General features: G+C 39.6%; 4 protein-coding genes and 1 long non-coding RNA gene across 7 annotated transcripts; 1 reads left to right on the top strand and 4 right to left on the bottom strand.

The window, feature by feature from the left end:
- Positions 1 to 1,626: 1,626 nt before the first annotated feature.
- On the bottom strand, positions 1,627 to 13,536 carry LOC101486417 (uncharacterized). The gene is made up of 4 exons (XM_014407536.3): positions 13,436 to 13,536; positions 12,122 to 12,475; positions 4,957 to 5,310; positions 1,627 to 4,535 (listed from the first exon to the last, which is right to left on the bottom strand). The coding sequence occupies exons 1-4, from the start codon at positions 13,485 to 13,487 to the stop codon at positions 4,318 to 4,320; spliced, it is 978 nt and encodes a 325-aa protein (XP_014263022.3). The 5' UTR covers positions 13,488 to 13,536; the 3' UTR covers positions 1,627 to 4,317.
- A 216-nt stretch (positions 13,537 to 13,752) lies between these two features.
- On the top strand, positions 13,753 to 14,854 carry LOC143415718 (uncharacterized). The gene is made up of 2 exons (XR_013096140.1): positions 13,753 to 13,856; positions 14,019 to 14,854. It is a non-coding gene; the product is annotated as an uncharacterized LOC143415718 (long non-coding RNA).
- A 150-nt stretch (positions 14,855 to 15,004) lies between these two features.
- On the bottom strand, positions 15,005 to 22,812 carry LOC112430841 (myelin-oligodendrocyte glycoprotein). Of its 2 annotated transcripts, XM_076881101.1 has the most exons (4): positions 22,631 to 22,812; positions 21,523 to 21,611; positions 18,428 to 18,781; positions 15,005 to 17,785 (listed from the first exon to the last, which is right to left on the bottom strand). In XM_076881101.1, the coding sequence occupies exons 2-4, from the start codon at positions 21,572 to 21,574 to the stop codon at positions 17,574 to 17,576; spliced, it is 618 nt and encodes a 205-aa protein (XP_076737216.1). In that variant the 5' UTR covers positions 21,575 to 21,611; positions 22,631 to 22,812; the 3' UTR covers positions 15,005 to 17,573. The 2 variants fall into 2 exon arrangements, with proteins under 2 accessions (XP_076737216.1, XP_024655104.2); XM_024799336.2 differs by lacking the exon at positions 22,631 to 22,812 and having other exon boundaries at positions 21,523 to 22,319.
- Positions 22,813 to 32,209: 9,397 nt separating this feature from the next.
- LOC143415720 (sodium channel regulatory subunit beta-3-like) lies at positions 32,210 to 41,393 on the bottom strand. Of its 2 annotated transcripts, none has more exons than XM_076881113.1 (4): positions 41,195 to 41,393; positions 40,130 to 40,230; positions 35,240 to 35,593; positions 32,210 to 34,967 (listed from the first exon to the last, which is right to left on the bottom strand). In XM_076881113.1, exons 2-4 carry the CDS (start codon positions 40,173 to 40,175, stop codon positions 34,738 to 34,740), a joined length of 630 nt encoding a protein of 209 aa, XP_076737228.1. In that variant the 5' UTR covers positions 40,176 to 40,230; positions 41,195 to 41,393; the 3' UTR covers positions 32,210 to 34,737. The 2 variants fall into 2 exon arrangements, with proteins under 2 accessions (XP_076737228.1, XP_076737229.1); XM_076881114.1 differs by having other exon boundaries at positions 40,130 to 40,225.
- A 959-nt stretch (positions 41,394 to 42,352) lies between these two features.
- Positions 42,353 to 48,189, bottom strand: LOC143412338 (uncharacterized). The gene is made up of 4 exons (XM_076881084.1): positions 48,055 to 48,189; positions 45,380 to 45,447; positions 44,133 to 44,478; positions 42,353 to 43,954 (listed from the first exon to the last, which is right to left on the bottom strand). The coding sequence occupies exons 2-4, from the start codon at positions 45,389 to 45,391 to the stop codon at positions 43,737 to 43,739; spliced, it is 576 nt and encodes a 191-aa protein (XP_076737199.1). The 5' UTR covers positions 45,392 to 45,447; positions 48,055 to 48,189; the 3' UTR covers positions 42,353 to 43,736.
- Between the last annotated feature and the right edge of the window lie 10,609 nt (positions 48,190 to 58,798).

The following is a 58,798-nucleotide window of genomic DNA, read 5'->3' as shown; positions in this document are numbered from 1 at the left end:
GGGGATCACTTCCGTCAGAGGGGGGTACCTATAGGGGCCTTTACTGATACAGTGATACAGACACCCTATAAACGTTTACATCTCATTTGATTATTGCTACATTATATTTACATACGTGTGTATGTATGTGTATATATATATATATATATATATATATATATATATATATATATACACACAGCTAGATAGATATATAATGGGTTTTAATTAGGTTGGTACAGTTGTAGTTAGGTTAGGACATCTTAGCAGCACTGCATGGCAGCATGTGACAATTTTAATTGATTATATGGTAAACTTTAGATATTAGTGGTGGCTGATGATCAAAGTAGCCAGTTATTTTACTTGAATTCTTGAATCTCTCCATTCCTAATTCCTAATTCTTCCTAAATCTATGTCTCACCATTATTTTCTTACCATGTTATTTTCACCTTCCTTTGTGTCTTCACTTCTGTGTTTCTCCACAGCTGGTGCTAACAGGTGGTTATTGGGTGTTGCTGGTTACTTGACGGTGGTGGAGCTGCAGCAACAGCAAATTATCATGTCATTAATTTGACACATTTTGCTGCATTTATTTTTTTTGTGTGTGTGTATCAGCTTGTCACATCCATAGTTTCACTATTTCTTCTACATTAAACTCTGTAGGGGAGGGTGCTGCGTTCAGAGATTTCACTACAATACAATGTCAGTATTGAAAATGAACGACTGGGCTGCTTTACAGGCGATTTTCAGCGGCCCTTCAATTGACCCATCGGCCCAAAAATAGGTCGTCCCACCGGGAAGATGTCCATTATGCCAGATTACCAATACAGCTCTCCTCTGTACGCTTTAATGTTTAAATTGATCCTGTTTAAATATTCAGAGTTTCAATTTGCAGCTGTCACCTTAGAAATAAACGGAGCACTGAGAGTGTACTCAGGTTAACTTGATTAATTTTTACCGTTATATTTTTTGTTTTTTAATCACCATTTGATCATCGCTTGCAGAATATCTCTTTATGTGCACACAGAGCCTAAAGCAGTGAACCTGCTTTAACAGAAAGTTCATTACCACCTTATTTTTAACCTGTTTGAAGCTTTAGTTATATTAAATGATGTTGTAATTTCATAATATTTTGCGGGGGGTTAATAATTTCACAAAAAGCTCTTCAAAGAGAGAGACTGGGTTTGAACCACCTGCTGCCCGTAGGTACAGATAAATGAGAACGGGTGCTGTACAAATTTTAGGGTATTACATAAATAAATGGGTAACTACCTAAAACCCATCTGGACTGTATGGTTCACTAAAACAGTGATGTTAGTTTAAAACGAAGTGCTGTTCTTTTTTAACATGAACACAACCTTTTCCACCTCTTTAAAATATGTTATTCTTGTAAACATATTTTATTTAAGTTGCTTATTTTTGTACAAAAAACAAAACAAATCTGAAAATCTAAAAGCCGAGGTAGAAAAAAAAAGCCTCCCTCCCTAATATTCACCTTTACTCGTTGAATGGAGGAACAATTTTCCCTCACTTATTGTTAACATTTGGTTGGACACTCAGCAAACGTGTGTCAGTATTGTCTCTGCAGTATAATAAATATTCTTATTTCAAATATTTGAATTCCACAAACGGCACTCCTTTACACAATTTAATGATTTATTTATTTATTATGCGGTGTGCAGATAATAGCAGAAAATAAAACCATCTGGTGCTCAGTATACATGCTTTTCAAAGCAGCAGTTGACCAGAGGACAAAAACTTCACAGTTCAGTAATGCTAAGTAACACTTGATTTTGCAGTGTAGAGAAACATTGTACATTGTACTCATGATAATTTGCATAATAATGGTTCACGGCAAACTGAACAATCAAACTCGAAATAAACACACTGATGACATACAACACAAAAACAAGGAGTTATCAGAAACTCAACATCCCTATAATCAAAATGATCTGAATAATCATAGTTTCAGTTTCTTCTTAAGGATTTTTGTTGTGAGTATGTGACGTGTGTATCAAGGAGGGATGTCGAGCTCATTTTAATTAAATATCCACAAATGGAGAGCAAAAATCAAAAGGAATATATTTAATTAATCTAATAATAATGATAATATCAATAACACCACCACCACTATGCCATTATTAAAAATAATAATTCATTATTATTTATTGTTATTATTCTTGCCATTTTGATGATAAATTAATAATAAGCCTGTCAAGCCTCTCCTAAAAAAAAAAACAGAAAACTGTAAAACTGTATTTTATTCAAATATGTAAATGTATGTGTATGTATAATATGTAAAAATCACAGTTAAAAAAAAAAAATCAGCTTATATAAAAAACACCAAATGTTTTAAAGTCATTGTCTTCTTTACATATGCGTTGATATTCTATGTGTGCAGATCAGACTGTGTGGTATAAATAAGCGCGAGAGGTAAAAATTCATCAAACGTTCAGCAAAATGCAAACACATACACATGAATGTAAAGTATTGATGCGTATTCAGAAGTAATTCAGGTCAGTAAGATCTGTTTAGTCTCAGCTCACAACACCTAATAATAAAAACACTAAACTAAGGGCTCCAAAGATCAGATCAGCCCCTTCGAGCAGCACTTGGTTGAAGTGGAGAGAAACCTCCTTCACACCCAAGCTAAAAAAGACATGCTATATTACTTCTGCTTTTGATTAGAAAAAGTAAACTGAATGGATGTTAATTCACTGAGCAGTTTCCAGTTTTTTGTTCCCCTCCCTCCCTCCACTCAACACTTTTAGCCCTTTTCTATTAGTACCTACTCAGGTCAGGTCGGCTCAGCTTGACTCAGTTTTTAGTGTTTGCCATTACCTTGTAGTACCTGGTACTTTATGAGTGAACTAAGTGTGGCGATCCAAAAATGTGACATTATTGATGGCTAGTCAGTGTTGCTGACTAGCCACTGTTAAAAGCCAGCAATGAGGGAAAGGACAGCCACAGAGCAATCAGTAAGTATCACCTTGACATCCTTATGTTCGGCTGCATCACTTTCACGCCTGCATGCATGTCAGGTGGCACTCGATTATAAAAGCAAATGACCAAAACCAAGCAGAGCAGAGTCGAAGTAGGTATTAGTAAAAAATGGCTATTTGTAGCTGAGTTGAGGATATGGAGGCCTCAGTAACTGACTGATGTATTCACCATACCACCACCTTTGCAGAGGTGTAGAACCTTTACTGACCTCAGTAGACTTTCATTTTTTTTCCTACAGTCTTGAGGTAAATGTTGCTAAAGCATCAGCAAACATCTTTTCAGTCTTTCTCCTTTGTTTTCTCAAAATGTAACACTGCTCAAATAAAAGAGTGTGAAGATAAAATGTCTGACATCATGTGACAGAGGAAGTGAGGTAGTTTCAAAATTATCACCCGCAATGTCTAAAACTTTACTTGATTTGACATAAATGGACAGCAGAGATGTCCTTCAGTGTGGTGTACTTGATAAATGTAGTTACTGAAGTGTCAGCGTTCAATCTTTCCTCAACCCTTTACTTTCAGTTTGGGTCAAATTTGACCTTTTCTGACATTTTACAAACGGTCTTAACAACACATCACCCCCCACCCTCACATTTCCATCGGCATCCACTAAAGTTACACACTACTAGTTTTTCTTCCCCCACTTACAAATCCCTCAATGGCCTGGTCCCACAGTACCAGTCTAACCTGCTGCACCCACAAACACAGTCTCGATGGTCGGTCTCTCTCCCTCCTCAACCTCCATACTTTCATGGGCAGAGCATTCATTTTGGTTGCCCACACCCTCCTTCCTTCACAACGTGCCATTGGGATTTTTTTTGTTGTTATTCCAGTTGTTATTATAACTTTTATTATTATAATTTGGTGTGATTAGCCTCACAATAAGAATATTCCTGGTTTAAATCTTGCCTGTGGCCTTTTTTCTTTTCTTGGTACTCCAGATGGTTCAAAGTCTAAACACATACATTTCAGTTATGTTAGTAATTCTAATGTGTCCATGTGTATGCAGTACATAAAATGCTTGCAGTGCACCTGCAAGCACAAATATCCATGTGTCATTCCATACATGCAAATGTGTGCACGCAAAGTTTCCTACCACTGCTTTGAATGCACAGATTAGCTTCAATAAGCAAGATTTGTTCTCTAGGTGTATATATTTAACTAGTATTAATAATTATAAATGTAGTTATGAGGGCATTTTTATGATAGATATGTGAGGACAGTATTTAATCGTTTTAATGGTTACAAATTATCATCTAATAAACAAACAGTTTGTGATCTTATCATTTTCACTTTAAATTAAATATATTTAAATCCTTATGGCGGTTATTTGTAATCAGCAGGACTGATTCTTCCTCAGTAGGATGTGATGCTGCTTCTTATTTCTCTTAAGAAGCAACACTAACAAACCAACAGCTGCAGCAACAGCAATGACAGCAGCAACAGCAGCAACAATCAGGATAGTCTGTGCTTCAACCTGTTCAACCTCAGTGTTTCCATCAGCATCTTCTCCTTCCATGATGTGCTTCTCCAACATGTTTTCATGCACTTCACCTGCAGAGCAAAGATTAGCTGTCAGAGAAGAAACCCTCAGATGTGAGCTTTAACGTGTTCAGCAGGTAAAGCTAGCAGGAGAACAGCTTCAGTCAGCTGCAGTTAAGGAGATGTCAAGTTACATAAAATGTGTTTGGCTGTTGACCGAAAGCATCTATGTTAGCAGCATGCTACGACTTTACCCTTGATATACAGTAGTAAGAACTGCTAGCTCAGTGCATGTCATTTTCTGTATTAAAGCTACTCGCAACAGAGTGAGCAGCTCAGCATGTTTTATCTGACATGTGACACTAAACACACATATGTTTTTGCTGACTAAAGCCCAAAGGTTTTGTGTCACCTGGGCTTGAACTTGCTAAGTGAACATGCTAACTACGACATTATGGACGCACTCCATTTGCTGTTGGCATGACAAACTCACCTGTGACTGTGAGGTCAATGAAGTGACTGATCTCAGTGTGAACTCTTTTACTGCTCACAGGGTTCCTCACAGCTACGTGACACTCATACATCCCAGTGTCATTAAATGTGACGTTCTTCAGAATCACAGAAACGTCTCCATCCTTCATCTCTGGGTCCCTCAGCTTCACTCGGCCATGAAAAGATGGATGTTGGTAATTTTCATAGGAGCGTTTGTTCCTGTAGAAGTAGACGTAGCCGTCTGTGTTCAGGTCAGGTCTGCTCCACTTCAGCACCGAGATTCTTTCATCTGTAGTAATCTGACACTGGAGAGTGACGTCTGCTCCGAGCGTCGCCTGCATATTCTGCTGTAGAGCTGAAGAAAAGAACGATCAATTTTCTTATTGCAAAGACATTTTTAATGCATGAAACTGACATTAAAACAGGACATTTAATATTTTTAAACAAACCACAGTTGACCAAACAAAGTTTGAAGGAAAATTTCACCAATATGGGGCAGGGATAGCTCAGTAGGTAAAGTGGTCGCCCCATGATCGGAAGGTCGGCGGTTCGAATCCACTTAACGGCTACCCTGAGGTACCCCTGAGCAAGGTACCGTCCCTACACACTGCTCCCCGGGCGCCTGCTTAGTGGGCTGCCCACTGCTTCACTGAGTGAATGGGTCAAATGCAGAGAAAAACAAGTAATTTCCCCATGGGGATCAATAAAGTGAAAACATCTCCTCCCTGTATTCAGCGCTGTAACCATATCAGGTTCTCTGTGCATGATTTAAAAAGTTCACTTTATGTTTAAAAAAAAGAAGAACAAGAGAATGGGAATGAAGAGAATTTAAATCTAGACCATGCTATGTACTGAAAGATTAGATAAAGATAGAATGCTCAAAATGTCCTTAACTTTTATGTAGTTACTGAATTTCGTTCAGCAACTTATTTGATTATTGAATAGTGTAATGCGATTACACGACCACATCACTTTGAAATGTTTTACAGTCAAGACTTTACACAGACCCTGAAAATCAGCAACCAGCTTTATAGATATAGTAGCACAGTCGTTTGAGATGCACTATATCAATATAGATTCAGAGAGCATATTTGAAATCCATCTTTGCGATTCTGTCCACTCTTACCCTCTATATTTGGTTGCTTTTCAGCTAGTAAAGCAGAGCAGAGGTGGTAGGCCCAAATGGGGCTTTAGTTTTATTATATTGTATTAGAGACAACAACAAGCATATATAATATGACAGTTTTAGAATATATATTACTTTTAAACACTTGTTTCAAATGGCAACATTTGGCAAACTTTACCTGAAAATGTAATTGATTGACAAAACTTGGTAACTGGGTAATAAAAACCACACGTGGTCTTCTGATCCATCTATGTGACCAAACCTACACAGGTGTGTCTGCATTTCCTCTTTTTTTCTCCGTTTGTCCTCTGTCATCATAGCAAAACCCAAGTGGAGGCTAAGACCAAACTCCCTTTGATTTCCAAGAATTGTCCTCTCCTTGTTTTCAACATCACTTGTAATATTGAGTTTCCCAATGCTGTGGTGTTCTCAAGGAATGTAAACTTTTCAAAGTATTGCTTTTAGTTGGATTTGATTTACTTACACTTTTTAGAAAATGTAAACTATAGTTAAAGTATGATTATTCTTTTTGCAGTAATCCAACTGTTTCTCTCCATCCAAACATGTATACTGTTATCTCTGAGCGAGCAACGTAACAGGGACAACAATCAACAAGGTAGACAGTGGAGGAAGGATACAGAACAAAAGCGTGATTTAGTTTTTTATTACAGCTTTACACACCTGAATTAATTAAATATTAAGAAAACGTCAAAACACACAGTAAAAACATGCATCGATTGAAACCCCAAAGTTTCTTTCTATAATAAGAAGCAAGCCTGACACATGATAACCAGTCATGCCAACTACAGCTGTGTGGATGTTTGCTAATTATTATATATTTACCCAAAAGTGCACTTGTGAATTCTGATGCTGTCATAGTTGATTCTCAGTCCCTTTATCCTTTCTAAAAGTCTTCAAGAATTACTATTATTTTTTCCTCACAGCTCAATGAAGAAAACAATTACATTTAAAGTTTGCAGTTAAAAGTAATGCATGTGATCTATAACCCATTTTATATCAATGATTTATTTATTTATTTTAACCAATTACGAAAAGAGAAAGTTTAATTCCTTTGTCATTTGCAATCAGCCGAACCTCATTCCATGACTCATTTCATGACTCATTAGTTTCCCGAAGACGCGCTCATTCTCGCAAATCCCGTTTTCCGACTAATGCGTGATTAGCCGGATTAAAAAAAAAAAAAAAAAAAGTCTTTTGACCATCCCGTTGTCACAAAGGGGTCACAACCTAGTAGTGAGATTTCACCTGTTAAGCGAGAGTGAGTTTATCACCTTTAGACTGGGTGCCAATAACCTTTTTACGTAAATTAAATGGAACATTGAGACACGAACAGAACTCGCTCATTTATAAAACTGCCTTTAGTTGCAGAAAGAATAAGCAAGGAAAAAACTGTTTGACTCACCTGCAGACACAGAAATTAGTGACAAAAACAGGAGAAATCTGACAGAAGCCATCTGTGACAAGCCAGAGGAGAGAAGATTATAGCAGCCCTGACCTAAACAGAAAGAAGCAGCTCACATTCCAGACCTACCAGCCTTTATAGGGAGGGTGGGCCACTTTAAAAACGAAACTATTTAAACTATTTAAAATTACAGTCACACCGGAAAGTAGAACCATATATAATCCGCACTTTAAAAATGCAATGAAGAATGTATGACATTTCAGACAGAAAAAAGTCAACAAATCAATAGAAAACCCCCAAAAACTTTGATTTCCGATTTCCTTTTTAGACTTATAAATGTGACAGTTCACCAGTGGATTAACAGGAAGCTCAACTGAATTCTTCTCCCGTCCCCCATCAGAACAGAAAAAAAAAATCATTTTCAGGTGAAATAAATCTGCTTTAGTTGATTATGATTTAATGAAACAAATATATAAATAATTAAATGTCCATTGATGTTCTCATTAATTATCTATTAATTCGTTTTGGCACCCATGTTTGGTCCTGATGCCTTCAAGTCTGGAACTGCAGCTGCTAGAATGCAGCTCAGGGAAGTATTCAGTTACATGTAGAGGATCTTTATCACCGATAACTTTCAATCAGTAAGAGACAGAGACTAAAGGGATCCAGTCCAGGTTTCTTTCATTCTTGATCAGCGTCAGACCTGAACGCACGGAGCAGCAGATCCAAATTAAAGTTCCCGCTCTTATTTATTCACATCTGAAATAATTGGCGCACTGAGTGTTCATAGCTGCTGCTGGTCTCATGTCTGATTTATATGTAAGCTGTCCTCACTCTGATTCAGGCGGCGCCCAAATAGTGTGTTACGGGCGGAGAGAGGGGAAAGCAAAACACCCACTTTTTATGTGAGCGTGCACAAACAGACACAGACAAACAGCCAACAAACAAAAAAAGAAAGAAAAAAACACATTCAACCACTTCGTGTCAGTAACTGTTTTTGTGCAGTGAGGCCACGAGGTCCACTTAAAGACGCGTTCATAAATATGAAGAAAGCTCCTGTATGACACTGATGGAGTCTAAACGAGTTAACGCTCACCTGCAGTCACGGTGAGCCCAGCACAGACATTTCCGCCTCATTGTTCTGCTGACCCGACTCTTCAAGCTCGCTAAATATCCAAGGCTGGTGAGATTTCCTGGGAACAGAACATCCCTTATTCCTTTATCCTCATTCTAATCCGGACGATGTCGAAGTTCGATTTGAAAATAAAACTCCCGAGTGCCATGACAGGTGGGTTTGTTCTCAGCTTCGCGCTCTGGCGACTGTTTGTGTCATGAGGACGAACAAAAACAGTGGGTGGGATCAGAAACACGTACGTAATAACGAAGAAGGTCACGTTACTCAAATAAACATCTGGCAGGCTTCGCGTCTGACAGCTGATCAACAACAAACCTGATCATTAATCAATAATCAGTCATATTAAAACCACCACAGAAGCTTTTTAATAGAATCAAAAGGATTCACGATCATCTTTACGTGAATCTCTGTAACTTTTAACCTTTATATACACTGCACAGCATTTCTATTTCATCTCATGCTCCTACTGCAAGTTCCTGTAAGTGCTTCACAATAAAACCCTATGTAAGACATCCAATCGAAGTGTTCGTACAAAGGCTTTTAATTTGTAACAGATGCAGGAAGTGATGTGTTTAGACAAAAGAGGATTTAGCTTGTAGCTACTTTCAGCTGCTCAAAAATAAAACCAAATTATATGAAGTTAGCCGTCAGTCTCTGTTTATGTGCTTTTTTCCTTCAGAGCTGTTCTCTTGTTATCCAAAAATAATTAAAGCACTTTAAATATCAACACAACAGCTTTAGCTTTTTGTGTGAAAGTACTCAAACTACACCAGTGCTTGAATCTGATTTCTCACTTTGAGGGGAAGTGAAATGTGACCCATCAGAAGTGGCGGTCCTAGCCTGTTTGGTGCCCTGGGCGAACTCTCCCTCTGGCACTGACAGATGCAAACAGACTAAATAACCTGATCCACAAGGTCAGTAATGTTGTGGGGATGGAGCTGGACTCTGTTAGGGTGGTGCCTGAGAGGCAGATGTTGTCCAAGATAAAGATAATGTTGGATAACACCTTCCACCCACTCCATGATATGCTGGTCAGTCACAGGAGCTCGTTCAGTGAGAGGGTGAAATTACCAAAAAGCACCACTGAACGACACAGGAAATCTTTCCTGCCTGTGGCCATCTCCCAGTACAACTCCTCCATCTAACACACTGTAAACACTGCAATAGTTACACCCTTTTTACACGCGCTCTTTTCTACTCTGGAATATTCTTGACAATTTTCTTGATAGTTATTTATAATCACCTCTGTTAATCCTTGATATTTATAAATGAGTGATCTCTACATATTAGTGCTATTTCTTAAATGTGTAAAATCTGTAACATAATGTACTGTTTGGAGTTTAGTCTGTTACTGTTACTATTTTTACCATTTCTTCTTGGAGCAACTGTAACCCACATTATTTCCTTAGGGATTAATAAAGTATTCTGATTATGATTCTGATTGTTTCAGGATGACCTGCCATTATCCAATGACACATCTGCTTACCTGTATCTTTTGCTCGTTTCTCTTCCTCTTCTTTTTTCTTTTTTCTAAACTGAGCTCCTGATGGCTTTGAACTTTTCTTGTCCGTCTTCCACTGGTTTTAATTTTGCCCTCCAGTATGAACACCCACCTCACAACCCGAGGATCATAACCTAATAGACCTACACCTTAGTTCACAGATTCACTTTGTCTAGCGTTTATTTCTGGGATTTCACACAACCCAGGATTCAAATCATGAATACATAATGGGCTTGTATTTACAACATTATGAATGAAATGTGCTCTATTTGGAAGCAGCCGGCCCCCCTCCCCTTTCGACAGGTTGTGTGTGAGACTTTAAATCATCAAACTGTGTTGTTTGTTTACTTGCAGTGCTGTAAGCCTCGTCATCTCGTCGTCTTATGGACTGTACGTAGTGGAGATGACAATAAAGTTTAAATTGACTTCAGCAGCAAGCAACCACGATGCCGCCCTGGGCGACCGCCCATGTTGCCCATATCAAAAACCACTACTGCCCGTCAGCACTGCAGCTGTACTGCAAACACTTCAGTTTGTTCGGGATTCTTTGGCTGTGCTGGTTATTCTGATGTCACTTTCACTGAGCTGCAGATTGATGCTTTAACTCTTTCAAGCCTCCAGGTGGTAGAAGAGCAACTTGAGCGACAACCAGGATCATCATAGAAGACACAAATATTCAAACATCATCATCATAAAATCTGTCACACACCAGAAGTCTTTTTTTTTACTGAGGAAGGAAAAAAAGGCGATTCGCTCTTAATCTGTTACTGCAGGGAAACACAAAGAGTGCAGGAGGAAGTTCAATCATGCAGAATATGAGTCATTACAGGTCACCTCAGTGTGAACATAAAGCAGCTGACACAGAGTGGATTGGTGTCGTTCATGAAATTTCAGTAAAGTGGAATTTTAAAGTGAAACACTAAATCCAAATCAAAGAATTTATTTTGTGGTTTCAACACAAAAGTGAAATGTCTCCAAATGATCTTCATAAAGTCAGAGAGATCTGTCACCGTGTTGTGTAACGATATTCTTGAGTGTTTGTCAGTCGTGTCAGTTCTCAAGTCAGCGTGAAACTTTCATAATCACAGTTTCTTTTTAGTTTTCTGATCACTAAACCTCATTTTCAGTTTTACAGCCGTGAGCAGCATGTGTGAGATCTGCCACTGAAATGAAAACTCTGCAGTTATAGCGGACGCCCTGGACCACTTTCTCTGAAATGTGATTCTGTACTGTTCCCTGGTAATAACGTCACAGACGGGAATGATGTCAGAGTGGAAGAACTTTATTTACCACGAGCCCACATTGAACACACACTCTGGCTGGCAAGTAAGGATGTGGTTCTGAAATTAATACAAATAAGAAATAACATAAACATCTAGACTAAGATGTTCTGGAGACTAAGAATGTCAAACAAGACTAAGGTTCTGTTCAGTTTTCTGCTTGCAGAGCTGATACAGCTCCTTTTATCCCACATCAACCTTCAAACAAATCTGTTTTTACCTTTAACATAAACCTGTGTGGAGGTTTGAATTCATGTTTATCCACTTAGCATTTTTTGTTTTTAAATCTAATGCCTGCCACATCACCAATATGCAAACCATGGACTGGATCTGCAGCCAAATCTATTACCGATCACTCTGCAGACCTTTTCTCATACATACAGTTCTTATTCCCATATATTTTAATCTGGCCGAAAACACAGTCACCCAATCAAATTATTTATGCAGAGGGTGTGCGAGAACAGAAACCGCGAAAGTTCAAAGAAGGCGAGGAAACTGCTGACGGTCCACAGATGCTCTGTTAGCCTCTGTGTTAGCAGCATGCTACGACTTCACCCTTCATACTCAAACTAGAAGTGAGCAGAGGGACTGTCAATAATTTAAACTTATTCATTATGTATATTTTAACGTGATAAGTGGAGAACATTTTAACTGAATTATAAATGAGACAATGTTGTTTTTTTTGTGGGTGACAAACTCACCTGTGACTGTGAGGTTGATGAAGTGACTGATCTCAGTGTGAACTCTTTTATTTCTCACAGGGTTCCTCACTGCTATGTGACACTCATACATCCCAGTGTCATTAAATGTGATGTTCTTCAGGATCACAGAAACGTCTCCATCCTTCATCTCCGGGTCCCTCAGCTTCACTCGGCCATGAAAAGATGGATGTTGGTAGTTTTCATAGGAGCGTTTGTTCCTGTAGAAGTAGACGTAGCCGTCTGTGTTCAGGTCAGCTCTGCTCCACTTCAACACTGAGATTCTTTCATCTGTGATAATTTGACACTGGAGAGTGACATCATCCCCAAGCTTCACTTGCAAACCCATCTGTAGCGCTGAAGACAAAAATCATCAGTTTTTATCTTAATGCATCTATGTTTATTATTCATTTTATAATTTTAATGCATGGAACTGATGTTAAAACTGCACATTTGACATTTGCATCTGCTGTGCTGATGCCTAAAGGGAGCAGTCAAAAGAAGTGTTATAGAAATGTAAAAATTTTATCTTGAGATGCATTAACTCCTTCAAACCCGCAACATATGGGCCTGAAAACTGCTGCTTCAAGTTAATTTAAAAGATATACACAAACACTTTGATGATTCAATGATTATTATAACCAGAGTCACCATATCAGGCTTCCAGTATATAATAATTTAATGACATAATTATTATGTCATTTTAAATTACATAATAATTTAAAGTCTAATATAGTTAAATAAAACTATAAAACTATAAAAATATAAAAATAAATTAACTATAAAAATATAGTAAATTTGTCATCAGTCAGCTTGATTTTTTGTTTGTTGTTGGTAAATAAATTATACTCGTTTAAGAGTGTAGGGGAGTGAAGAGAGAGTCTGCATCTGTAAGATAACATGTATGCAAACAGGAAGAGAAAGTGAAAGGGACAGCTAATAAAGTATGAACCGAGTGTGACAAATGAATATTTGAACCAATTAAGAGAAAAAGACGTGTGAATCCTAAGTTTGTATTTTTTGTTTATAAACTCAGGGATTGCAGTGATGCTACAGATTAACATGCTTATTTAATCAGTCAGTTCATGTGGACATAAGCAATGAACATTACTAGAAACGATAGAATTTTTTACTGTCTGTTGGAGGAAAACATCATCTGGCCAACACTTAAACCTTTACAAACAAAACCATTAACTGGGCACTAATTAACTTCCCATGTGAATTAAATGGAGCTCAGCTAGCATAAACATTGTTCACTTTACTCATGAGTTTTTGGTTTGAGAAGAAATTTTAAAAATGTAAGTGTGTTTCACTAACCTGCAGAAACAGATGCTAGAGGCAAAAACTGGAGCAATCTTACAGCAGCCATCTGTAAGCGGAGGGTGGAGAGGGGAGTAGCAGCAGCCTGATAGTGAGACAGAGAGGAAAGCCTACATCAACACCAAGCCTTTTATATAGCGGGGGACTGATCCTAATCTTATCGCTGAAACTGCAGCTGGCACAACACCAATTAGAAATGTTCATTTAACATTTTAGGATATTTATAACCAATCATTTTAACCTTAGAACACTATCACTGGGGGATTTTCACCTGAGCAAATATATTTACACAATTTTCAATATGTTGCATTTGTCTGAGTGTCATGGGTCCTTGCGTAGCTTCAGCACTGTCTTAGACGTCTTTGAAGGCTGTTTCCCTACCCCAAAGCCCACTTTTTTCCTACAGGCATCTGTTTGGGTTTGTTTGTTTCTTACTCTCTGATTGTGTAATAAAAGTATGAACATGTATTGTATGAAGCGCCTTGAGGCGACTTTTGTTGTGATTTGGCGCTATATAAATAAAATTGAATTGAATTGAACTGAATTATTTATAAGTTACACTTGTGTTTGAATCCTGCAGCTTATCACACATTTGATTTCCATGTGTGACAACTGCAAGTGTCTAGAGTGAGGACAGACTGAGGGACCCACTGCTGCACATCATCTGTGAGGCTTTGCACCCCTGATGATCCACCAGGACAAACTCAGCAGTGTGTGAGGAAGAGGAGGAGGAAGAGCCAGCAGCAGCTGACAGATGGAGAGAATAGACAGACTGTTCCCTGTATGTGAAGGACTGCTAGGAAAGTTTAACATAACTGTCTGTCCTGAATCAGTCTTATTAGGTAATGTTCAAATAATTTTATCCTCCCAGTGTTTTCAGTGTGGGAGAAAGTACTCATGGCCTTCAAGTTACACACTATGAAAGGCAGCAACAAGTTTAATGTTCAGAATAATAAAGTATGTATCAGCAGCAGGATGGAGCTAAAAATAAATGTTTGTTTCAATTCTATGAAGCTTTGAGTATTTTGGATCAGTAGCACTGCTGTGTTTGTTGCATCATATTGCTGTAATTGTTTATATGCTTTATATATTCTGAGGTAAGTTGATCTATAGTGTTACATCATATTCTATAAGGATGTTATGTGTTTGTATACTTTCTGCCCAGTTTGACCCATTTAGCAGAAGTCAGCCTGTTTAAGGCTCTGATATCTATTCTGTATGACTTAAAGCAGTTATGACATGGTCTGATTTTCTCACCCAATAAAGGAATATTTCATATATCAGTCTACTCTTCATTCTATCAGAAACAGTTTTCACAGCTCGTACATTTTCTTTTTACACATGTATCTAAGCATTGAGCCAAATGTAATGATGCCAACATATTAAACGAACAATATTTGTCTCTTATGTATAACACATCTGTATATCCACTGTCAGAGATACTTGTCTTTGAGCACTGTTTCATATTCGTGTGTCATATGCTTATTCAGCTGATCTCTGACGTCTCAACAGTAGGTTGTGCACAGAAAGAAGGCAAGGCAAGGCAAATTTATTTGTAAAGCACAATTCAACAACAAGGTGATTCAAAGTGCTTTACAGAGACATTAGAAACAAAAACAAATAAAAAGCATGATTTAAAACTGATTAAAACAAGCAAACAAACAAACTAACTAAACACACACATTCACATTCACACCTGTTCGCGCGATCTGAACCCTTATCGTAAGGGGAGCTACCAGTCCTTCTGTGGACGAGCTACTTTCTATTTTAAATTCACTGAATTTAAAATACTCTCTAGAAACGAAAGAAAGGAAAAGAAAATGAGTGAGTGCGCACAGACAGACGCAGAAAGTCTGCACAGGAAGTTTTTAACCTCCTATCAGTGAATCTGACGGAACTTTCAGGTTCTATGAAGCCAGCAAACTAAAAAGAAAACAAACCGCTCTGCAGTTTCTCCACCCTCCATGTCAGTTACTGCTTATCTGCAGTGACAGCTGGCAGATCACGCGATCTGTTTAAAGGCATGTTTACATGATAAATATGAAGAAAGCTCTTGTGTGACACTGCTGGAGTCAAAACAGGTTAACACTCACCTGCAGAGATGACCAGATGTACCAGCAGCCACATTGTCAAATTGTTCTGCTGATCCGACTCTTCAAATTTTGCTAATTATCCCAGTTTAAACTATGATGGGGTTAAATTTCAGCTTGGAAATAAAGCTGAGATGTCCGAGTGGGTACAGTCGCGTTTGTTTTCAGCAGCTCGATCCGATTGTGTCAGGAGAAGGAGAAAATAAATAATAATAATATAATGAGGGCGGGGTCATAAACACGAGCGTAAATGCGACGAGGCTGAAGACAAAAACAAAAAGCACATGTTTCAGAGCTGATAGAAGCTGTTTAACACGCTTTACTTTATATCTACCTGCCCATCTCTATTTGATGATTTCATATTTCAGTATTTCTCTTTGATCTCTCATCCTCCTCTGCCTCACACTGAGGACATGTCTGTAAAAGTTTGAAACTGAGTGTTTAGAGCAGCCTGAAGTTTTGACTTGCAGGGATTTCCTACTCTAACGTCATTGTTTAATGTGACGCTCTAGAAGACGATGTACATCACAGGAAAGATGAAGCCTTTTTACTTTACATCTCTGCACCATCCTCAGCCACACAGTGATCATCCTGCATGGGTTTAAAAAGTAATGAAAACAAAAATAATGAAACCTGTTTTATTGTTTGAGGGCATTAAAGAGCACACATGTCACAGTAGTAGAAACAGAATATTTCTAAGGACTAAGATGATGACTGTGGAAGTGGGCAAGGAGTTTAAAAATATCTGAAAGTATCTCTGAATATACTCTGAGTGCATTTGATTTATGTTTTAGAGACAATTCAGTTGATTATTAATCATGTGATTATGTTTTCCTGCCACTGAAAAATAAGAGATCTTACAGTGTCTCAGATTGCTCTGCTCATGAGCACCTGGGAGTTTCTAATAGATGGCTGGTTGAAAGAGGAAATCTCCATTGTTGATGTGATGGAGAGAGAAACTGTCTGTGAAGTTTCCTGTAATAATCACACTACAAAACAAACAGGTGCAGACTGTAGTGACTGTAACCTGCTGAGAAAGTACAAGAATTCTTTTTTCTGCATTTTTTAACAGATTTAAAAACAAAAAACAAAACTTTTCTTAAATTTTATTAAGATACAAAACTGAAATGTAATCAATCGTCTTTCAGGAAGAAAGTAATTCACATTGTTGGAAATTTCCCAGAACACCAAGAGTCTGTGGGCAAAGGTAAACACACAGGCAAACAGATGCGGTGAGGGAATGATGAAAGGAAAGTGGAAATAACAAAAGACATAATGAAACTAAAACACACTGAACAAAATGTTGGGGGAAAACACCATGATGCAAATGCAAACAGCAACCTCTCAAACAGATTTCAAAAGTACGAAAAACTCAAGACAGAGAAGCTTTCAAACTGAGAACATGAAGTCTGAGTAAAAGCAACCAGAAAACCCCCAAAATTATGCAATAAAAAACTTAAAAGGAACTCAGTGCCTTGAAGTGGTCATGAAACAACAGCAACAGTAAAATAACAACAGAAACATAAAGAAACAAACAAAAAGAAAAAAAAAGTCCCAACTGTTACTATGAAAATACAGAAAATAAAACTCAGATGCTCACAGGTTATGCTGGGAAACAACTGTGAAACTATGGGAAACAATTACGCTAAACAAACAAATACAAAAGAGATGTTATTGTTAGAGTTTGAGTTTGTCACTTTGAGTGGGTATAAAACTGATTTGGTTGCAGTTTTAAATTTGTTTGTCTGCCCTGAAGATTTCATGTGGATATCTTCTGCACTTCAGGGGAAAATGCTGGAGAAACCGGGTGAATTAATACTACAAAGAAAGTCTGTGTGTTTTTTCTAAATATACTAAAGTTATGGTGCAAAAAAAAAAAAAAAAAAAAATCAGCTGATTCTGAAGAGGTCAGGCGGGAACTACGAACACAGACGCCGCTCCTTCTCAGAAGCACATCGCCCACAGAACTGGTCCCACCTGTCCTCCCTCTCTGTGGATTGCTCTCACGCACAATTAGCTTACTGTACCAGAAACTCCTGGACGTTTCAGACCAGCTGCTGGTTATCTGCCTCCATGTGCTGCTGTTTCTTTCTTTTAAATCTCCACATTGCCACAAATCCAGCTGTAATAACAATGACAGTCGCAGCAGCAGAGACAGCAGGAACAACCATCTGATCTGTCCTAGTCTCCACTTCTACCACCTCCTCTATGTTTCCATCTCCTGTTTTCACCAGTTTCATGTTTCCATGAGTTTCACCTGCAGAAAAACATCAGCTGTCAGCGGAAAATCTGTCAGACACCAAAGCAGCAGCAAACCTACAGGTGTACAAATCCAGGACACCGGTTGTTTGTTGTCACAGACTCTGCAGCCATAATCAGTGCTGATACCTCATGTAATGTTTGTGCATATGTTTTCTTACCTTCTGCACATATTGTACATTTAATCTCTGAACACATCTTAATTCAATTAACTGCACATACACGTGCATTTTTGTGTATTTCTATGCTGTATGTGTGACATTTGTTTAGTATGTTTTGCTTGTCTTTCTGTAGCACCGATTTCAGTATACTATTGTACAAACTATGACTGTGCAATGACAGTAAAGAGCCAGCCCTACAGCAGCTTTAGCTCCTCATCAGAAAAAAAGCATGTCTAGCATCTGTGCTAGCAGCATGCAATGCTACTGCCCTTCACATTCACACTGGAAGGAGTGAGCAGAGGAGACCATGGGAGGTACTCTTCATTTATTTATCAAGTTGCAAGTGCAGAGAAGTGTAACCGTCTCATAAAGCTGTGAGACTGCGCAGTTCCTGTAGGTGCTGGGAGCCAACTGATTTTATTTTCAGTTTTCAGGTTTGTAAATGATGTGGGAGCTGAGCGTGAGCTCCACAAACTCACCTGTGACTGTGAGGTTGATGAAGTGACTGATCTCAGTGTGAACTCTTTTACTTCTCACAGGGTTCCTCACAGCTATGTGACACTCATACATCCCAGTGTCATTAAACGCGATGTTGTTCAGGATCAGAGAAACGTCTCCGTCCTTCATCTCCGGGTCCCTCAGCTTCACTCTGCCATGAAAAGATGGATGTTGGTAGTTTTCATAGGAGCGTTTGTTCCTGTAGAAGTAGACGTAGCCGTCTGTGTTCAGGTCAGCTCTGCTCCACTTCAACACTGAGATTACTTCATCTGTGGAAATCTGACACTGAAGAGTGACGTCAGCTCCAAGCTTTGCCTCAATATCCTGCTGCAGAGCTGAAGACAACAAAATAATCAGTAATCATGAGTTTAATTTCAAACCTGTGATTTTTTTTAATTCATGAAGCTGCTGTTAAACATAACCTTTGACACTTTTAATGTTTGACACATCTCTGGTGTGAGCGCCTCATGATGGAAACGTTTTTAGGCAAGTAAGCGAAGTGACTTCTTGTAAAACGCCTGCAGTTCTGGGAAAAATAAAAGTTTCCATTAGACTAAGTGAAAATTTAAGTAAACTGCAAGACTCAGGAGCTTTCTCAGCAATGACCTGACATGATCGTCTCTCACATCGCTGTCCTTCTGTTCTTTACACTGTTACTTCAGTTCAAAGATAATTTAAATTCATATTTCCAGCTTCGTAACAGTTTACAGGGGGGTGAATTTAAAAGAAAAAGAAATAAAATTAGGAACATGGTTAATTAACAGGTGTTATAAGATGGCTGTGTGCAGCTTCTAACTGCTGACTTAACCTCAGCTAACTGGAGATGCGTGAATTAGACCTGTGGACCTTCTTTGTCCTGTTGGTGCATTTTTAATTTAATTATCTCACAATTAATATTATTGCTGCTGTGCAGAGGAGACCATCAAATCAGTTTTTGCTCCAGGTTTTTTGAGTGATTTATTTGGATGTTAGCATATCAGCACATCCAATACAGATCCAACAATATTCAACATGAACCCCAATAATCAGACGACCCCTATGAGCAAGCAGTTGGTGACAGTGGGAAGGAAAAACTCTCTTTTAACAGGAGGAAACATTCCAGTTGAGGGTGAGCGCAGGGAGACAGGATAAAAGACATGCTATTGAACAGACTGTGAGATGAATAGTAACTCAGGATTAAATGCAGAGAGGTGTATAAACACATGCTGAGTGAAAAAGAAACACTGTGCAAACTGCAAAAAAACAGGTGGTCCTCAGGTTATAGCAAACAGAAAAAAAAAGGGGGGGGCACAAACCAGAGCGTGGTTCTCCTCTCTGAAGGGAAGTACCATTAATACCAAGTGAAACTGGGTTGAAATTGTTTTTTAGTTTGAGAAAAAGGACAACATTGCCCCAAACCACCAAACAGGTGGCCCTCTGTTTACATAAACCAGGTTTTAGAGAAAAAACTAGAAGTTCAGATCATGTGTTCACAGCATGATTCAGATAAACTAGAATCCGAATTGACTGGCTCTTAGTTGTGGTCAATTCAATAAGATGAGACAGATTCTTATGCCTACTACAGGGGACAGAAGATAAATAGTTTAGCTTGATAGTTTCTTTAAACCACAGCACTTAAATTATCTTAAAGAAAAATCGAAAATATTTTCTTCTGTTTTGTTCAGATTTGGTGTCTCCACTTTGCTGCACGTCAGGTTTGAGTTTCATTAATTTGTCAAAAAAAAAAAAAAGACAAAAAATGCAACAAATTAAGTTTAAAAATTAATATGATTGGTTTTTTTGTTTTTTTTACTTTGTGTAGTTCTATTAGAGCAGAGGTTGGGAACTCTGGGCCTCGAGGGCCGGTGTCCTGCAGGTTTTAGATCTCTCCCTGGGTCAGCACACCTTAATCAAATAATTACGTCATTACCAGGCCTCTGGAGAACTTTAAGACATGTTGAGGAGGTAATTTAGCCATTTATATCAGCTGTGTTGGATCAAGGACACATCTAAAACCTACAGGACACCGGCCCTGGAGGCCTGGAGTTAGACGCCCCTGTATTTGGGTATTTGAGTGATGCTTTGAAATATGCATGTCGGACTAAGCATCAGTTTGTGTGAAAGTGATGCTTCCACTACACCAGATTAATTTTAAAGCTTTCATAAAATTTTACAGATTTTAAGTGAAATAATATTTAAAAAATCATGTTAATTAAACAGTGGTAACATTTAAAAATATCAAAAAAAGATTTTTTTCACAAGCCAATAGAAATCTTGATGGGCCATTAAAACTCAGAGGCAGAGTAAAAGTTGTTTTTTCTGCCTTAGTTTAGATTTCACATGTATTGTGTTTTCATGACTTTGACCTTACTTGAGGTTATTTATGCAGTTTTGTATTTTAACAGGAGATTACGAGTATGTAGGTGTTTATCCCTCACTGATTTTCTGTTTTGAAGTTTGCAGTCTTTTGTCTTTGTTGTCAGCATCCTGCAATTTCATAAAGTCAGCATCAAAGCGAAAACACCGTACAAGAGCCACAGACTCAGGATGTTTACATCGTGGTTTAACTAGGAGTGTACCCAGAGGGTGTCATAAAACTCTGGTACTTTTTACTTACGTAAGTCTAAAAAGTTTTTTTCAACAGCTTTCAAAACATCGTAAAGCCCTGTGCAGACATTTTTCTGTAAACAGTCTTGATTTTTAGGCTCACATTCAGCCATAATACAAAGGTTTTCACACCAGTTAACCATACTGGTGATTTTTCTCTGATCAAAAATCTCGCAAAATCCTGGAAACACCTCCTGCAAAGGAGATCCCCATCCCGCAATGAGTAGAGTCTACACCATCCACTATCTCACTATCAAAAACTGCAGTGTATTAACTCGAGACTCTTCATTCAAGGTCAATAAAAAGTGACTCAGGAAAAGAGGAAGTCATATTGACCACAACCTCCAAATAATACTCAAAAATGAACATTTCACATGTTAAACAGATCACTCTGAATGATACTTATTAACCATTACTCAACACTTATTACTGATAGGTTTCTTCTTAGTTCTGTAGGAATAAAAATACAAACAACTTCAGTTTCACTCACATGTAGATGCAGAAACGAGGGATGAAATCAGGAGGAAATTGAGAGAATCCATCTGTGACCACAGCTGTGAGATACTGCAGACGCTTCACCTACACCAAAAGATGTTGACAGGGAACAGAAACCTTTTATACACAGAAGCGAAACAGAAAGAGAGCCACTCCGGAGTGCCTCCACAGTCCGCGTCACACTGTGTGACACTGGTGGACATGCACACACGGAGCCGAACGCAATGGTGCAGGTTGATCACATGAAGGTAATTCTTTTTACTACAGAAAGTTCCTGTAAATGCCCCATAATAAAAGCCTCAGTAAGCAATACAATGCAACTGTTTGCAGAAATGCTTTTAATTAGTAGCAAAAGCCAGAAGTGCTACTTTTAGACAAAAGAGCATATAGCTAATAGCTGCTTCCAGCTCCTCTCTAATAAAGAGAGTTAAAAAGAAAAATTATTTTAAGTTAGTCATCAGTCTCATGTTGTGGACTTTTTTCCTTCTTAGCTGCTCTAAATGGTCTCTTGTTATCCAAACGAATCAAAGTACTTTAAATATCAACACGACAGCTTTAACTTTATGTTTTGTGTGAACGTGATGCTCAAACTGCAACAGCTGAATCTGGTCTCTCACTTTAAAGGGAAGTGAAGTGTGACCCGTCAGCAAACACTTCAGTTTGTTCGGGATTCTTTGGCTGTGCTGGTTATTCTGATGTCACATTCACTGAGCTGCAGATTGATGCTTTAACACTTTCAAGCCTCCAGGTGGCAGAAGAGCAGCTTGAGTGACAACAGATCATCATAGAAGACACAAATATTCAAGATTCATGATATGTATTGTCATATACACTGCAAAACACAAATGGTTATGCTGAGCAATGAAATTCATACTTTGTGAGTTCCCTTCACACGACTAAATAAAAAAAAAAAAGATTATAATATAAGAATAAACCTAACTCTAAGCATAGAAAATAATAAGTAAAGTTAAATGAGTGTTATGTACACAAGGGTAGGGTTTAGTTAAACACTCATAAATATTCAAACATGATCATAAATTAAATCCAAATCAAAGAGAGTTTACTTTGCAGTTAAACAAAAAAGTGAAATGTCTCCAAATGACCTTCATACAGTCAGAGTGTCACGGGAGTGGATCGCAAAGAAGCCAGGCAATACTAACGAGAGTTACTCAATATTCCAGCGACGAATAGCTCAGAGCCCCAGCCTTAAGAAGAGCCAGAGAACCGCAATTCGCTCGAGATCAGCTGCAGGTGCGTGGGCCAAGGGCAGGAGCCCAATCAGAGCTCTGCCCAGGCAGACAGGTAGGGGAGAGAGAGCGAGAGAAAAACAACAAACACTTGTGGCCACACTGGGCTGGCCGGGGAGGCACAGGGACCATGACACAGAGGCCTCAGTCACTGTGTAAAGATTTTGTTTGTTTGTCAGTTCTGGCAGTTTTCGAGTCAGCATAAAACTTTCATAATCACACTTTTATAATGTGGTAAAAACATTAAAGCCTTGGCTTTCTTTTAGTTTGTGAGAACTGCCACTGAAATTAAATTGTATGATCACTGACTCTGGTAGCATTTTTTAAACTTTTTTACTTTAAATTAAGCTTTATGAACCCAAGTGCACTCACACACAAAAGTATTCACACAGGTGTACAACAGGTAGTCAAACAAACACTACTGGTAATGTGAAGTTAATTTGTTCATTTACAGCTTCATGTCATTATTCTTGAAGTCTACTAGGACAAGTTTAAGTTCCACCACACTGTGCAGATGGGATAGAGACATAGTAAGCAAAAGTTTATACAAATATTAGCCCTCAATGTGAAATATATGAAGAACATCTGGTATATACCAGCCTGGCCTGAGTCTTCTGTCAGAAACTGTCTCTAATAAAGCTCCATAGACACACTGAACATGAACGTCATGTACATGAAATTGCTGCCAGTCCTAATCAAATATAGTGTGTGTGTGTGTGTGTGTGTGTGTGTGTGTGTGTGTGTGTGTGTGTGTGTGTGTGTGTGTGTGTGTGTGTGTGTGTGTAGGACAGAAGCAGACAACTCTATAATCAATCTATAATAAATAACAATGACGTCAACTTCTGCTGGGGTAGTAAACACTCACAAGCAAGGATTAGGGTTAACCCTTAATCCTTAAAGTCCACAAGAGGTCTCTGTAGACCATAAATTGGTATTCAAGATTGCCAATACAAGACAGAGGTGGCAAAACGATCCAGAGTTATAGAGTAAATTAGTCCTTTTAGTTATTCTCAATACAGCTGGATGTAATTACTGCAGGAGAGTCAGGAGGAGCTGGAGGTATGCAAGCTCAACAACTTCATCTCACAAACACATTAACTTTGTAATGTGGTTTTATAAAGGGTCCCTTAAAAGTTGCACATTGTGAGACAAAAGTTGTCGGTGGGAATAAACAAGACCCTTGAAATGAACATTTTTGAACTGAGACTTAAACATATACACTGTTTCTCCTCCTCATTCGTGTGCAGCCTTTCATGATGTGTAGATAACCTTAATGGTTTTCACAGAAACATCACAGCTATCACAAATCTAATGTGTGTTTCTTTTTCTGGAGCCACAGTTTGTTCTAAATCTAAGATGGACACTGACTCCTTTGTAGAAAAGATGTGTCAGTATTGTTTTGCTGCAGTGTGAACATTTTCTCTGGAATATAAAAAAATCTTTCTTCTGCTGAGGAAGAGCTGAAGAAGACATGTCTGCCCTCTGCTGGTCTTCATCACTTTAATGTCAGACTCCGGCTGTTCTTCTGCTCTCACAGAAAAGTTCCCTGTTTTCTGTTTCAGACCAGATCTACACTCAACAAAAATATAAACGCAACACCTTTGTTACTGCTCCCATTCCCCATGGGATGGACGTAGAGACCTAAAATTCATTCCAGATACACAATATAACCATCCCTCCCAAACAGTGGTCACAAATCAGTCCAAATGTGTGGTAGTGGGCACATCTGCCATATTGAGATAATCCATCCCACCTCACAGGTGTGCCACATCAGGATGCTGATCTGACATCATGAGTAGTGCACAGGTGTACCTCAGACTGCCCACAACAAAAGGCCACCCTGGAATGTGCAGTTTTTTGCGCTATTGGGGGTCTGGGGACCCAGAACCGGTCAGTATCTGGTGTGACCACCATTTGCCTCATGCAGTGCAACACATCGTCGCATGGAGTCTATCAGATTGTCAATTGTGGCCTGTGGAATGTTGGTCCACTCCACTTCAATGGCTGTGCGAGGTTGTTGGATATTCGTGGGAACTGGTACACGCTGTCGTATACGCCAGGTCAAGACCCCGATGAGGACGACGGGCATGCAGTTGAGCGTCCCTGAGACGGTTTCTGACAGTTTGTGCATAAATTGTTTGGTTGTGCAAACCAATTGTTCCAGCAGCTGTTTGGGTGGCTGGTCTCAGACGATCTTGGAGGTGAACCTGCTGGATGTGGAGGTCCTGGGCTGGTGTGGTTACACGAGGTCTGTGGTTGTGAGGCCGGTTGGATGTGCTGCCATATTCTCTGAAACGCCTGTGGAGACGGCTTATGGTTGAGAAATGAACATTCAATGCACGGGCGACAGATCTAGTTGACATTCCTGCTGTCAGCATGCCAATTGCACGCTCCCTCGTTGCTTGTGGCATCTGTGGCATTTTGCTGTGAGACAAAACTGCACATTCCAGGGTGGCCTTTTGTTGTGGGCAGTCTGAGGTACACCTGTGCACTACTCATGATGTCAGATCAGCATCCTGATGTGGCACACCTGTGAGGTGGGATGGATTATCGCAATATGGCAGATGTGCCCACTACCACACATTTGGACTGATTTGTGACCACTGTTTGGGAGGGATGGTTATATTGTGTATCTGGAATGAATTTTAGATCTCTACGTCCATCCCATGGGGAATGGGAGCAAAAACAAAAGTGTTGCGTTTATATTTTTGTTCAGTGTATGTAAGCTAGTTCATCAAGATGGGGAGGAAGTGGGAGTATTCTTCATCTTTTGTTTCTTCGAGATCACAGCTATGACAGCGATGGTCACAACAGAAGCAGACAGAGCAGCCACCAGTCCAAAGTGTCCTCTGCTGACTCCACCCGTCTCCTCTCCATCTGCTGTGTGTGGTGGACATACAGATTGGACAGATGTGAGACATCAGCTGTCAGTCAGGTGATGACTTATAGTATTACTGTGTATTATGAAGTAAAAGAAAATGCACCATTAAAACAACTTAATAAATATCAAAGCCCTTTGACCAAAAAAACCTACCCTTTAATGACTCATCTGGAGGAACAACACTCAGGCTGATGGTACTAATCCTGTGGTTTGTTCCTCTCCTGAAGACGCGACACTCGTATGTTCCAGTGTCATTAATCGTCACATTCTTCAGAATCAAAGACACGTCTCCATCCTTCATCTGTCTGTCCTGCAGATCCACCCGGTTCTTAAAAGCTGGATGCTGGTTGTCTGGAACAAAAACCTCATCTCTGTACAAAAGCACATATTCTTGCTTCAGGTCAGCTCTGCTCCACTGAACAGCCAAGATCTGCTTATTATTAGTTGGAGCTCGACATGTCAGTGAGATGTTCTGCCCAGACTCAGCTGTGATGTTTGTCTGGTCTAAAAGAGGAAACAACACAGTACAGAGACATTAAAGGAAACATTCAGCACAGCAGCCAATCACAGTGAGGCGCTACTGAGAGAACTGAGCTCTGCTGAACTAAACCAGAGAAAACAAAGCATCTGGTACACTGATGTTCTACAAACTGACCATTAGACCATTTGATTGAAAAGAAACAGGACTAACATGCTACAGGTGAGAAGCTGCTGTACCATATTTACTGAACTACTTACTTTATTTGAGCTATTCAGTGATATAATGTATTGAGCTAAGCTGTCTTTCTGTTTTGGCTATTGTAAACAGGGTGTATATATCTGACTCTTACTACACTATTTTTATCCTTCACATCATCTTGAAACATTCTGTAGTGCAAACAACATTTAAACTAGATCTCCTCACTTTTACTTTCACTGCATGTCGGATGATGCTCATTCTGTTCTGATTCAGTTTTTCATTAAGCAAATAAGCATCACTGTTTCAGAGTGAAAAGTACCATTAGCCAAATAAAAGGAATAGAAAGGATTCAGAGCATCAAAATTTATACCCGTGTGTATGAACCTGATCATCTACATCAGAATTCCCTACAAGGCTGAAGTCTGCAGCTTCTTGTTTCAACTTCAAAGTGCAGTAATGTGCCAGGGCTGCTGACTAATACAGGCCACAGTTAGAAAGATTGACTTTGACAGGATCTCTGTGAAGTTTGCACATGTTTCAGTCTTTAAATGTTTATTCTCAACATTCAGCAATTCAAGGAACACATCAATGAAGATTAAAATATCAGCAGCTTACAGTATTTATTCAGGTGACACTATAGTCTTCATAATGAGTAGCTTCATTTCAGCATCTTTACTTTTTGCTTAAATGTGATCACCATTTCACTTAGGACTCCTTAACCTGTTATGCAGACACTTTTCAGTGTTCAGTCTGTATGAGAGCTGAACATAAGCCTGAAAATCATAGGTTTCCACACAAATTATTTGCACTGCTTTTTAATTTCTGATCAAATATCGCCCCACCACTGTCAACAGCAGGGCTGGACTGGGACAAAAAATCGGCCCAGGCATTTTGACTAGAGACTGGCCCAGCGGGTATTATAGGAAAAACTATAAAGCCTTTGAATGAAAGCAAACACTGTTGTCACAGTGATGTACACTGTCTTGTTGGTATATGTATCAATCTAATAAACTACACCATCCTCCCTATTCTGGTATTCTAAACAGTACAGAAACCCCAAGACTGCTTGGTCGAGTTAACTTCCTGAACTATCTACAACATATGGTGGAAACCTGAAATTAAGACAGAGAAGACTAGAGGTGAGACATGATCATTACTGAATATTAAAAAATAATAAATGACAGACGTAGATATATTTTCATAAAATATTCATTTACAACATCAATAAACAGCATGGTAGGGAAAAATATTTTTTCTAACATGGCAACCTTTAAAAAGTGAAAGGAGACAGAAAGACAGGTGAGAAAGAAGAAAACTTAATTGACTTTTTGATGGCATTTTACACAAAGTACTGGTAAAGTATCTAGAAAATGTGGGAAAATACTGGCATCATATACAGTACTTAGCTACTTCTGAAGAAATTATGTTGGGACCCTAAAAAAAATTACTATGTACAATAATGGATTTCTATACATTTTACATCAGATGAAAAAGTTTGTTGTAAGATTCAGATAATTATTTGTTAAAAGCGAGACATTTTAAATGAGAATAAGAAAGTATTTCTTTGTGCCCCCCTCTCCCTGTTAATGCCCTACCTGGCCCCCTGGCAACACTTTGCTAGATCCGCACCTGCACAGTTACCAGCTGTCAGCTACCTAAAAAAGGATCCTGGTGTTATTTGTCTCTCAGAAACAGTTCATAACTTCCCTTCAACTCATTCATGTCACCTAAAAGGTAAACCTGTTTCTCCATCACAGCTCTGATGATTCAGTAAGGACATCTCCTGGTTTCATCTTCATGTTTCCCTCTCACCAGATAACCAAACCGACATCATGACCAGCAGCTTTTTTGCAGCTGTGGCTCCAGCAAACATCAGCTGATACTAGAAATTAATATTAAATAAATTCTAACAACAGCTGATCAAGCTTAAACGTGCTGCTGTTGTTTAACCGCTGGTTTCCTCTTTCTGGCGCAAAGTGGGCGATAAACAAACAAGAGAGAAAAGCTGATCAGCTGATCAATGATCAGTTTCATGATTGAAATAACAACAGGGGAGAGAGAATGAGAGAAGAAGAAACAGCTGCAGCATAAAGACACAGAATAAATCCAGCTTTGTGTCTTTTTCCATTCTAGCTGAAGTCCGGGACAAATCGTGTTCCTTTTCAGCTCAATACGAATATTTTCTCTGAATACGAGACGATTCCGTTTTTTTACGGGACGGTTGGAAACTAATTAACCTTATGAATAAAATAAATTTCAACATCATTAACATCATAGCACCCGCCTAGCTGTATATAAACTCCATCATGCTAGCTAGTACGCAGTACGAGTTATTGTAACTGACTGTAAAAAAGTCAGCATAACGAAAATAAACTCCACCTAAACTTGGTTTATATCTGAACCATATACAGTGGCGGTTTGCGGTTTGTCTGCAGATACTAGCCTGTTTGGCGCCCTGGGCGAACACTCCCTCTGCCCCCCAATCCATACTGAATTTTGCCAGAGAAACGCACACACACACACACACACACACACACACACACACACACACACACACACACACACACACAAGAAGAGAGAGTTGTATGCAAACTGCTACCAAACAGCCATAATAATTCGTCATATGAGAACAGGACAAATCAACAATTGACAATCACTAATTAATATTAAAATCTGTAACATAATGTATTGTTTGGAGTTTAGTCTGTTACTGTTGCTATTTTTACCATTTCTTCTTGGAGCAACTGTAACCCACATAATTTCCTTAGGGATTAATAAAGTATTCTGATTCTGGTTGTTTCAGGATGACCTGCCATTATCCAATGACACATCTGCTTACCTGTATCTTTTGCTCGTTTCTCCTCCTCTTCTTTTCTCTTTTTTCTAAACTGAGGACCTGATGGCTTTGAACTTTTCTTGTCCATCTTCCATTGGTTTTAATTTTGCACTCCAGTATGAACACAAATCCCCCAACTTGAGGATCACCCCAACATAACCTAATAGACCTACACTTTAGTTCACAGATTCACTTTGTCTAGGGTGCATTTCTGGGATTTCACACAACCCAGGATTCCCGTCATAAATACATAACGGGCTTGGATTTGCAACATCGATTTAAATCATCAAACTGTAAATTATAAATTTTAAATTGTTATTGATCCCTTTACCCCGAGTCCTAAAGTGTATATTTATTTTCTTACTCTTCTTATATTTATTGTTTGTTTACTTGCACTGCTGTAACTGGAGCCACGTTGTCTCGTGTCTCTATATACTGGACTGTATGTAGCTGAGATGACAATAAAGTTTACTTTGACTTCAGCAGCGAGCAGGCGCACCGAGGGCTCTCGCGCTCACTTTTCGCGTATAGAATTTCGAAAAAACATCGGTGCAAATTATAAGTCTGTATTATAATGTCTGATGTTTACGTGTTTGTTGTTTTGTTTTTATTTTGTTATATTTTGCAAGTTGGTTATTAGATGCTGCTCCAGCCAGCCAGAGAATCCCCGCCGCCCCGCCCTCTCCTCCCTGTGCAGCAAGCAGCGGGCGCACCTCGCAAACGAAGGACGCCCTTACTCCCAGCAAATGGGCGATAGAAAACCGATCGGTGCCTATGCCATTCCCAATATGCGCTGGCTGACGTCGGGGCAGCATGAGTACGAGCATTTTTTTTTTGTACTTTTTGTTTTATTTATTTTTTTGTTTTTTTGCCGATGTCCGTGATGCCGCCCCGGGCAACAGCCCGTGTCGCCCGTATCAAAAACCACTACTGCCCAGCCAGACTGCAGGTCATAACTTCTCACCTGAAGTTCAGTTCACCTGACACTCGGACCGACACCGGCGGCCGCCTCGGGTCTCTCCTCCTCCCGCCTCACCTTTCCGCCATCCACCTGCCAGCGTGCTGCACCTGCTGGCCTCCACCACTTGCTAATGTTACTCAATCTGTGAAAGCTCCGCAATAGCCACCACCAAACAATTGAGTTATTTTTACACATCTCCCAGCATCTGGCCAATCCACCACCTTTCAGTGTTTATACCGTTACAGAAAAAAACGAAAAAAAAAACCCATCGGCCCATAAAAACGAAAAATGATAAATGGCCTGTATTTGTATAGTGCTTTTACTAGTCCCTAAGGACCCCAAAGCGCTTTACACAACCAGTCATCCACCCATTCACACACACATTCCCACACTGGTGATGGCAGCTACATTGTAGCCACAGCCACCCTGGGGCGCACTGACAGAGGCGCCCCAGGGTGGCTGTGGCTACAAATGCCTGGTATGCCCGATGGCCAGTCCAGCTATGGTCAACAGCATCTGCAGTTTCAACATTAAACACTTGAGTTTAATGAATGACTCTTTACTTTAAATAATGTTACTGAAAATAAAAACATGTTTTCACTCACCTGCAGATGGAACAATTGGAGACAAAGATAGGAGGATTATTAAAGAAGCCATCTGTGACAAGTGGATGGAGAGAGTGAAGCAGTAAAGGCAGCTGAAAGCTGTTAGGATTCAAAAAGGGAAGATGTGGTTATGCCAGGATGTTAGCAGTTCTCAAACACCACAAGCAAGAGCATCATCACAACCAGTTTTCCACTTGCAACATAATGCAACAAAAATACAACATAGTCGCAGTCAAAAGAAGTTGATAAATAGTAAGAAAAAAAAACAAGATTTTATCTCAGAATAACTGACATTTATTCACTTCAGCAGCTGAACTTTTGCACGTTTCTTCTTGCTTCTGTTTCACGAGTGTAAGCTGCCATATTTCAACCTTCTCTGGTCAAATAAAACTGACAGGAGTGCAGATAAGATCAAAATAAGATTTATATTAGACACAGCATGGTGTGTGTCCTCCCAGCTGTGGTGAAACAGTAGGTCACCCTAGTAATATTCACATCACATAAAGTTAGCACAGAAGGAAATTTGTGTTTGGTTTTGGTTGATTATTTCCAAATAAATGACACCAAATAAGAGCAAAACAAACTGTTTGACCGACAAGGTTTAGTAAATTTTTCATGGGCTCGACCGAAATACTCAACTCTGCTGCTAAGGGAATTTAACAGACTTTCCAACAGTATAAGATTTTTTTTTCCAAGAGGCATCATTACAAAGAAATAATAAACCAAACAAAAATGGTCTTTTTCTTTAAGTTTGGGGGATGGCTGTCCACAGAAGTTATTTAAGCTGAGTTAGCAGTATGCAACATCACATGTCGTAAAATTAGTAATAATTATAACTGACTCCATGAGTCAATTATATTTTGAGCAGCGCTGGGAGCCGCATATACAGGTCGAACCTTCATAGAGATGACCTTTATTCTCTTTTTTATATCTGTACTTGCGTCAGGGAATTTCCTATAAAGTGGCAAAAAAAAGGCCAATTTTGTTTTCACTTCTGTTTTTGATATTACTTGTGTTACTCTAAAGTTTTTCTGGATTTTTCTAACAGATGGGGAGAAGTTTGCCCTTTAAAGTGTGCTTAACATTGTAAACTTTGCATTTTAACTTTAACCTTGATTTTTCCAAAACAACTCAGTTTTGATAGCTATGGAAAATCATGCCTGCTTCTCCTGACTACACAACGGCTGGTGCAAAAATGGACTGATGAGCTATATATAGATATGACAGATTTTTTTGTTCGTTTCACTGCAGCAACACAATATTGCAAAGAACTGCAGACAGTTATGTGTGTGTAGGTGTTTTCCACCTCACTGATCTGTACTGCTTATTTTTGTCTGATCTCTATCCAAGATCTATAAAAATGTAGAAAAGACACAGGAAATCATATTTTGGACTATTTGACCTGTGTAAACAAAAAACAAAACAAAACACAAAAATCAACAAGTTTACAAGATTCTTCTGAATTATGCTAAATACATTTATTTAAAAAAGTTTCACTCATCTGTAGATGCAGGAATTAGAAATGAAATCAGGAGGACTTTGAGACAATTCATCTGTGACAACAGTTTGGAGACAATGCAGCACCTACACCCAAACGTATTATGAAAGAAGAAGAGAGAGAACATTACATCTGTTACAGCTCACAACTCCCCTTTATTAACCGCAGAAGCATAAAAGTGTCACATTAATATAAACAATAATGAGTCATACAAACTTCCCCATTCATTGCAGGACATGATCATTCAAACCAAACATGATTATTCAAAGTGTCACTCTATACTGCAAACAGTTCCTATTTCAGAATCAATGCAGTTATAAATAAATAAAATAAAATGATCTGTTAACATTTTCTCAGAAGTAAAATGTTCTTTTTTTAATACCTGGTGTAACAAACTGCCCTTTGTAAGCTGTACGTAATATTTTTTTTCTGTTTTACAAATTCAGTTGCATTCATGGGAGTTAAAATCTGATTATATTACAGAAATAGATTCTGATTTACTTTAACACAGGGCTCAGAGATCATTGTGGTTTTCAATGAGTTCTTTCATATGACAGAAGAGTCGTGGCTGTTCTGAGTTCCAGGTGTGCTCCGTCTTTAGCTGCAGTATTTGAAGGCTGGATGAGGAGCAACTCTCCACTATATTGTTTTCACCCCTGCGGTGGTAATCAGGCTCCTGTGTTAGCTTTTAGTGCTTTGTGATCGTCTCTTCTTGTCCTGTAGCCAGTCTGTTGCTCCGTGCAGTCAGTGCTCCACTCCATGATGTTGTACGTCTCCTCAGTCTGAGTTGTGCTTTGTCAGGTAATATTTCAGGACAGTTTCTAAGAATTTCAGCACTTACACCGTTTCATAAGAGGATTTATTTCTGTTAAATGTTACAGAAACAGAAACTTCTTTCGATTGAGTTTTGGAGGTTGTTGAGTTTAGGGCATTTCTCTATAGTTTGAGGTTCTTGTGTGACCTGCTTTGAATCAAAGTGTTGTGACTCCTGCAGCACAAATGAGGATCAGATGGGATTTGGTCACCTTCATCCACAGACCTTTTGTTATTGTGGTGTTCACCCAACATCATCATCCTTGCTCCGAAAGCCACATATATCCGTTTCTCTTCACAGCATCAAATCTCCCTGACAGTTAGCAGGTCTGCAAAAATCACACACCCTGTTTGTACATCATGTCATATGTTCTATTTCAGTGAATGTGTGAAGTTTTTTTTTACTTGATTGAATTTAAACAGTTAATTAAAAGCTTGAGTGAGCTAAATTTGCATCTGAAAGAAAGTTGTGACACATTCTGTGTTTCCTTTTTCAGTTTTTATTCTTTTTTATTAAAAAAATAATTATTAATTAATAATTTGATGGCCAAGACATTTCTGAACCCCATACTGGTAATTTGGGCAGATGTGCAGGTGAACAGTACTACACAACAGACCGAAAGAAACCAGAACAAACCAGTATACAGCGTTTACAAAAAAAAAGATCAAAAGAGTTAAAAGCAGCAGGTGACCACTTGTTTAACAACACATTTGTTGTTAAACAGCACCATACGACTTTGTGCAAACTTGCGTGAGGATACAAGGATTGTTGGTTCACATTATCCTGGATCCTGATGACAGTACACAAACAACAAACAAGTTATTGTAACTTGTTTGTTGTAACAATTCTTTTTTTCAGAATTTTCTTTTTATTTTATTATGTTTATTTTCTGTTCATTTCCAGAACTTGTGAATCCCAATTCTGATCCCAGTCTGCCTCGTCAACCTCACCCCAAGTCATGGGCTAAGTTAAGTAAGTTATCCCCCTCATCGCTGCACCCCGCTTCCTTCACAGAAGGCGTGTCAGTAAGATTGAGAAGATCCTCAAAGTATTCCATCCACATGCCGACAAAACCCTCAGTTAGGATCAGCAGCACTGCATCTTCATCTTATACAGCATGACAGCAGAGGCAGGAAACTGCTTCCCCTTCCTGAGTAACATTTTCCAGAATCACTTTGAGGTCGACCAAAAGTTTTGTTCCATGATCTCAACAAACTCGACAAGCCAACCAAGCTTGACGGTAATCCTTTTTCAACTTGATGACTGCCTTCTGTTCTGGTGTCCACCACCACAGAGACAGAAAACACTACACAAGTAAGTAATACTAGTCTGCTTCCACTCCATGTAAAAAAAAGACTACTATTACAGAAGTATATTTTTTCATACAAGACCTTTCTTGTTGTCCGCATGCAAATTTTGTTTCGGTTCTAGTGTGAGCTCCATGTTTAGTAATTATTCCCATGTGTCATGCTGTGACAGTGGTGCAGTGGTTAGAAATGCTATACCACAGTGAGAAGCTCCAGGCTGAATTTGCTGTTTATGTGAAGAGTTTGCAGAGCTGTTATGTTTTTGATAACCACAGAACAGTTTGTTATTTCCTATTTTTCACTTTTAAACTAGAAGTCCATGTTGCTTAGCCTCCTGGCAAAGCTGCTATCGATGAAATCTGTAAATTTTCTTTTTATAAAATTATATTTCTGGACATGTTAAATCGACTTCCTCTGTATTACTCTGGACTGGAAGCTGCTTCTTATTTCTTTTAAATATGAATAATGTCAGAAAACCAACAACAATAACAGCAACCACAACAAAACAAACAACCATTTTAACAGTCGGAGTTGCTACATCTCCCACATCCTGCATGTTTCCAGCTTCACTTTCCACGAATCGCTGCTGCAACAACTTTTCATCTGTTTCACCTGCAGAGAGAACATCAGCTGTCAGAGAATTTCAAGAGTGGTTTAATGTTTAGCATCTGTGTTAGTAGCATGCTAATGACTCTACCCTTCAGACTTAACACAAAAAGAAGAGAGAAGAAGAAACTGTTGATGAGTTTTAGCTCGCTGGCTTTTGTTTGTCTATTTGCCAAGTAACAAATAATCAATCATTAGATTTTTAGTTTGTAATTTCATGCTTTTATATTTTGAGGTTTTTATGATGTGGGAGCTGAGCGTGAGCTCTAAAAACTCACCTGTGACTGTGAGGTCAATGAAGAGACTGATCTCAGTGTGAGCTCTTTTACTTCTCACAGGGTTCCTCACTGCTATGTGACACTCATACATCCCAGTGTCATTAAACGTGACATTCTTCAGGATCACAGAAACGTCTCCATCCTTCATCTCTGGGTCCCTCAGCTTCACTCGGCCATGAAAAGATGGATGTTGGTAGTTTTCATAGAAGCGTTTGTTCCTGTAGAAGTAGACGTAGCCGTCTGTGTTCAGGTCAGGTCTGCTCCACTTTACCACTGAGATTCTTTCATCTGTAGTAATCTGACACTGGAGAGTGACGTCCTCTCCAAACTTCGCCTGCACATCCTGCTGAAGAGCTGAAGGAAAGAAAATAATCTTTTTAAAATGTAACTCCTTTTTAAATTTTTAAAACATTTTTAACTGTTAACAGCACTTGATAAGAATTTGTGGCTGAAAAATCAAGACAACACAAAGAGCCTCAAACAGCAGTTTGAGGCTCTTTGCTCGTCAGTCTTCACAGAACACCATGTTAAAATGTTTATGGCCTACAAAAAGCAGTTTTGGTCTCTGTACTAATTTCCTGTTCTGTAACAGCTTACAATCGGAGACATACTTGATTACGATAATACGATCCCTAACAAAGGGCTGTAGCTGCTGGCTGTCTGCTAGGCTTCCCTCAGTTAGTTGCAGTTTCTTTGGCATCAAATAAACTCCAACTATGTTTACTTGACTCTGTAAAAACCAGTCTCAAGGTGTAATTCCGTTCATTTAAATTTAATTTCAGAGTATTTTAGCTGAATTATGTTATTATTATGTACCCTGCAGGGCACTAAAATAACAGACTAACAAGTTAAAATTTTACAGGTAAGAAAGAAAATAACTTTGAGTGTAACTTTTGGCTACTTTACTTTGTATTTTGTTGTCTATTTATTTCAAAGGTACCTGATTATTGTGCAATTTTATTGTCTATCACACTAAAAATAAATATTATACACCCTTATTAAACATTAAGCAATGATTTTAATTAAAATCCAACTGAAACATGTAAAATACTTTTTTTATTTATTCGAATAATTGCTCATTAAGAATGTGGCCAGTGTCACATTTAATGACAGTGGGATTTATGAGTGCTTGGTATAAACTGAACGTGTGCTAATCAAATTCATTTCATTTGACTAAATTCCATTAAATCGAACATTTAAATTGAACCTATGTAACAAAATTACATGAAAAAATAATAATAATAAAATATATATATATATATATATATATATATATATATATATATATATATATATTAGGGGTGCAACGATACACAAAATTCACGGTTCGGTTCGATACTTTGGTGTCACGGTTCGATATTTTTTCGATACAAAAAAATGTTCATGCCTTTTTAATTTGTCATTTATTAAAATTATAAATATATATTTTAACACAAAAGTACAGTTTTTAAATTTAACCCTAACCCTTGTGCGTGTTTTTTATTTTGACAGCGAATACGCACCTGCGGACCACTTATGTGCAGCCCTGGTTATTTAGCTCGTCATATTGCAGCCACAGAAATTCTTTTGTCCATGAAACCATAAAGCTGCACTTTCTTTTTGCCTTATAGTCTGATTTGTCATAACTTCTCCGTTTTGTGGTAAGCTTTTCTTTGGCTGTCACTTCTTCACCCTGACCTGTCTTATTTGGCTCAGCAGAACTAAAATATATATCTGTCTGTGAAGGTTCTCAATCATCCAGGTCATCGTAGTGAAATATATATCCTGCCGCACTCTCATAAGCTCAGCGATTCTCTGCGCGATCAACCTCTCACATGTTTAAGCTGCGGGAGATTTCATTTGTCATGTTTGCATAGTAAGCTAACAATTAATAAGACGATGTCAGAGGAATTGGTGCACAAATTATCATCACTCACAGATCAGTGCTGTCGCTCTCTATACACAGTTCGCATGATTGCAAAGTGAAAGCAAAAAAACAAGCGCAAATTCAAACACGATTTCAATATGTCACATATTGACAGTGGCTCACCCAATGACATAATTACCCAGCTACATTTCTGAAAGAATGCAAAAGCATTGACATATATTTTTCCTTCCTACAATAGCCCGACAGGCAGGGCAGAGATAGCCCCGGGACGTCGGGCTAGCGATATTGCGAGCCCTGTATCTGATTGAGGAATCACTCATCTTTGGAAAAGAGAGTTTATTACAGAGAAATGTCTCTTTCCAAAATAAAAGCTATACTATCCGCTTTTTCTGGGCTATATTCTCAGCAGCATATTAAACATATCAGGTCTCCATAAGGAGAATCCTGTGCTAACAGCTGTCTAAATGACTCGGCTAAAGTTTGTAGCATGCATGCTTGTTGTTTTTGTCTTTGCACTAGGATGATGTCGGTGTAAATGTGCAGTCATATTCGTTGTGTTCCCACTTGTTACAGGAAAAATGATTCTATGTTTCTTTACCTTCTTTTAAATGTACAAAGATGCCCTTTGTCTATGGTTAGATTAGTTTAGAATTATCCTTTTAGACTTTCCCAGCAAAGACATATTGTTTTGGGACATATTGTTTTAGATTGTTTTATCTCTCACAGCTTTCTCCCAGCTCTCTGCTGACGAGACTAGCGCCACATATGGAGTTGTTTATTTTATCTGTTTATTATTTTCTTATCCTGTTCTCACTGTCTTTCCTATAAAAAGTGCCAAGCCTCTGTTCAGGACGTGAGTTGTTCTCAGCAGCTCACCCGTGTACACGTTTAGCAAAGAAAGTAACTTTGTCTCATTGTGTCTTTATTTCTCCTGGGTTTTTTACAGAGTTTTCCCCCAACACCACTAGTGCTTTCAGGTTAATCTCGTTGAAATAACCTTAACGCCACAACACGGCAAATCTCCGTTAACGAGCTACCCTATACAGAGGGGCTAGACGGCCAACACGTTAACGAGCTAACTGCGCTAACACACTAGCTCCCACCCATGTAATTGAGCATTGCATGGCACATCCAACATACTGTTTTACTTTAGTCCATGACTCGCTTACCTTCAGGGTCATACGTCACATGAAAACCAAAATAATTCCAAACGCCAGATCTGAATGAGGGTGGGGAGGTCCACTTCTGTCTCGCTAGCTTGCCCTGCGCTCTTCCTTCTGACCATGCTGTCTGTGTTGAGTGCTCAGTGAATCTGCGTTCGACTACTCCGCCTAGGCTGCACTCTCGAGCCTAGGCGGAGTAGTCAAATGCAGATTCACTGAGCGCTCAACACAGACAGCATCGTCAGAAGGAAAGTTGATAAAATAAATTACAAATTTTGTATTGTTCTTTTTTTTTTCTCCCCTTTGGTTTTCTTTCTTTCTCTCCCCCTCTTTCTTTCATTCTTTCCCCCTGTCCTATCCCACAGTCATACCTGTCCCGTTTGCAACTGAAAATAAAATAAATTCATAATTATAATAAAGGTCAATCAAATGGACCAATATGATGATCCACTTGGTAAAATAAATCCTCTTGGCATCTTTCTTGGCCTCAAGACAACAATTCTGATGGCTATAGATCCAAACGGGACACAAAAAAAAAAAAAAAAAAAAAAAAATTGAAAAAAATTGAAAAAAATTGTATTGTTCGATACATATGCGTACCAAACCGAAAGCACTGTATCGAACGGTTCAATATCGATACGAATATCGTTGCACCCCTAATATATATATATATATATATTGTTTTATGTTTTACATATATGAAATTAAAGTAGTTAAAGTCAAATAAAAGCAGTTTTTCTCTTTCTTTTTTGAGTGTACTGCACTTGATTTACACTTAACACTTAATTAATAAACTTATTTAAGTAAATGAGTTCAAGTTTAAATAAGTTTAAATATATCACTCAGTCAGTGATAACCTGAGCTGAACCAAGTGTGTCAACATTGTAAACTTTCATATAAATGAAGCTTTTGTGTTCAAGTTCAATAAAGATGATCTTTAGTCAAACATCTGTCTGGTGTTTGACAGCTAATCCAAGCTTTACATCACTTCAGACTCCTTCCACCTCCCTGCATGGGAGCTCTGAGTTTCATGAATTTACAAAAAAGAAAAAAAAAAGACTCAAATACACAATAAATAAAGTCACAAGTTAATATAATATTTTTATGTTGTGGAATTATTAGAGGCATATTTGGAATGAGCTTCTTTACAATAAATTTGAAAATCTTATATGTTAGCACAAAACACTCTCAGCGCCACTCATCACATAAGCAAAGTCCAGAGCTGTCCTTGTCATATTTTAATGCTGGGAGGTCTCACATTGGAGCTATGTGACATAAAGGATTTCCTTAAAATCCAAAGCAGAAGTGAAAGGAGAACTGAAAGACTTCCAACCAAAAGAGAAAGTCTTGGATTGAAGTTTTGCTTTCACTTCGCATTTCCCTTTTTGTTTTTTCACTGTTAGAACTCAGTCGTAGTGGGATGAAGATAGTTAAGATAAAAATGCAAAGTTACACCATTAAACACACTTTAAAAGGGAAAGGTTGTCCAACATCTCGTGTAAGTAACATCTCATGGTGTCCATTTCAGACCCAGAGTGACTGCTGCTGTTCTCATCGTGCAGCAATTCAAAGAACACACAAACCCCAAAGTGGCTGCTGACTCAAAACACAAGCAGCTTACAGCAGCCAGATTCAGGTGAACTCTGGGACTTTAAAATCCCTCCACCCCACCCCTGGATCTGACATCAGCTGTTACATCATTAAACATGCTGCTGTAAAAATGCTGAAAAAAATGACTACAAAGAGACACAGGAGCTCAACCTGCAAACACAACATGGGAATCAACATTTAAACACATTACACATATTTATACTTACCTAAAAAAATATTTTTTTTAAAAAAAAACTCTCTTTCACTCACCTACAGAGCAAGAAATCACAAACAGGAAGACTATGAGGGACTCCATCTGTGACTGCTGTGACTGGAGGCTGGGAAGTGAAGAGTCCGCAGCCTGACCTGCACTGAAAACAGAGTTGGTTTCACTTTCACTTTGTAAGAGGGGGAGGGAGAGAGCATAGATGAATATAGATAACTCATTCTTTATTGGATTATATCAACACATGATGGCAAAATATTACACAGACACACACTCAATGGTAAAAAAAAAGAAAAAAAATGGCCTGTATTTATTTGTATAGCGCTTTTCTAGTCCACCCATTCACACACTTGATGGAAAGCTACATTGTAGCCACCCTGGGGGCGCATTGAGCATTAGCAACAAGATGACCATTTACAAGAAATCCGAGCACTTCTGAGAAGAGTTACAGTTTATGCTTATTTTAACCAGCAGATGGCAGCACAAGTCACAATATGAGAAACATTTAGTACAATAAGAATAAAGTAATGAAAGTTGTAGTAGTGACTTGTATGATGTTTGCAGACGAATGCAGAGTGCAGCACAGGGACTGTGGCTGCAGTAACTTTTCTTCTGCTTGATCAGTTTAATCCGTCACATTTTATATTATTGTTCAAATAAAACGGACTGCAGTTTGGAAAAAAAATGAGAAATTGTGTAAATAATAGAAGACAAATGTTATGTTAAGTCTCATTTGCACCACTAACGCAGCATTTATCCTTGTAGCTTTACTCGTGAAGTGGGAGACGCTCAAACGGTCGGTTACGCGCACAAGACAAAACAAAACGGCCTGTTTTGATCTGAGCGCGCGCAGTGAGAAGCACAAAGTCTGCACAGAAGGTTTTTAACCTCCTCACACCGTCTCTGACTGAATTTTTTGGTTTTTGGAGCTAGCAAACACAAAAGAAAATATGTATTTAACCCGCTCCAGAGTTACTCGAGAGTCTGAGCGGAAATGATCCTTAACTGTTTAACTGCAGTGAGAGCTGGCAAGTCTCATGGTTCACTTACGCGCAAGTTAACAAATCTAATAAATATGATCCAAACTCTTAGTGTTAGTTCAAACTCACCTGCAGACAAAGAGGGTGAGTGCAGCTGGGAACCTCAGATGTCCGAGCAGCCATTTCCGTCTTATTGTTCGGAAGATCCTACTTTTCAAAGTTTGCTAAATATCCAAAGGATGGTGAGATTTCACGAGAATAGGAGATCCCAGTTTTTCAATAAAGCTGAAAGTTTCCGAGCCTGAAAACAGGTGCGTTTGTTTTCAAGTGCGCCCTCAAGTGTCTTTTAAAGGAAGAAGAACAAACTGAGGGCGGGGTCATAAACATGTGCGTAATAACAAAGCGGCAAGTCACTGGATTCAGACCTGATCAACAACAAAATCGATCACTAATCAGTCATCAGTCACATTAAAACCATTATAGAAGCTGATTAATAGAATAAACAGGATTCACGCTCAGATTTAAGTGGATCTTCTCTGACTGTGACTTTGATGTGAGATGTGTCATCTCTTATCCTCCTGTGCTTCTCACTGATACACTGTCTCACATTTAACTGGCTCTAAGCTAAGAAAGTACATTTTTCTGACAACAAAAGTTTTGCCCTGAAACTCAAACATCTGTAAAAGGTGTTTACACCAGCGGTATCAAACATGAGGCTCATGGACCAGAGCCAGCCCACCAAATGATCCATTTCAGTCCACTTGAAGTGAGGAAGAGAAAATGAATTATTGTTATCTTTCATTTCTACATATGTAAAATACTCCTGTTTACTCATAGAAATTCTACATGGGAAGGTTGTTGTAAATTGCAACGCAGGCATATTGTTAAAAATTCTCTCAATTTAGCGAAATCAGGCTTCTTCTTTTTTTCCTGAAAAACTAAGAAAGGGGTAGTTTTTTTTTTTTCTACAGGGATTCTTTTAAGGTTTGTTGTTTCAGCATTTTCTTGATTATCAGCTATTATTTCAGTGGTCACCTGAAACTTCTTAACAGTCCCATATTTTTATTCTTAGACTATATAGAGCAACATTTGTGGTCCATTACACTCTGGACATATGAACAACATCTTAATCTAAACCTTTAGAGACCAGAGCACTGACACTAACAGTTTAGAGGTTCGGGAATAAATGCTTTCCAGTCACAATCAGGAGGACTTTGATTATTAATAAAAAGTACTGATGTGGAGGATGGTGTAAAATCTTTTTAATGCTGGATTGTGCTACTGTGGTTATCCTGGATCAGAAGGAGAGGTTGACATCCAGATGTAGAGTTCCAACAGATGCAGTTTATTTTATATTCAGTGTAGTGGTACATGAGGGTTGGGTATTGTGTGGTTTCTGCAAACAGGAGCCAAAAGGAAATTACAAAAATAAGGAATTTCACAGGCTTCAAACACCCACACTACTGTGCTATTAAGTAGTTACATCACTGCAATTTAGCTGAACATGAATGCAATAAATATATTCTAAACAATTAATAAATGTGCCACAAGAGGGCAGTCAGAGCTTAGCTCATATTGAAGCTAAGCTCAGATACAGACGAGAAAAAACTGGTTATGGCTAACTAACCAGATCTAGCAGTGGTGAACAAGCAGAGGAACAGATGTGACTATACTGAGTGACGGCAACATCAGGAACAAGGAACACGAGAACTGGAGAAATATCAAGAGCTGAGAAGATGTGGAGGATAACATCTGTGATGTCTTTATTAAACACTTCACTGCCTTCAGATTCTGACATTTAGATTGAATGAGACAAAGCTTAATTGTGTTTTACAGCCCTGAAAATTTCATGTTTTCATATGTGTTTTACTAATCAAGTTATGAGGGCTAAAAAATGCGTCAGAGATAAGGCGAATTAAAAGGCACCAAGTGTCATGTGTACTCTGAGCTCTGAAACTCTCTGGAACTCTGAAAATAATCACAGTATGATTTTAAAGCTCCCCATTTTCTGTTCAGTCCATTTACCACTGAACAGAAGTTATTATCAGCAGAGTTTAAGTTTAAGTTACGTGTAATTTCAGTGTCACTGAAGCTTCTTTTGTTTGATGGTTGAATATAAAGTGTCTACCCTGTCTACCCAAGTGCTTGTTCACAGCTTGATTGTTGGAGCTTTTTGCTATTGTAGGGTATTAACCTGACAGTATAAAGCACCTCGAAGTCAAACCTACTGTGAAATGTGACTATATAAATAAAAGGGAACTGAATGTGAACACCAGTGCTGTTTCTATATTTAACAGTTGATTCTGGTATTAATACAAGACCTTTGTTTTGAGCAGCAACTTATCCCAACTTATCCATATGACCCTCTGAATGCTACCCAGAATGCACTACATCAGGGTGCCAATTCTTGTAGGGACCATGTTTATCTCCTTAACAACCAAGCTGTTAGCTGCTGTTAACAGTTCGTTGCTTCACTTTGCATGTGCAAGGACAACATTTATCTTGACTTACAGCTGTCAGCACATCTAAAAGATTCTCAAAGGGGTTCAGGTGGGAACTTTGAGATAATCCAATAGGATCATACACAGCATGTAAATACTTGATGTACATTCAGAAATAACATGAAATCATCTTGAGGTGCTCTTTATTGCATCGTAAAGAAAGTAACATTTCAGGCCATTTCCTCCCTCTTATCACTAGGCTTGGCTGGAAACTGCTCCTTACTTCTTTTAAATCTCAGAAATACCATAAACCCAATGACAGCAGTGATGAGAACAATAACAACAACAATCTGAATACTCAGAGTTTCTGCTTTTCTATCATACATGTTTCCGTCTGTAGCTCCTTTTTCCTTCAGCTGCTGTTCCAACAAGGTTTTATCCGTTTCACCTGCAGAGAAAACATCAGCTGTCAGAGTTTTGCTGTTGATCATCCACAGAGTTAGCAGCATGCTATGACTTCACCCATCACATGGTCATCCACCCACTATGTCAAAACTGCACAAAATTATAACTGGCCCAAAAAACTGGGGCGCGATGCAGTTTTCAGGGCGTGTAGACAAACTCACCTGTGACTGTGAGGTTGATGAAGTGACTGATCTCAGTGTGAACTCTTTTACTTCTCACAGGGTTCCTCACAGCTACATGACACTCATACATCCCAGTGTCATTAAACGTGACCTTCTTCAGGATCAGAGAAACGTCTCCATCCTTCATCTCTGGGTGCTTCAGCTTCACTCGGCCATGAAAAGATGGATGTTGGTAGTTTTCATAGGAGCGTTTGTTCCTGTAGAAGTAGACGTAGCCGTCTGTGTTCAGGTCAGCTCTGCTCCACTTCAACACCGAGATTCTTTCATCTGTGGAAATCTGACACTGAAGAGTGACGTCCTCTTCAAGCTTCGCCTGCACATCCTGCTGCAGAAAAGAAAAGAATCAATCTTTTTTTCCCACTGTTAGAACAGGATATTTAAAACTGAACACACCACAGTTGATCCAAAAAAAGCCTGAAATGATGTCAGAGGAAAAAAGGGCGTTTGTGGTTCCACACATCACAAGTGTGAAAATGTCATGGAAACCTTCTTTTTTTTCATCCAGTGCAGGCAGGTTTTTCTTTTTAAATGTCTAAAAGTACACCGAGATATCTTGAACATGATCATTGTGTTTTATTTATTTATTTATTGTATTTATTAATTCACATTTAGCATTTGTGTAAACTAAAAGTACATTTTCAACCTCTGTGGCTGTAAAAACAAGTCAATCCAGAAGCAGTAAAAAATGCAGGACCTCTAATGTTCACTTACAGCTTCAAAAGAGACTGTTCGTATTAACTATTATCTTAGAACGGCAAAATAAGCTGTCTACAGACTTTAAACTGTTTGGGTCTTCGTACCTAATTCCCCCCTTTCTAATAACTCCATATGGATGATGCCGAGGCTAGAAATGAGGAAAACACTTGATTAACGTGGACCTAACAGAGGTGGTTGTACCTGCCCGCAAGGCTTCACCTCAGCTTTTGTCTGTGGTCACGGAGTCCATTTGAACATCTGTGTTAAACATGATCCTATTATTTGAAGTTGTTCAGGAGATATCGTGTTCACAATAAGATAACTCCTCTGACCACAGGTTCCAGCTCAGTGTGAGTCTGTAAAAGTCCTTCACCAGTTTTTTCCAATTGGATTTAAAGCACTCGTGAACGATATTAGCCCAGATAATGAAACATTATCATCAATAAAACACTCCTCTTTGATATTATTTTGTCCTCTGATACCAAGCATGTGATCACAAATGCCTTGTAAGGCTGTCAGATGGTTTTCACCTGAGCACACATCTGTGATGATGTGTTTGATGTCCAGTCGGTGGTCCCTCTTTGCTTTAAACTACCTCCTGCACAAAAGATAGTGACTGATGTCAGACTGATGTTAATGATTTTCATTTCACACACATTCAGCGACATCCTGAGCTGAACTGAGAGCAGCATTAACAGTTTAAACCTTTGAGGAAATGCTTCTTCTGTGAGATATTTTTCATTTCCAGGTAGTCTTTTAACACGTTTAGACACAGGGATCACATTTTAAACATGAACACAACTAATAATGTTAAAATGATAGTTTAGGAAAAACATGTTTTCTCATATTAGAGTAAAATTTTTAATGATTTAGATCACCACAACTGTGAAAACCCCACGCGTTATCATGAATCACTTTCACATCAACTCATCGTTGCATAGTAAAATCCCCCAATAACAATGGCTATTAGAGTCATGGGACAGATGAGATTTCCTCAGAACCTCTAAAAAACTCCCCATCTTATCACAGTTATGGTTGAAATACACAGTTTACCATGTTAAACACACTTTAAAGAGCAAACTTCTCATATTTGATACAATCCCCTTTGACATCTCGGGGGGCTCTAGAAGCAACAATAAGCCTGCCTTCTTGGTGTTGATTTCAATGACTGACGGGCTGCTACTGAACTCTGTCACAGCGTCGTGCATGGTAAAAATTATCACTTAACAAGTGTCAGAAGTGTCAGACTTGATAACAACACATCTTGCCTAAGCATTAGTGTGAAAATGGATAAAGACAAATGGGCTGTTATAGCTTGCTAACGCATTTTTACCAGGGCCGTATTTTGAGGGGGGCATGGACTCGTAAAACTGCTTTCAACATCTTAAATATCTGAACATCTGAGTAAACACTATCCCAGGATGGATGAAGTGGAAGTTGTAATAAACCCATTAAAAATGTATGTTAACCAGACGCTAGACTTTGATGAAAACTCTAAAAAATGAACTTAAAATAATCATGGAAAGGATTTCCACATTTCATCAAATTGGAATAACAGAATTGCATAATGCTAAAAAATAAATAAATAAAGCAATTTAAAATACGTGGAAATTCTTTCCATGATTGTTATTCGAAGAATAATTTTTTTTATTCTTTTTTTTATTTTATTTTATTTTTTTAGAAATTATTTTTTGAGTTTCATTGTTAAAGACTTGAGTGAACTGAACTCATTGCCTTAATCAAGATCTATGAAAAGTGACAGGGAAAATACATTTAGTCATGTTTTGAACAATTCAAGTTAATTTTTTTCTCTACACGGAAAAAAAATAATTTAGTTAGGCTACTCTTTTTAGTTTAGCTTTGAAGTTTGACACGAATTAAAATATAAACATGCTCAGTTTCACTCCATTGCCTGTGTGTGAATGGGTGAATGACTGAATGTAGTGTAAAGCGCTTTGGGGTCCTTAGGGACTGAGTAAAGCGCTATACAAATGCAGGCCATTTACCATTTCACTCACCTATAGATGAAACAATTAGGGATAAATACAGGAAGATTATTAAAGAAGTCATCTAAAGTCTGATAGGTGGACGAACACGGCGGAGCAGCTGCACACTGAGCAGAACAGGAGGAAGACTCTAAAGCAAATGAAAGCGAAGACGTCACAGGGTTTCAAAGAAGTTATTCAAAACGACACAGCTGTCACACCTCTATTTACGAGGCTGCTTCACGGAAACGATACCGATTAGCTTGCAACGAAGCGGCTGATCTAGCGCTTAGTAAAGCGCATTTCCCCTGTAAAAAAAAAAGGGGGGGGGGGAGAAAACACAAGCTACTGAAAAAAATCACTGGGAAAAACCTAATTGTATTAACCTCAGCAGCTCAATGTGACTGCGCCCGTCATATTTCAGTCTGATCTGTTTAAATACAAGTTTGAAATTAGAGTTGTATGTTGAGCTTCGATGGATGAACGTGTTCGCTTCAGGCCCGGATACATGCTGTGTCCTGTGGAGCGACAACAACAGAAACAAGAAATCCTCAGATTTTGTGTTTTAAATGTTCTGACAGCAGCAGATGTCGCAAACAGCGAGATGGACAAATTCAGTCTTCAGTGGGTAACCATAGTAACTCTTCTGACTTCCAGGTTAAAATCAGCTGTAATCTTCAGTTTCCCTTCTCAGTGTGTTTTAGGCTGTTTGTAGATTCTGTGCTGTAAGAACGCGGTTTATAATGCTGCTGAACCGTGTCTTACGTTTCTCGCTCAAAGTGTGCGCGCACAAAAGCTTCTCGTTAATGCCCAGCAATGCTTTCGCATCTCATTTGCACCACTAATGCATCATGTTTCCTCGTATAGTTAAAGGCTTTACTTTGTAGCTCTCTGTCAGCTGTTTTCTGATCCTTTCTCTGAGTGAAGTGGGAAACGCTCAAGCGGTCGGTTACGCGCACAAGACAAAAACAAAACGGCCTGTTTTGATCTGAGCGCGCACAGCGAGAAGCAGGAAGTTTTTTAATTTCCTCACATCGTCTCTGACTGAACGTTTCTGTTTTTGGAGTCAGCAAACAAAAAAGAAAATATATATTTAACCCGCTCCGGAGTTATGGTTTCCTTAACTGTTTATCTGCAGGCAGGTCTCACATGGTTTACTTATGAGCAAGTTTGGAAATCTAATAAATATGAAGAAATCGCTTATGTTAGTTAACGCTCACCTGCAGACACAGTGAGTCCAGCAGAGACGCTCAGATGTCCGAGCAGCCATTTCCGCTTCAATGTTCCGAGTTTGAGAAATATCCATAGGATGGTGAGATTTCCCCAAAACAGAATATCCCAGTTTAAACCCTGCCGAGGAGTTTAAAGAGAAGTTTTTCAATACAGCTAAAAGTTTCTGAGCGTGAAAACAGGTGCGTTTTTGTTCAGTGGCTGCTTGTCTTTTGAGGAAGGAGAACAGACTGAGGGTGGGGTTATAAACACGTGCTAATAACAAAGGGGCTCAAGTCAATGAGCTAAACGTCTGGATTCAGAGCTGCTCAACAACAAAACCAATCTATCATAAGTCACATTAAAACCATCATAGAAGCTGTTTAGTCGAATCTAAAGGATTCATGCTCAGCTTGAAGTAGATCTCTGACTGTGACCTTCCATCATACTGACAGTGGCCCACACTTGATTGGCTCTAAGCTAAGAAAATGAACATGTCTGCCAAGAAATGTGTGGCTAAGAAAGTGACGTGGAGTCAATCATGAAGCTCAAACAAGATCTGCAGTTACAGTTTAAAGCAGTGGTGTCAAACACGAGGCCTGGGGAGCAGAACCAGCCCACCAACAAGATGAATTTAGGCCGACTGGAGTTGAAGGAGTGAAAAATTATACAAAACTAAAATATTTCCAGATGTAGATATAAAAAAGAAAACCATCATAAAAAATTGGAAATAAAAAATAGATAGAAAATGTGACTCATCATAAAAAGCAAATGTATTAATCAAATTGTTTAAGTTGGGTAAAGGATTCATGTTTTAGCTTTTTTTTCCAGTGTCTCATTATTTATTACTATTTTCAGAATGTAATTCCTTCAATTAAAAAAGGAAACTATGGCAGGGTGCACTCTACTAGTTAAAAAAACAAAAAACAAAAACTCAAGTGTTCAGTCAGTGGCGTACTGACACCGACACGTGCTTTCCATTCACAGTTAGTATTATTTATTATTAATAAAACACTAGTATCAGCACATCAATAAAAAAATGAAACAGGTTTTTTTTTTAATTTTACAGTTTATCTGAAGGAAGTAGTGCAGCTTTGTACTGTACACCATAAACTGAACAGTGTAAATGTCAAAGGGCAAACTGAATTAAAAACAGCCATAAACTGTGTTAGCATGGAAAAATACACTATCTGCTCCAGCCTGCAAAATAGCTACACAATCTTAATCTCAACAAACAGTGATGAACACTGTAACACAAGAACATGAGAGTAAATCAACAGAAAGGTCATCTGACAAGTATGCAAGTGGTTGTGCTTTGCTACACTAACATTTGCGCTTCTTTTAAAGTGGAAATGTTTTGGTCATTTCACCCGAGTACTCATATTGTGCCAGAGCTACTTATACCAGAGTAGCTTTGCATGCAGTTCAAAATGAGAAGCCCCTTGGTGTATCCCTTATCAGATAGAATCTATCTGAAAAGAGCTGTTTAACTCCTCCCTCTTCAGCATAACTTTCTTCTGATTGGCTGAAAGCGTTAAAAAGCAGGTAGGCGGGGCTTCTGCACTGCAGGAGCTTTGTGCACTCACACCAGTATCTGTGAAGAAAGAGGAACTTACCACTGATGAAGAGAAGAAAAAGTTAACAACAATTTTTAAACAGTACAAAAAACTGGATAACTGAAGGGAAGTGGTGCTGTTCAACTAAAGAAATGAATACTGAAAATATCTGCTGTATCTGAGCAAAAACACAGAGGAGGTTGAGCTTTAGCAACTTGAAAACATTACACACTCTAAATGTGGTTAAGAAAAAAACAAACATGCAGCTGTGCGTACAGACATAAAGATAGAAACTTTAAAATCCAGCAAACAATAAGCTAATGCTCTTCTCTTATCACATTTCAACCCGTAAATGACAAAACAAACACTAAATCACAAAGAAGATGAGCTTGTTGTCCTCAGTGTCATGTTTGCACTTTTCTCCGTTTCCTTTTTGTCCTTTTGTAAAAGTCTCCATATTTTTACTGTTTAAATATGCAGTTATAGTGTCAACATTTAAAAACTATATTGTGTTTTTCAAAAATGTCCTCATTTACTGAAGTCATACATGAGGAAACTGGTGATGTCATCTTCTCCAGCTTCTTCTGGTAAGCTGGTTCCATACAAGCAATGATAAAACCACAACACAGACTGATGCAACAGTCAACAACACGGTGAGAAGAATAGAGGCTCCAGAAGGTTTGGTGGTGTGTTTCTCTAAAACAAAGCAAACACAGTTATTAAGTTGTCGTCACATTGTGAATGTTGAAACCTGCAGAAACACAGACAGGTGAGTGTGTCACCTGTGACAGTGATCCAGCTGGATGGAGACTCTCCATGACCGCTGATGTCACACTTGTAGAGGCCTTCATCAGACCTGGAAACATGCTGGATGGTCATGTGACCTGTAGGCTCTTTCCCGATGAAGACGCCATCTTTATAGAAAGCAGCTGGGAGGTTGGAGGGAGTGGTCTTTGTTTTACAGAGCAGAGTGACGTCATCTCCCTCCATCACAGGGAGGACAGGACTCTGCAGGATCACTGATCCACCTCAACACAGAGACAAACTACAGCATTTCATCCATTTACACACAGCTTCATCAACACTAACTCCACACACTCAGCTTACCAGTGACTGTCAGGTTAACCATGTTATACATACATGGTTAACCTCACAACCTGTATACATATATACAGTATATGTATATATGTATATATATACATATATACATATATATACAAGGACAGGCCCCTGCACGGTATGTACCACCACCAGATAGAGGAGGTGGCTGATATCCAGAAATCCTACCAGTGGCTGGACAAAGCTGGACTGAAAGACAGCACAGAGGCACTAATCATGGCAGAACAAGAACAAGCTCTGAGTACAAGATCCATAGAGGCTGGGGTCTATCACACCAGGCAAGACCCCAGGTGCAGGCTGTGTAAAGATGCCCCAGAGACAATCCAGCACATAACAGCAGGGTGCAAGATGCTAGCAGGCAAGGCATACATGGAACGCCATAACCAAGTGGCCGGCATAGTGTACAGGAACATCTGTGCCGAGTATAACCTGGAAGTCCCGAGGTCAAAATGGGAGATGCCCCCAAGGGTGGTGGAGAATGACCGAGCTAAGATCCTGTGGGACTTCCAGATACAGACGGACAAAATGGTGGTGGCTAACCAACCGGACATAGTGGTGGTAGACAAACAGAAGAAGACGGCCGTAGTGATCGATGTAGCGGTTCCGAATGACAGCAATATCAGGAAGAAGGAACACGAGAAGCTGGAGAAATACCAAGGGCTCAGAGAAGAGCTCGAGAGGATGTGGAGGGTGAAGGTAACGGTGGTCCCCGTGGTAATCGGAGCACTAGGTGCGGTGACTCCCAAGCTAGGCGAGTGGCTCCAGCAGATCCCGGGAATAACATCAGAGATCTCTGTCCAGAAGAGCGCAGTCCTGGGAACAGCTAAGATACTGCGCAGGACCCTCAAGCTCCCAGGCCTCTGGTAGAGGACCCGAGCTTGAAGGATAAACCGCCCGCAGGGGCGTGCTGGGTGTTTTTTATATATATATGATTGGAGCAGAATTGTCTGAAGCGTTTGGTTTCTATAAGCTCTAAAAAGTTGAGTTTTCAATTGAAAAAGAGGTTAAAAAATGCTCTTGTGCCCTTTCACATGATCTATTACTCTATATTAGAGATGGCACAATACCACTTTTTTATGTCCGATACTGATACCGATATCATAAATTTGGATATCTGCCGATACCGATATGAATCCGATATAGTGTTTTTTAATCAACAAAACTGTTTTTTAAATATCTTGCTGCATTTTGTATAAGTTCATACTCAAGTTTAAAACAACAACTACACTAAAGCTATTCTGTTATACCTGTATGCAAAAAAAAGTATTTCATAGTTCAGCAATACTGATCAATCTAATAAACTTAAACCTACACCATCCTCCCTATTTTGGTATTTTAAAGAGTACTTAGCATAAATATTAAGCAACCTAACTAATAGGGTTCCAACTCCCAGCAACAACAAAAATAAATAAATAAAAAATAGGGAACCACCCCTCACGCTCCACCTCATGATGCTTAATCGACGTAATCAACCTTAATTTGATGCAGTGTGAAAAAAAAATGCACAGAAATCAATTATTTTTCAAGAAATATTAAATAGGTTCAACATCTTTCTTCAACAGAATTGCAGACTGCACAGATGGTACCTTCCCAAAGGAAAAAGTACTATAGCTTACTAGGGTATATATATTAGACTTAATAGTTACTATATACAATAATGGACTTCTATTCATTTTGCATCAAATTAAAACTTTGGGTGTCAGATAATTATTTATTAAAAGCTAGACATTTTAAATGAGAATAAGAAAGAAAAGTATGTCTTTGTGCCCCCTTTTCCCTGTTAATGCCCTATCGGCCCCCCTGGCTAAACTTTGCTAGATCCGCCCCTGCACAGTTACCAGCGTCAGCTACGTAGAAAAAGATCCTGAGTAGAAAGTAATATTAAATACATTCTAACAACAGCTGATCAAGCTTAAACGTGCTGCTGTTGTTCAGCCGCTGGTTTCCTCTTTCTGGTGCAAAGTGGGCCAAAAGCAAACTAGAGACACGGACTCGCGACAGAAAAGCCGATCAGCTGATCGTTAAGCAGTTTCATGATTGAAGTAGCAGCAAGAAGAGGCAGTCGTTTGTTAAGCTTAACGCAGGAATGCTTTACAAACATTCAGAGATGGACTTACACACTTGCTTTACTTCTCTCGGGATAACTTTGTCGGAGATGAAATGCCGGGTTGCTAGCGAAGCTCCAAATGCTATCCAGACCACCGACAGGTCCCGCATGCCACAGCCGCTCTATCACGTGATGCATACTGCTAACGTTCTGAGGTGAGTTATGGCGTGTTGCAAGTTTTGTGAGGTGCTTTCGTGATATTTAATGGATCGGATTAAATTTTTTATTTTTCTCCGATATCCGATCCAGTAATTTAGGTCAGTATCGGACCGATACCGATACGTAATATCGGATCGGTCCATCTCTACTCTATATGGGTTATATATTTTTTTGTGAAGGTCAGCTTTGACCCTGGGTCTTAGAAATGAAGGGTCAAGTTCAAGTGCTTAGTCAGGCTAAGTAAAGCCTAGTATGTTGTTCACAAGTTTGAAGAAGATCCATAAACGGTTGTGGGTAATATGCATTTTTTGATGATTTCCCCACGTGGTGTGACCTTGACCTGATTTCCCCAAAATTAAATCAGCTCGAGCTGTTATTGGTATCTACCATTTTTATCTACCATTTGAAAAAGGCATCCTGAAAACTTTGGACACTAGACTGCTAACAAACATACAGACAATCAAACAGAATCAATTACATGCTTCCTCCCTTCAGGCAAAGAACTACAACAATTCATCCATTTACACATAGCTTCATGAACAGTAATGTTGGTTTTACGGTCCCACACATGCACAATTGTGGTTGGGTTTTTTCCCATCCCAGGTGTGTTCCAGTGCAGTACTCCAAGATCCTGACTGGAAATCACTGGAAGCAGATTATGTGAGCAGTTGAATGTGGGCCGGAATAGAGCGAGGATCGAATCAGAACAGGAGGATGGGGAAAAAGTGAAAAAAAAAAATAGTATGAAAAACACAGTCAACACTTTTCATTATTTTAACCCTTTTTTCACTTCAGCTCTTTCTGTGTTTGAACGTCGATCTTCCCCGTGGGTGGCTGACAGACCATCAATACTACAAGCAAGACTGGCCCACAGACCTATTATACTTTGGTATACTGCCTCCATCTGGCAACAGAGCTCATTGCAGGGAGACAGGCCATCCCTGAATTGGAACGGACAGTGAACATGCTTGACCATAAAAGAAGCTTAACTCCACACACTCAACTTACCAGTGACTCTCAGGGTGAGGGTGCTGCTGGTTGCTCCCTCTCTGAACTCGCACCAGTAATCTCCACTGTCCTGTGTTAAGATATAGGTGATCTTGCAGGCAGAAGCAGTTGCTTGCCCCCACCCATCTCCACACGGAGTCATTCGCTTTATACTAGTGTTTCTCCTCAGAGTCCATCCAGCAGAGCTGTGGTCCTCCACGCAGCGCAGAGACAGAAAGTCGCCTTCAAACAGCTGGAGGCTGCTGGGACTCACAGTCAGACGAGCTGTGAGGGCTAAAGTGTAAAACATGGAATCATTTTGATACCAAAGACCATCTGGTCTTTTTTTTAAAATCAGTCTTCTCACATAAGTGAGACACTTGTGCAACTTAGGTGAGATGAAGCCCGGAGAATAAAAGAGCAGACTAACATGCAAGTTTCTCACATGATGGTTTGAAGAGGATTCATGACGAAAATATTCAAATCTAAATCTAAATCTGTAACCCATGTGATGTGTAATCACTATCTGTTTATACACCTCTGTCCATTTATTTCCATTCCTTCACCCCTAACCTGTGGCAGCAGATGGCTGCTCCACCCTGAGCCTGGTTCAGTCTGAAGCTTTTTCCTGTTAAAAGGGAGTTTTTCCTTCCCACTATCGCCAAGTGCTTGTTCAGAGGGGATCGTCTGACTGTTGGTTTTTTTTTTTCTAACACTGTACGGTCTGTATCCTACAACATGAACCCTCTTGTGGCAACTGCTGTTGTGATTTGGCGCCATATTAATACAAAAGATGATTTACCTCAGTTCATACACCAACATGAGTCCGTATCGAAACACATGACTACAATTACAAACCTTAGAAATAGATTTGTTGTAATTTGTTGTACTGCTGTCAGTGTGGTAAAAGCACAGCACTAAAAAACCCAACTAAAACAAAAAGACTACTTCTTTCTGCTGCTCTCTGTACTCTGTATTGTCTATACAGCCATCCCTAACATCCTCCCTCTGAAACCCTCTGCTTGTCCTCCTTCCCTCCACCCATCAGTCTTTTCTGTGGTCTTCCTCTTTTCCTCCTGCCTGGCAGCTCCATATTTATGATTCTTTGTCCTGTATATCCATTATCCCTCCTCTGCATATGCACAAAACACCTCAACCTTATATTTTTCAGTGCGACCAGTTAGAAAAGATGCAAAATAAAGAAAATAAAAGTAAAATGCAGATGTACTGATCTATCAATACGAATGGAAACATATGGACTCCTCTACATGTAGTAGCAGGTTGTATGCAACACAACGGTGTGCGTGTATGTTTTATTTGTCTTGCTCTAAGCTCATAGTGGAAGAAATTAACCGCATGCACAAACACACAAACAGCGCTCTGTTTCCTCCTCTGTGAGTGTTTTCACCCGTGGTGGGGCGGGGCTAACACGGTGGGCAGGGAGAGAGTTTGTTGTTGTTACACATCAGAAACACCGCTAATGGTTTCTGTGCTATATTTTTTCCACTGAATAAACAACAAACCTTAGACAACAACAACAAAAAGCCCGCTGCTGTCGAGAGCTCATAGGTTTAGACTAAGCTTGTGAACAACCTGTTCTCATCCTCATTTCGTGTTTGTGGAAGCAGCTGGTGAGGCTCATGTATGTGTTACGGGAGGTCTGTTAAGAGAGCCTCCATGCAAAAAGAATAGGAATTCTAGTGAGGACCAGCAACAAACCACCACGCACACACTGCAATGGGTTACACAAAATTTATTCGTTCTTCCTCTAGGCAAACTACCGGCTGAAGACAACCCCGGCCAGGGATCCAAAGCCCAAAGACCACCGCGGTCCGAGTTCTTCGCCTAGTTACAAACAGGGGAGAGAGGGTCACTGCACGAACACGCAACCAACCGTATCAATCCTGCAGCTCCATAAAACAGGTTTGCCACCCACCTTTTCAGGCTTTAACTTTGTTCGAGGCTGGGTCTCCACATTACCTCCCGGCAGTTAAACTTCCCCGAGCTGGTCCAGTTCTTCTTATCGGGGCGCAGGAGGTCTCCAGTCTAGTGCTCGTTTTCCTCTTTTCCAACACGTCCTTTTTTTCCAGCACGTCCTCTCCTTTCCAGCACGTCCTCTCTTTTCCAGCACGTCCTCTCTTTTCCAGCACGTCCTCTCACAGCTCCATAGGAATACGTCCTCCTTTCCACGTCCTCCGTTTCGTTAAAAGCAAAAACCAGGCCAGGCTAAAAAAAATCCTTTCTATTAAAAATGCGCACACTTTGTCCTGGATCTCCGGGGCTCTCCTGCTTCACCGAGGTCCTACTAAAAACAACAACAACACTTCCTGCTTCCTCTCCCCTTTATAAAGAGGAACTCCAATCAGCCGCTCCCTGTATTCAACTCCGCCTCACTGGCAGCTAGGCTAGAGTAAAATCTCCCCTCCCACACAGGTGCAACAACCGTAAATAAACACAAAAACATGCAATTAATCCAAAACAAACTCAAAAACAAAACCAACAAAACTTAAGGGGGGGGGGGGGGTTTCTCTCCGTCCTTTCCCACCATGCTATACTCCGTAACACCCACCCCAACTTTTTCCTAGCCCGTCCTCGGGCACTCTACTAAGTATATCGAGGTGGGGGCTTCCCAAGATTTTCACGGGCAGATCTCCTTAAACCCTCCTGAGTTGCAGGGGCGGACTTGTTGGAGGACGGATAGTGACCTGGCCCTGGCATCTGCTGTGCCATACTCCATAGAAGTAACCACTGGTCTGAGGCTGTCGCTATATCATGCGCAGCTGCCGTTCCTGGTTCTAAGGCGCCACCTCCTGTTTTATCATTGACGGAAGGCAAGAAAGTACATATGCGCAGGCGATTACGATGGACCACTCTAACAGGCCCATCTTTACCTTCTGGCCGAACTCTGTAGACTGGGTTCATAGGGTTTGGCTGGCCAACTACAATTTGGATCTCTTCCTCCCAGTGTGCTGCCAGTTTACCCTGTCCGTCCCTTCTTGTCGTATGGACTAAAACCCTTTCCCCCGGGAGCAATGGTGCTGCCCTAGCCCCAACATCATACCTGTCCTTCATCCGGCCTGCAGCCTTCTGGCTGCTCTTTTCCACCATCTGGTATGCCAGCCTCAAGCGCTCATGATGTCTCCTCACCCACTCCTGCGTCGTGGTTGACTCCATGGGTCTCTTCGTCCCCATAAACAGCTCGCCTGGCAGACGAGCATTCCATCCAAACATCAGGTAATGGGGGGTGTAACCTGTAGACGCATGGACAGAGTTATTATAAGCCTGGAGCAGTTCGGGCAAACATTGTACCCACCGAGTCCGCCTCTCTTCCTCTAGGGTGGACAGCATATTTATTAATGTCTGATTGAAACGCTCACAGGCCCCATTTCCCTGAGGATGATAGGCAGTAGTTCGACTTTTCTGACAATTATAATACTGACAGAGCTCCTTTATGAGGGCGGACTCGAAATTAGCCCCTTGATCCGAGTGCAGTTGTTCTGGGCATCCAATTGGCTGAATAATATGTCTCAACAACATCTTCGCTGTAGTTGCAGCGGTCTGGTCCCTGGTAGGTATTGCCCAAGCATACTTTGTAAACAAATCAGTGGCGACCAAAATGTACTGGTATGAGTCTGCCGGTCTACCTAATGTCAGGAAATCAACTGCCACGGTTTGGAGAGGTGCGTGTGTAAGAACAGGGCTAAGTGGGGCCCGACCGTCACCACGACCTTTATGACGTACACACCGTTCACAGGATGTTGTCCAGTCCCGCACTCTCTTCTCCATTTGAAGCCAATAAAAACTACGGCGCAGCATCGAAAGTGTCTTTGCCACCCCCAAATGACCATTCCTTTCATGGAAAGCCTTCCATGTTGGTTGCTGTTCCTCCAAAGGAACAAGGATTTGGTAGTACGCCTCACAGGTGTTGGAATCCACCCCCCTGCGGACCAGAACACCCTCCAACAACTCCAGCCGTGACCATTGTTTCATGTAGTTTAAGACTGCAGTAGGCTCCTGGCGTCTTTCCTCCCCAGATGGCATCTTTCCTCGGGCCATGTAGTATCTCACTCTATGCAACGTGGGGTCCTGCTCTTGTAAGCCTTGCCAGCATCCTGGATCCCAATCGATGTTCACAGCCTGAACCCATGCTTTTTCGTCCACACTCTGTGGAGGCACCAAATCCTGGGGTTGCACCTGCAATGGCATTCTAGACAGAACATCAGCATTCACATTTTCCTGGCCAGGCCGATACTTAATATCAAATTGATAATTTGCGAGCTGGGCTACCCACCGTTGTTCCACTGCGCCCACTTTTGCAGTCGATAAATGGACCAATGGATTATTATCAGTATAAACTGTGAACAGAGACCCCCATAGATAATCTTTAAATTTCTCAGTCACCGCCCACTTCAAAGCGAGCAGCTCCAGTTTAAAGGAGCTATAGTTTGCATCATCCCTTTCGGCGGGTGCTAAGCTTCTGCTAGCATAGGCTATCACACATTCCTTCCCATCTTGTACTTGAGACAGTACTGCACCAAGGCCCACTTTACTGGCATCCGTATAAAGCCGGAAGGGTAATCTGAAATCAGCAAAAGCTAAAATAGGAGCCTCGAGCAATTTCTGCTTCAGAAGATCAAAGGACTGCTGACAATCCTCATCCCAATTTATGGGGATATTCTGTTTTTTATTCTTCGGTACTCCCACTAGCAGCGAGTTAAGAGGCCTAGCAACACCCGCAAACCCTGCAATGAACCGCCGATAATAACCGGCAAAGCCCAAGAAGGAACGCACCTGATGAATAGTCTGCGGGGCCGGCCACTTCTGTAC

The sequence above is a fragment of the Maylandia zebra genome, unplaced genomic scaffold, assembly GCF_041146795.1.
Source record: "Maylandia zebra isolate NMK-2024a unplaced genomic scaffold, Mzebra_GT3a scaffold02, whole genome shotgun sequence".
NCBI classification, from domain to species: domain Eukaryota; kingdom Metazoa; phylum Chordata; class Actinopteri; order Cichliformes; family Cichlidae; genus Maylandia; species Maylandia zebra.
Note: the sequence above shows the minus strand (reverse complement) of the source record. Positions and strands in the feature narration are given on the sequence as shown.

Coding starts and splice junctions, on each gene's coding strand:
- LOC101486417 (XM_014407536.3), bottom strand. CDS start 13,487: ATGGCTGCTGTAAGATTGCTCCAGTTTTTGCCTCTAGCATCTGTTTCT. Junction 12,476..13,435: donor TCTAGCATCTGTTTCTGCAG/GTTAGTGAAACA, acceptor TTTTGTCTTCAG/CGCTACAGATGGGTTTGCAA. Junction 5,311..12,121: donor CATCAACCTCACAGTCACAG/GTGAGTTTGTCA, acceptor TCTTTTCTTCAG/CTCTACAGCAGAATATGCAG.
- LOC112430841 (XM_076881101.1), bottom strand. CDS start 21,574: ATGGATTCTCTCAATTTCCTCCTGATTTCATCCCTCGTTTCTGCATCT. Junction 18,782..21,522: donor CCTCGTTTCTGCATCTACAT/GTGAGTGAAACT, acceptor TGTTGTCTTCAG/CTCTGCAGCAGGATATTGAG. Junction 17,786..18,427: donor CATCAACCTCACAGTCACAG/GTGAGTTTGTGG, acceptor GTTTTTCTGCAG/GTGAAACTCATGGAAACATG.
- LOC143415720 (XM_076881113.1), bottom strand. CDS start 40,175: ATGGAGTCCCTCATAGTCTTCCTGTTTGTGATTTCTTGCTCTGTAG. Junction 35,594..40,129: donor TGTGATTTCTTGCTCTGTAG/GTGAGTGAAAGA, acceptor TCTTTCCTTCAG/CTCTTCAGCAGGATGTGCAG. Junction 34,968..35,239: donor CATTGACCTCACAGTCACAG/GTGAGTTTTTAG, acceptor TTCTCTCTGCAG/GTGAAACAGATGAAAAGTTG.
- LOC143412338 (XM_076881084.1), bottom strand. Junction 43,955..44,132: donor CATCAACCTCACAGTCACAG/GTGAGTTTGTCT, acceptor TTTTCTCTGCAG/GTGAAACGGATAAAACCTTG.